At 35.1% G+C, this 72,089-nt stretch overlaps 2 protein-coding genes across 4 annotated transcripts in view; both read right to left on the bottom strand.

Annotated features, from left to right (window-relative positions):
* Positions 1-13,197: 13,197 nt before the first annotated feature.
* LOC138701743 (uncharacterized) lies at positions 13,198-27,521 on the bottom strand. Its single transcript, XM_069828972.1, has 4 exons — positions 27,420-27,521; positions 21,602-21,757; positions 19,951-20,112; positions 13,198-13,492 (listed from the first exon to the last, which is right to left on the bottom strand). Exons 1-4 carry the CDS (start codon positions 27,489-27,491, stop codon positions 13,319-13,321), a joined length of 564 nt encoding a protein of 187 aa, XP_069685073.1. The 5' UTR covers positions 27,492-27,521; the 3' UTR covers positions 13,198-13,318.
* Positions 27,522-55,278: 27,757 nt separating this feature from the next.
* LOC138701742 (uncharacterized) overlaps positions 55,279-72,089 on the bottom strand; it is a 22,186-nt gene continuing 5,375 nt past the window's right edge. The window contains exons 2-4 of one of the 3 annotated variants that reach the window (XM_069828971.1): positions 70,977-71,132; positions 68,422-68,583; positions 55,279-56,053 (exon numbers count right to left, since the gene is read on the bottom strand). In XM_069828971.1, the coding sequence (XP_069685072.1) occupies positions 55,928-56,053; positions 68,422-68,583; positions 70,977-71,132 (444 nt within the window). In that variant the 3' untranslated portion in view covers positions 55,279-55,927. Of the gene's footprint in view, positions 56,054-56,119; positions 59,705-68,421; positions 68,584-70,976; positions 71,133-72,089 lie in introns of those variants that run through there. The other 2 variants (XR_011332677.1, XM_069828970.1) reach the window with 2 other exon arrangements.

The following is a 72,089-nucleotide window of genomic DNA, read 5'->3' as shown; positions in this document are numbered from 1 at the left end:
TTATTGCCTCGAAAGTTACGTTTTATAGAAATTTCACGACTTTTTTTTCTAGACTGTGGACCTTTGGAACAATAACACTAAAGCAGTTTAAAAAATCGTATCAAATGTTTTCCGTAATTTTAAAACTACGAAAACGACATCACTAATTAACCGTCCATGTGTATCTGAATGGTAATAATTTATTTTTGACAGCAAGTACGAGTACCACAACCGCGGCTCTTAATGTTAGCCTAAACACTTACATCCTACATTTTAAAATTTAAACCTACTCAGAGAATCTATCTAACCTGGTCCACGCCATAATGATTTCCAAATACGGATCTGTTAGCGTCCTAGGAACGTTTGGCATTTCTGGCAACACAATCACCAACTCATATTTCATTTCAAGTAAGCGGCTCATCACTGAAGTTTGGAGTTTCATCTCGTAACAATATGGTGGGTCAATCTTAATAGGATCCTTTTTTGCTGAAATTCTTCTGCTTTTCAGTTTTTCATTCGCAATGTTACTCTGGCTGCACACAAAACCACAAAATTATTTATTATATATATAGTTATATATAATTTGAAATGGTAATGGAAATTACGGGAAAACGGCTGAACGGATTTTAATAAATGACCCCTCATTTTGAAGCTTGGAACCCAAAGTTTTTCGGAAAAGTAGTAGTTTTCAGTGAAATGTCAATTTTCCTACATAATTTTCCTACTTTCCAAAATCCATCTGTTGTTAGTTTTGAGAACTAATTTTATCGAATCACGGCCGAACAAGGGTTGGGAAGTTCATGAAGAGGTCCACTGTATTTCTGAAGACGACTCTCACAGAAGAGCAGATATAATAGCAATAAACAGGCAACAACAAAAGGCTATTATCATAGATCCAACTATACGCATGGAGAGAGATCTCAACCAAGCTCATCAGGTTGATCAGGAAAAGAGGGCCATTTATGAACCTTGTATTCCCTACCTTAGTGCCAAGTATAACATCCCTCTCTTCAATTGGTCAGTGACAGGTTTATTTTTTGGTGCTCGGAGTTCTTCACCAAAATTTACATATCATTTTTTAAAACAATTATCAATATCATCTTTTGAAATTCAAAAAATCATCTCGCAAATTCTCAAAGATTCCCTGCAGATTATACAATTTCATTTATACCACTCAGAAGGCCTTAATTAAGGATATGCTAATTTTAAATAAAATCTTTTTTATCAGTATAATTTAGTCATCTTCTAAGATTTTATTTTACAATTGATAATCAATGGTGCTTAATTATTACACTTTACTTTTATAACACTATTCATATTTAATTAATTGTATTTGTTTGCTATTCATTTCCGGATCCTCGTGGTCATCCTTAATTAAGGCCGGATGAGTTTTCTCTCTCTCTCTCTCTCTCTCTCTCTCTCTCTCTCTCACTGCAATAAACAATAGGCTATTACACGAAGGCCATGACCTGTAGGATTGCCGACATATTTAGAGCTCAATTCAATTTGTTATTAAAAACTGATTCTGCAGTGTAGGCCTATAATTTTCTGAGTACAGCTGTGTATTGGATATTCAAATCTACGAAACTTGAGGTGGTTTGATGACATTATTACCATTAGAAATTAAATATTATTATAGTTAATATCATGATGCGTCTATTTTTCATTAATTGTAAATAATATTGGTGCTATATTGATGACATGAAAGTGAAACGTTTTGTGGTTATTTAAGTAAATGTAGAGAATATCTTAATTTAGATCTTCATTTCTATAATTTACTGAGTGGCTGCTATATATAACTACAAAATTTAAGTAAGATAATATTGTTATTAAAAATCAAATATTTTTATACTTATTAACCCAGTGGGGTTGGGTCTTTTTCATATACTTAATGGCGGTGTAGTGTAGATATTGATATGTGTCATTGTCTTCAGTATTGGGTCGAGAGAGCGCAAAAATTGCAGTTCCTAAGGAAAGATCAAAAGGTATTACTTACTGATAAAATAAGAGGCCTAGAAAATTTTGTTGTCTCCAGATCACTTCAGCAAGATCTCTTAGTAGGTTAAAATGATTTTACGCTCTACATTTTAAGTTCTACATGCAGCAGCTATACCAAAATGCTATTGTTCGAAAGCTTAGCAAACCTGACATTTTTTTAACTTTTGCCTACAATCCACAATGACCTGAAATAGCTACTGCTATCGTCCTGACATTGATACTTGCGTTTTCGCGTTGAAACTCAAAAACTGAAGTTGGATAGGTTCAAGAGAAAGTATTTGGCCTAAAAAATCCATTCAGAGGTAATATGTTTCATTATTATGGAAGCAAATAACTATTAAATAAAAACAAGTATTCTTCATTGAAAATAAATCTGAAAAATGTTTATTTGAATGTCTAACGAACTTAGTTTGCAGCATCATTTGCTGCACAAGCCACTAGTGTGTGTGTATATATATATATATATATATATATATATATATATATATATATATATATATATATCAAAGTAAACACGCTTTTTAAAAGAGTTCGAAAGTGTTTTGAACAGTTAAATTTACTTACTTTCTTCAAGTTCGAGATTGTGCGGTCGTTTCAAATGGTCTAACAAATTCGAAGTACCTCCACCCTTAGAGTAAATTCGCCCACAAAGTTCACAGCGTGCGACTTTATTATTATCTTCAACTAAATTGAAGAGTTTCCATGCGACGGATATACGATTTGGTGTCATTTAATTCCACTCACAATTACCCTCAATCCGTATGCGCCGGTCGTCCTTGAGCTCTGCGTCCTCCAACTTCGCTTCGCTCCGAACCACCGCATCCCACCTTTGTTCCCTGTTCCACCTACGATAGTATCGGAGATCACCGGTGGAGAGCTTTATTCGTAACCTCCGATTTCTCCGAGGTAGTAGTCACTCTGATGAGCAGCACTAATGACGCGAGAAGAGTTCATGCTCATTGGTCCTTTATTTTCAAATTGATGACCGACATAAGCGTACATTATACTCGTAAACATAATCGCCTAAAATAAAAACATTACAATGGGTATAAACTAATTGTGTACTTATCATAGCACAATATAAATAGGTTGAAAGTGTTTATACCGTGTACTTACACTTGTCACTGCATTATTTTTCTGTGTTTCTTAACAATTCGTCTGCTCTCAGTGTCTGCCGTCCTTTTCGTCTGCTAGTTTTCCAGTCTTGTGTTTATAAAAATTCTAACATTGAATGTTTTTTTAATATCTCATTCTAAAGTTTGGAAAAAGGAGCGTGTACCGGTAATGAACTGTCAGCCACACGTTCATTTACAATACTTATAACTCAACAATGAATTGTCACTGGAGGCTTTTATGATTAACCCACTGAATATGCCGTAAGGACAAAATATGTCATAAATCGATAATATAAAATCAATATAACCATAATTGTAGTGAAAAAACATTACTGGTATCAATCGCTAACCCTCCACCCCTTTGGTATGCGACTGTTATTATAAGTAGCTAGACTGTTTTGTTAATTATAAGTTATGTACGACTCAGCAAAGATTACAAAAGAAAGAAAATAATTTTGAAGGTTAACAAAGATGAAGCTAATCTAATTTATTATGTAAAGCTGGTATTAATGTAGGCTACTTATATAGGCCTATGTGAGTTATTTAAACTTACCTGTAGGATTTAACATTCTCGGTCGTTTCGGCTTTATTTTCATTAATACTGCTCGAAAGACGGGAACAAAATCGTCATCTTTTAAATGATCAGAGCATATCCTTCTTGTATCAGGATTTAATTTATCCTGTCTTTTGCACGCAATTACCTGTTGTTTTTTTTTTAATTCCTAATTCTTTAGGGATGGTAAAGAAAGACGGCTCTTTATTTTTATCGTTAGAATTGTTGCATACCGCAACAGCACACCTTTGACCTGGCATAATGCATTCAAAACAACATAAACAAGAAAAAACACGAGATACTGCTTTGAAGCATTTGAGCTTTGGCGCGCTCAGCTATCTTGTGACGTCAGAATCGCTCTCCTTTCCCCGTCGATCCCTCGCCATCAAGCTCGATAGTAATGCAACCTATGAGAAGTTTAGAAGCCTTGGGCTCTGAACAGGCAATAATAAAGAACAATTGACTGTAGAAGTTTGCATTTTAATATTATACATGAATGTTTTATCGTATTAATTTATTTTTATTTTTATCTTTTTAATTAACTTAACGTCCTTTTGCCCTATTTTAATGTAGCGTATGTTTTTCTCCTGGTTGTGAAGGTTAAAATACGTACAAACTTTGGCAGATGTCTAGAGTACATACCTACCCACTCAGCCACATTGACTTTTATATATAAGATGTACATATGAAGAAGAATGGAGCGTGTGAAATAGACAAAATAAAAAAATGATGCTATGCTAGAAAGAGTATGTGAAGAAAGAATGTTGCTCAAACTGGCCAAGAAAAGAAAAGTGAATTGACTGGGTTACTAGCTAAGAAGAAACTGCCTGTTGAAGGATGCACTGAAAGCAATGGTGAACGGGAGAAAAGTTCGGGGCACAAGAAGATATTAGATGATAGACCAAATTAATATATGCGGAGACTAAAAGTTCGTAAATATGAAATATTATAGAATGCTGGGTTTGCAGTGAAAGATCTGCCCTTGGACAGGAAACTTTGAATTAATGAATGAATACATGCGTTTCACAAAGGATCCCAGCACGATAAACCATAATATAATATAACGTGATGTGAAACACTTGAAAAATGCGTAATGAAGAACTGGTGTTAACCTCGTAACTTCAGTTTTATTTTAGTAACTAGGCTCTTAACAATATCACATATCAAACCACCTTCCGATATTCCGGGTATTTTATTTTAGTAGGTCATTTTACGACGCTTTATCAACATCTTTGGTTATTTAGCGTCTGAATGAGGTGAAGGTAGGTGATAATGCCGGTGAAATGAGTCCGGGGTCCAGCACCGAAAGTTACCCAGCATTTGCTCATATTGGGTTGAAGGAAAACCCCGGGAAAAACCTCAACCAGGTAACTTACCCCGACCGGGAATCGAACCCGGGCCACCTGGTTTCGCGGCCAGACGCGTTGACCTTTACTCCACAAGTGTGGACTTCTGGGTGTGCAAGCCATTACACTTATGAACGCAACTGCAGTGAAAAGCTTCATGGTGACACAACCAAAGAGTTTGTAATACTTACTAGAGACACATACCCGTGAGTGGCAGGCGAGAAAAATGTCACAAATTGAATCGGCTAGCATCCGCCATTAAAGGGAGTGTTTGCGGCGCGAAATTCGAAAACAGTACCATAATAATTGATGTAGCCTGGTGATAGACACTGTTTTAAACATCTTTTACAAAGGATGAGTCGTGATGAAATAAACATGAATGGCAGAGGAGCGCTATATTTATTAAAGTATTATAATGATTCATCTTTGGCGATATTCTAAAAAATAAATTAAATCAGCCATATACACTCGGGATAAGTATGTGAAATATTGAATAATTGCAATGTCAACATTAATTTTCAATATTACTAGTATTGTTTTAGGATCATAATAATGGATATTTACTGTAATATTTAAAATGATATGTTTCAGTCCTTTCGTGCAAAGGAAGAGGAAGGTATATGTTGTTGATTTATAATATAATGAGAATAAATTTTATCACAAAACAATCTATTCATTGTCTAGTTAATGACCACTAAGTTAGAGGTCAGTACAGACTTTTTAATACAATTAGTAGCGGTAATAGTAGGCCTAGGAGTAGTGGTAATAGTAAGCCTTGTAGTAGTGGTAATATTAGGCCTAGTAGTGGTAATAATAGGCCTAGTAGTAGTAACAGGCCTAGTAGTAATGGTAATAGGAGGCCTAGTTTTGGTAGTATTAGTATGCCTAGTAGTAGTGGTAATAGTAGACCTAGTAATAGTGGTAATAGTAGACCTAGTAATAGTGGTAATAGTAGACCTAGTAGTAGTGGTATAATAGTAGGCCTAGTAGTAGTGGTAATAGTAGGTCTAGTAGCAGTAATAATATACCTAGTGGTAGTGGTAATAATAGGCCTAGTATTAGTGGTAATAGGCCTAGTATTAGTGGCAGTAGTAGGCCTATTTTTGTTGTAATAGTAGGCCTAGTGGTAGTGGTAATAGTAGACCTAATAGTAGTGGTAATAATAGGCCTAGTAGTAGTGGTAATAGTAGGTCTAGTAGTAGTGGTAATAGTAGGCCTAGTTTTGGTGGTATTAGTAGGCCTAGTAGTAATGAGACCTAGTTAGTAGTAGTGGTAATAATAGACCTAGTAGTACTGGTAATAATAGGCCTAGCTAGGCCATCAGCTATATTTTCACTAATTTCTTTGCATTTGATACAACCAAAAACTAGGAGTACATACTGTACAAAACGAAAATTATATGATTAATTCATTTATTGTGAAACAAAACAGTTTTAGACAGATATAGTCTGAGGATATTCTTATGCACTCTGCTATTTTAATCCACTGTAATGTGATGGCACCTAACCCTTACATACATTGTTGAAATCAACCTTATAAACCTGATTAATGTGTTTCTGGAAAAACTTTATCCTAGAAATATTCCGACATTCTCTAAACACATTCAAAGGCGGAACTGCATTTGGAACATTCTTCCAAATATTAAGATATGGATGCTTTCTTGGGCATCCTACAATAGTAGCTATGTTCGAACAATTATTTGCGGCGCACTATTTCACCATTTTCTTATCATTTCCCTTCAAGTGTACTTACATTTATTCGTACTCCTCAATAAGCATGAACTGCTTGCACTCCTGGCGAAGAATCAAGTCCCTTTAATGGCGGCCGAACAGCGGTTCAACTTCGTACGCGAAACTAGTGGTTTGTTTCGTAGCAGTGAAATATTGGAAGCGATTATAACTAAGTAACTGATTTCTGGGTGCTAAAAAGAAGTTCAATTTATTATTTAGGAGTTTATATAAAATTAACAATTAATGTTTTTAATTTTTATTAAATTTTCCATTTTAGTGTAATTTATGTGCAAAGAACTGGTGCTGCCAAAGAGTGCTGTTGAACTGAAGACAAAAATTCTATGAGTGAAAGAGACCAATCAGTTTCATGTCGCGTAATTGCGGTTCATTGACGCGAAAACTAATTTGTAAGCTCTCGCTTAACATAAACAACCTACCACTTGTTTTGTGCTAGAATGGACTTTCCAAACCAACTTCGGTTCCAGGAAATTAAGTAAAATTTTCTTTCTTCTCCTTCTAAGACCAGTATGGAATGAAGTTGCCAGACCAATGTTTGCAAGAGATTATTATTTTTTTTTTTTTACATTTTAATTAGATAGTATTATATATATATATATTTTCGTAGTTTTGTATTTTTAGTACCGGTATTTGTATTCTAAATAATGTAAAACTCTAAAAAGGCGTTTTAAAGCACAACGTTTTTTGACATTTGCAGGACTTTACGGTTCATTTAAACGGTTTAGGTCCTATAGAATTTTAAAAGGGGATCTTGTTTACACGAAACGTAGATATATCTGAATAACAATGTAGGATAAAGCAAACAAAATAGGTACGGAACTAAAACCCGTTCCCTAATTATAACACACTTTGTCCAAAAATGATTATATAGTGTGAATTCTTTAAACAGAAATATTCACAATTTATGTCGTAAGTTTCACATTTTAAAATTACAGTTAATTAGTGTCTTTGTATGCAATTCACATGACAAAAGTTCCATATTCTTACTTAGGATGTAGTAGGTATGCAATATATTTCATTTCTCTACGTTCAGTAAATGATAACTAAGAAAATAAACTATGAACAGGAATTTTACTGGTTGTAGGCCTTGTTATAAAGAAATGAAGTGTTACTAAAAGCATAAGAGTATATTACGTGCCTAGAATGCAGTTTGGGAAACCGAGGTGAAGCATTCGAGATCAGATAGGTCACTTACAGTTAACGTTTAGTGAATAATTTTTTACAGTAGGCTACTTGAAAAAACGTAAAAAGGAATAATAAATCAAAATTGCATTTCTGAATTTTGCATTAGATTCATTAATTCAAGTAACACATGACTTGGTTGCTATGTTACTGTCAAACTCGTACTGTAAGTATTTCAGACCTGTCAAACTAGTACTGTAAGTATTTCAGACCTGTCAAATTAGTAGTGTAAGTATTTCAGACCTGTCAAACTAGTACTGTAAGTATTTCAGACCTGTCAAACTACAGTAGTATTGCAAATATTTCAGACCTGTCAAACTACAGTAGTATTGCAAGTATTTCAGACCTGTCAAACTAGTACTGTAAGTATTTCAGACCTGTCAAACTACAGTAGTATTGTAAGTATTTCAGACCTGTCAAACTAGTACTGTAAGTATTTCAGACCTGTCAAACTAGTACTGTAAGTATTTCAGACCTGTCAAACTAGTACTGTAAGTATTTCAGACCTGTCAAACTACAGTAGTATTGTAAGTATTTCAGACCTGTCAAACTAGTATTGTAAGTATTTCAGACCTGTCAAACTAGTACTGTAAGTATTTCAGACCTGTCAAGTTACAGTAGTATTATAAGTATTTCAGATCTGTCAAACTAGTACTGTAAGTATTTCAAACCTGTTCAAGAATTGTTGCCATGGCAATTAAGAAATGAATTGTAAATTTACTTTCGTTCCGGTTAAAGAGCTCCTACTTTAAGACATAGAGCTTACAGCTTTATTTGCCTTTCGTAGGAAGCCGTTAGTCCACATCTCATACAAATGCATAAAAAAAACTGTTTACAACTGTCTAAAAGTTGACTGTAAACATCTGATTGAAGAGAAAAATACCCGTGATTTCTGCATTCCAATTCGGATCAAAAAGCATCACGCTGGACGTATTGTGGGAAAATTGTTTTGTTGCAGTTGGTATAGTTTACACCTTATAGTGCATGCGGGCGTTAATTTGTGTTTTTCAGTAATAAAACGTTTAAAATATGTGAGCTGTAACTTAACCTAAAGTACTGTCGTTCATTGAGTATTTGCATTCCATTCCACGCTTGCCGAAAGTCCAGAAAGAAAAGTGTAAGAGTTTGACAAAAATTAATTAGGTGTAGCAATTTTGTATTTATTGTCGTTCTTGCAGAAGTGAGGATTCGTTCATTCATTCAATCCAACGGCAGATCATTCACTGCAAACCCAACATTTCCCATTCTCCCCTCTTTTCCGCCTTCTTCTTCGTCCTCACATACAATCTATGTATCTTATCAACAGATATCTTCTTCTGCCCCGACCTTTTCGACTTTTCAGTATTCCTTCCATTTCATTCTTCAGTAGGCAGTTTCTTCTTAGCCAGTGACCCAGCCAATTTGTTTTTATCTTTGTGATCAGTTTCAGTAGGATGTATAATTTTAATCAATATTTAAAAATAATTTGGCGTAATTCTTAGGACATTTCTAAACCCAGTTCTATCATTTAATTTTAAATCTTTTGCAATATTTTCGGAATATTTAGCATCGTGTTGTAGACATTTACGTGTCCACAGATATCTTCTGTTGTTATTTTGTTGAACCTAAAAAATATATAATCAGCACTGATGTCCACAGCTACCCCTCTCAGGGACGTGCTTGCAACTTTAATTTAATTTTTAATTAATTAGTTATTTAAATTTATTTAAATTTAAATATACAGATTACAGAATAGCCTATAATTACAACTATAGAAATATAAATATAATAATACAACTGAACTGAATGTTTGTAGGTGTGGATACGCTTTAAAGAGTTGTGCCGGTGTTTGTGATGCATCATATTTTTTTTTTAAATACAGTCGAGAATATCAGTATTAAATTTTGACAATGAAGATATCCCTGACCAACGATATAGGCCTATTATACTAATTAACACGCATCGAGAAAGAAAGGAAGGGAAAAAATTCACCAGTCTTTTAATTAAAGATAAAAAAGTACTGATACTCGTAAGTTTAACACTTGTTTTGGGTCCGAGTTTCACAGGTTTAAACCTGTTGTGGTGGAATTTGAAGGACGTCTCGGTTCATTTTTGTCGTTTTGTGCTTTAGGCACTAAGTATTCATGCCAAGTCACTAGATGGCAACATCAGCTCCTTTCTCGCCGAAAGTGGACCGAAGCTCTTTTCTTGCTTGGCCTTCAAATGTTTTTAATAGTTATCCAAAATAAAATATTTCTCTAAATATTTACCTGTAGAATACCACAGAATGATGTCGTATACGTTTAAGATTAACGTCACTCCAAGTATAATCTGTTCAAGTCCTCCAATACAATATTATCTATTAATGTTATGTCACTTTAAAACAATATAAATATTAATCACTTTAAAAATCGTAAAATCACTTTGGCCTCAGTTTTATCGATACAATTTATTATATTTCTAACATTTTTCACTTTCTCACTATACGCAGGAATATAAAAAAAACTGTTTTGATGCTGAGGAAGCTATTTTTAAGATTTCAATTTAAACACGTCATGTTTTTAACATACCTGATACCGGAAAAATTGTTCTGGACATTCCTTCCCACCGTCCATCTGCTCGTTGAAATCGATTCATCTGAATTATTGAACGGATTTTGTTCATATTCATTGTCTCCAATTCTATTTAGATGGAAATCATACACTGTAAATGTAATAATTTTTAGTAAACATTAGAAGACCTAACGGATTTTTATTTGAAATGAAGTCGCTATGTTATGATCCTATTAAAGAAAGGTCAGACGATTTTCTACGACTTTTTGTAATAAGTGACAAATGATACGTTATAATTAGGCCTGAGAAATATATGCCGCTATACTACCAGTGCGCTTCGTGCGCCTTTAACTCTGAGTACGTCTCAGAGTCGGGGTGAGTTAACGCGGTATCTTTCGTTCGTTTGAACTCATGCTTATCATCACGGTAAGTTAGTCCTCAGCATTTGGGTGGTTGAAAGACACTCCTTTGACTTCGAAACACAACTATCTGCTAAAGGAAAATTTAAAGACATCATTTTCTTTGTTAAAGAAAAATTGCACTGTTTTAAAGACATTTTATTTTCTGTCTGTAGAAAATGCACCTAATATAACATTGACAAGTATCAGCCTTATTATGTCAATATGTTAATATGATGGTGTATTACGTTTTTGTTTTACATAATTTTTCATTTCATATATTGTTGCAGTGAATAACAAACCACATTTTCAAATTTTCAAAAGAGAATGATTGCATGTTGCTAGAAAACACAGCCTTGCATCTAGAAAAACTTCGTTCCATTTCTGAGAAACAATGAGGACATATTTGAAATATTTTACACAAGCATTATTTATCTCAAAATCTGTATCATTATTATAAATTTCCTTATTTGAAATTGTCACAAAATTTACATAGAGTTAAATATCCATAATATTTATCCAGTATTTTTTTCATCTTGTTTGCTACATTTTTTTCATATTTCGTGTTCCAACTATTCGGTTCGTCACAATATCATTGACTACTTGCTATTTTATATCTGTAGAAAATATACCTAATACAACATTGACAATTATCAGCCTGATTATTTCACTGTGTTAATATGATAGTGTAGGCCTATTACGTTTTTGTATTACATAATTTTTCATTTCATAAATTTATGCAGTGAACAACAAACCACATTTTCAAATTTTCAAAGGAGAATGATTGCCTGTTGATAGAAAACACAGCCTTTAGAGAAACTTCGTTTCACTTCTGTACAAACAATGGGAGAATATTTAAAATATTTTACACACGCATTATTTATCTCAAAATGTCTATCATCATTACCAATTTCGTGATTTGTAATTGTCACAAATTTCGTCTTCGGAATCTTGCTATTATTCTTCTTTACAGGACGTTGAATGTTGCCTGTTACGAATAGCAATATTCGGTCGTAATGTAACCGATCAACTAAAGTTCATTGCTGAACAAAACACACTGAAATCCCCCAATCCAAAGCAATTAGGTAACTGAAACTAAAGTCGAGATCGCAATGTAACGGCATACAATTCTTAGCCCTAGTTATAATCGACAGAGGAAAATGTTTGTAAAGAAAATTAGTTACACTTGTCACATAAATAATAGTTAATAATGAATGAGGTGTACCATGATTAGTATTTAATATTTATTTATTTAACCTCTACCAGGGAGTAAAATGTACTGCTTTCAGAAAGTAAAAAACATTATAGCATTGGCAAATGAAGCTTTTAATAGACAAAGAGGCATTGTATGCGGTCATTAGGAGAAAGAACTAAGGAAGAAACTAGTAAAGTATTTTTGTGGAGTGTGACATTATACGGATCAGAAACATTAACATACGACGAAGTGAAGGGTAACGACTGAAATCGTCTGAAATATGAATAAGGAGAAAATGGAACGTGAAGAAAGAATAATGTTGAAACAGATCAGGAGGAGAAAAAAATGGCTGGATCACTGACTAAGAAGAAACTTCCTACTGACGGATGCACTGAAAGGAATGGTGAATTGAAAAAAAGAAGTTCGGTGGAGAAGAAGATATTAGATGGTAGAGAATATTAAGATTATATGGATTGTATGCCGAGACGAAGAGGAAGGTGAAATGAGTGAAGATTTGAGAATGCTGGGTTTGCAGTGAAGAACGTACCCTTGTGCATAAAACTATGAGCTAATGCATAAATTACTTCTGTAACATTTTGAAATCAAATTATCATTAGGCCTACTTGCTGATTCCTAACTTTTTAATATTTTCTGAAGAAATGAGGATGGATGTCTCAATTCCATACTGTGCCTCAAAGTTTTACTTTTTTTTTTGTTCTCATCTGTAAGCTCCTCCGAGACTCTTCTTGAAGTTATTAAAATAGTTCAAGTGGTTTGAACTATTGGAAGCATAGTTTCAACACTTGTAAGAAATCTTGATGTCATACCACGGTCACGAAGCTAAATAAGTAGTAAATATGCATCCATAGATAGTTGCTAACCACTAGGATAGCTAATATCGCGTCATTACAGACAATGCGAAATAGTATCGGCACAGTCTATTGTTCCTAGTACCCTCACAACTCAAGCTTCGTGACTGTATATACTAGACTGTGGTCATACCTTGAACAGTTACTTTCTAATCTTCGCATTTACATTGACATATCGCCTAGTCTGTTTTGTATATGTCAAAAAGTTTCTTTCTGTCAGTGCAGTAACAAGTCGGGAAATGTAATAAAGTTGCAGCACCTGAAATTGCATAGTACTCGTAGATTAAAGTAAAATATTTCAAGCCTCATTTTAATTCCTTAATTTAGTGATTACAGTAATGTTTATAGATACATCAGTAAATGTAAGCTGCGTCTAGAATGTGGCCAGTATTAATTCTTCTCCTCTAGCGACCAAGTGGGTTTACAGATCGTTTTATTTCTCCATAACCTTGGATGCTGAAAAGCACCGATTTATCTTCCATAGTGGCTGTTAATTCCATCATCCATTCGTTGGGAGGTGGAAGAGTATCTGGCAGGTTGGCAACATTTATGTCAAAATTTTTCAACTCGTATGTACCCTAGAAAATATCAATAATATAATATTACGTGATTTTAAGTAAATCATTTGAACCAGTGTGATATGACTAGACTTCGAAGTTGAGATATATTTACTCTGAAGTTAAGTACACACAGAATAATACAGTGCTTACAAAGCAGCTGGCAAGATAGTCCCCTGCCCTCATATACACATCATGCCAGTTGGATGGAGCTAGTGCAAAAAATTAAACGTCCGCCTGAAGGACAAACGTAAATATATGTTGGTCAAAATACAGAGCGATCCAAAAATCGCGCACATCTTAATATGTTCACATATATTTATAAAGATGAATTTATTACGTTTACTTACATCAGTATTCACATGAGTTACATCATTTTTCACAACACATGCTGAAATTGGCAGCCCCGTTCAGTAATGCATGTACGAACTCTTTTTGCCATGTTTGCGGTCACTTTTTTGAGCATGCGTACACTGATATTGTTGATCTCCGTTGTTATGTTCCTCTTTAGTTCCTCCAGAGTGTGCAGCCTGTTTTTGTATACCGTTCCTTTAAATAACCCCACGAGAATAAATCTAGAGACGCCAAATCAGGGGAACGCGGTGGCAGTAATCCTTGCGAAATGATACGCTCACCAAAAAACTCGCGCAAAAACTGCATGGTGTCATTAGATGTGTGACATATGGCACTGTCCTGCTGGAACCAACAATCACGTTCATCATTGTCAAGAAGTGCTGATCCACATTCCCTAAAACGGCCGATTAATCTCGTTAAGTCGAATTATTAGGCACTGCCACATCTGGATAATTCCTACGAAATTCGTCTACAACACATGCATAAGATCGACTGGAAAAAGAATGCTCAACAATGAAAACTCGTTGCTCTTGGGAAAAGGCAGATTTGCCGAGCAATAAGCAAAGGACTACTGCAATCGTCAGTGTATACATACACATCACAATGACGTCTAAGTTTGTTGCTGTTAATACCTATGATGCTATCTAGTGGTAGCCGATAGCACTTTCCAACTTGTCTACTCAATATAGACACTGTAATTTTAATGTACGCGACTTTTGGATCGTTCTGTATATTATATTATCGTCTCTCTGGTGCAGAAACGTAATGTTTTCTTAGGCCTATAAACAATAATACATGTAATACTATTTACAAAGGTACTTTGTAACAATTTTTATAATAATAATATTAATAATAATAATAATAATAATAATAATAAAAATAATAATAAGAATAATAATAATAGTAAAAGAAGTAATAATAGTATTACTTTATTGTTAGAATATGAGAACACATACCTGTTGTAATTGTTTATAAATTGCAATATGAGGAAGATAAGTGACATAAATAACGTAAAAATAATAATATAAGGGAAAAAAGCGACATAAATATAGTAATTATAAAATGTAAGTCACAAAATAGATTTATCTGAAAATAATAAGATTACTATAAAAGAAACAACATTTGGGCTATATGAAACATTCAGAAAACAATATGTTCTATTTCATATAAATGTAAACCCCGTGGATGCTTGGAATGTCGCGGCTGAGAATTGAAACGACTCGTCGATTCCATGCCCACTCGAGTGGAAGATGTGATCGAGATGGGAGGAAGATGGACTAAATATTGAATCGTGACTTTTTGTTTTGCTTTTTTAACTTTTCATTGTTTGAATTTTGTTTATGCCACGAAAGATATTTTTGTTGAGAATATAATCTTTCTTTCTTTCTTTCTTTCTTTCTTTCTTTCTTTCTTTCTTTCTTTCTTTCTTTCTTTCTTTCTTTTTCTTTCTTTCTTTCTTTCTTTCTTTCTTTCTTTCTTTCTTTCTTTCTTTCTTTCTTTCTTTCTTTCTTTCTTTCTTTCTTTCTTTCCATTTGCAGCCATAATGTCATAATACATAATGATAAATTAATGGTATAATACATTCATGAACCTAATGTTAATTACCAAAAACATTCATAAAAGAGACATGAGCGAGTATATTTTCTCCCTCTTTAAAAAAAAAAAAGCAATAGGTTGTGTTCGAACGCACAACCTCACGAATACCTACCCGAAACGCTACCATTATGCCACAACAGGAATACGCAGACCACTTTAATTACAACTGTAGATATCAGGCAACGTGGTCCAACAACATGTAACATCGCCTGTCTCCGAATTGTGGCGGAGATAGCCAAAGGGAATTTAGTTTCTAGAGAGCGGCCAATTTTTCTTTTGGCAGCTATACATAATGGACATGTCGTAAATAATATCCATGTTTCTACTCCATACAATGCCACACTCCACACAAAGCACTTCTAATCTCTTCCTTAGTCCTTTTTCCAGAGGTCCACAGAAGATGCTCATGTTTCTACCCATATTAAAAGCTTCCTTGTCTTGGAAGCAGCTCATGTTACTGCTTATAGTACGTCCCAAGTATTTGAAGCTCTCCACTTGCTCTAATGCCTAATTTAGAATTTGCAAGTTTACCGTCTTCTTTTCTTTTCCTCCTATGATCATAATATTCGTCTTGTTGACATTTGTCTTCATTACATATTGCTCACAGCTGTCATTTAGCTCAAGCAGCATATCTCTTAGTATCATCTCCTCTTTCTGCTAACAAGGCCATATCATCAGCATATCTTATACACTTTATTCTTCTTCCTCCTGCTATCACTCCTCCCATGTACTGACAACAGTTCTTCACTAAATCTTCCAAGTAGATGTTGAACAGGGTACGTGATAAAGAACATCCTTCTCCTACTCCTCTCCCTATCTCACTTCCTTCAGACATTTTTTCTCCTATCCTGACTTTGACTCGTTGTTTCATGTATATGTTACTGAACAGCCTCCTGTCTTTCCAATCCACACTTATTTTTTTCAGGAAGTCCATCAGTTTGTTCCAATCCACTCTGTCAAACGCCTTTTCTAAATCCACAAATACTATGTACATTTCTTTATTCTTCTCTAGGTATCTTTCGCCGATTGTTCGTAGTAGTCCAATTGCATCCCTTGTACCTTTTCATATTACCAATTAAAATCGTGATACAGTTTGAAGTTGCTTTTTTGAAATAAATATGGGTATTACGGAATTAAGAAGTAATAGATAGAGGTCTTTGTATTTAACCCGCCATTTAGAGAACAGGATAAATTAAATATCATAATATTGCATTTAAGATCACTACTGCTATTTTTGGAGGATGTTTTTGTTAAAAAATATTATTTTCTAGAATTTTTCACTAAAATACACGGATTTGCATGGAAAGTTTAGCTTTACGCAGTTTTATTTCTGTAAGTCATGTTTTATTATAAATTTAAAAAAGTAATTCTTTAAGCCATATAACCTTCACCATACGAAGTACAGCTGTCAAAAAAAAAAAGTGGCCGCACTCATGAACAGCAAATATTTTCAAAGTCCCCTTCGGGTCGCGGCGATGTTACACGATGCATGTGCTTGTACAAGCAGTTCCGGAACTATGAAAGTGCTCCATATCTGTTCCTCGTAGACCAGCGGTAGAGTGTTTGTTTAATGATTCAAAGGTTCTGGGTTCGCGCCTTCTTCAAGTTTTCATTTTATTTTTTAATCGTTCTTTAGCGATATAAATGATATTCAAATTATCATTTATATCCAGTTAACGTTCTTGATGGATATCACGTTATTTATATTTTGTTATCGTTCTTTAGAGATATGAATAATATTCAAGTCATCATTTGTATTCTGTTATCGTTTTATAACGATATGAATAATAATTATTATTATTGTAGCTACAGTATCTCCAATGGGGGTTAGCCCTATTTTACATATGTATGTTAGGGCTATAGTTTTATATACAAAAAAGATAAGCATAAAGAAAAATGGAAAAGAAAATTAAATTAGCTTACGCGATGTAAACAAAACATAAACAATCCGTAAATTAGACATTGCGATTGCAAAACAAATATCAGTTATCAATTTGAAACATACAAAAACATTAACAACACACATACGTAACACTTCTATAACATAAATACGTAGCTTTCCGTACCATAAATCATAAATTAATACACAATAGTTACACAAACACAATCAAACTATAATTACGACATTGCGACGACATCAAGCATCCCATAACTGACTCACATACATAACAAATCAAGCATCCGTTGCAACACATACACTTCAACATAGTAACCACACTTTTAAAAGTTACAAATTTGGCTCCAAGAAGAATAAATAGGACACTGTTACTAATTACTATTCTTCTGCAATTTCTTAAATACATCTGTAATAAATCTGTGAAATTCCGATATGAATAATATTCACGTTTTTTTTATATTGTTATCGTTCTTTAGCGATATAAATAATATTCAAGTTATCATTTATATTGTTTTCCTTCATTAGCATTATAAAATAATATTCAAGTTATTTATATTGTTATTGTACTTTCGCAATATAAATAATCTGTATTTTATGTAAGTAATCATTATAACACAAATAAACATCTTTCTTTGTAAAATAGGTTATTTTATTTAGATAATTAAATACGTATTATATAATATCTTATATTAATTAAACAAGCCGATATTTATCATTTATATTGTGTTATCGTTCTTTAGTGATACTCTATAAATAATATTCAAGTTATTTATATTGTAATCGTTAAATTTAATATTAGGTTTGGAAAAATCCAGTTGCATAATACTGGTATTAGTTTTTCTTTTTGTATTATTACATTATACTATCTTGAACCACAATAAAATGAAAAGGAGTAACGAGGAATTGAACCTGAGACGTTGACATCTAAATTCCGACGTTCGTCCGCTGAGCTATAAGGGCAAAAGTGTGGAAACATTTTCAGAAAAATTAGCCCAATCACACTCTAAGATTTTCTGATGATTCGTAGAAGCTAGTCCAGGATGCGGGGGGCAAAGGCTAATTGAGATTTCCCGATCTCTGATAGAGTCAAACATCCTGATAGAATTAATATTTAACCCTTGCCGTGACTTTCGGTGAAGTCCGGAGGGCCCAATTAGTCAAATCCACTCTCCTCATCTCCACGCTTGGGCCCCCTGGAATTTAATAAGATGCGAAAGAGATAGTGGTGTGCGGAAAGCAACGGGATGTTACCGCATTTAGGCCTATCCTTCCCAAGAAAAACTGCAAACATGAACAAAGGAAGCTTTTAATAGAAGAAGAAGGATCTTCTGCGGACCTCTGGAAAAAGAACTAAGGAAGAGACTAGTGAAGTGCTTTGTGTGGAGTGTGGTATTGTATGGGGAAGGAACATGGACATTATGACGAAATGAAGAGAAACGAATTGAAGCATTTGGAATGTGGATGTGGAGAAGAACGGTGCGTGTGAAATGGACAGATAGAATAAGAAATAAAATTGTGTTTGAAAAAGTGAGTGAAGAAAGAATGATGCTGAAATTGATTAGGAAGATAAAAAGTAATTGGTTGGGTCTCTGGTTGAAAAGAATAATAGACGACATTAGGATATGTGGATCATATGCGGAGACTAAGAAGAAGGCAGAAAATAGGAAAGACTGGAGATTGCTGGGTTTGTAATGAAAGACCTGCCCATGGACAGAACACTTATGTATGTATGTTCAGAATGCCTGGAATATCGTGTCTAAGAACAGTCGCTATTTGCAAAGACTAGTCAATTCCATGCCCACTCGACTGCAAGATGATCGAGATAAGAGGAAGATAGACTAAATATTGAATTGTGGCTTTTTCTTTTATTTTTTGAACGCTTAATTCTTTGAATGTTTTAAGGCAGACGCCAGTAAATTTGTTTTGTTTATGCCACGAAAGATATTTTTATTGAGAATAAAATCTTTTTTCTTTCCATTTGCAGCCACAATATCATAATGATAAAGTCATGGCATAATATATTAATGAACCTGATGTTAATTACTAAAATAATCGTAAAAGAGAAAGGAGCAATTATGTATAGTTTGTCTCTCTCAAAAACAGAACAAAAAAGAACATAAAAAGCACGTGGTTGTAGTCGAACGCAGGACCTCATGAATAAGAGGCCTGAACGCTACCATTATGCTATCGATAACACACAGAATACTTTAATTATAACTGTAGATATCAGGCAACGTGGTCCAACAACATGTATAATCGCCTGTCTCCGAATTGTAGCGAAGATACCCGAAGTGAACTTTGTTTCAGGAGAGCGGTCACTTTTTCTTTTGACAGCTGTACATGTCCCAATAAACCGGCCCGGATGGCTCAAGTGGTAGGGGCACGGCATGCCCCTATCGCTTGGTCCAAAGGCTTGTGGGTTCGAGTCCCGCCTCGGGCATGGGTGTTGTGATTGTATTAGTATAAGTAAAAATAAAGGAAACAAAGGTAAACAAAGAGAAAACAAAAATATATAACTTTGGAAAACGGCCTCTGGCCGGTCAAATTAAAAAAAAAATTGAACTAAGTTTGTTTTTAAGTCTTACCATTGTCTCAACTATAATTACGGCCATAAGAAGACAATAATACTCACCTTCTTTAATGGACATTTAATAGGTACGTTTGTTGCTTTGAGTACAGCAGGCCAAATAGTTTTGTCATTTTCAAAAAAATCGCAACATTTCGTCGGCGTTAAATCCACAGGCCCTTTGCCATACTTTCCTCCGCCGACGTTCTGGTAGCTCATTACAGAACACTGTAATACATAATTTCAACAATTCAGAACAAATTCACATAACTGAAAGAGGATCATAGTGAGTTCGTAGCATTTATCTAAAATTATTTATTTTACAGGAAAAAAATATATAAATTAATAATACAATTCTGCATTGTTTTTTACTGTCTCCAATGATCTAGCAGCAGTTTTCTAATTTTACGCACGAAAAAAAATCAGTCAGGAGATGAACAACTCCTGGTCTAGTGATCGTGGATTAGATTGTGGAATACATTCACACACGCAAGCAAGAGAGAGAGTTTACAGAGAGTTAACCTCGTGCCAGGGACTCTCTCTGCTCAGGCAAGCTTACGGTGTATTTCAGCGTTGTCAGACACAGCCTAAACGGAGCGGAGTGCTCCACTATAACTCGTTGCGAGCTCCGGTGCTTCCACAGACATAAGCAAGTTCACGCTCCGACTGGACGTCTCTAGCACCACAAACGGTTTCGGAGCTTACAACTCTGACACTACTGGTGTATTTACTCCTCGATCCCTGCCCGACCGTGTCACCATCCGACTGAATCACTGTCTGTCCGCCAATCTTCTCACCATCAAGTTTTATGTTCTCTTATTGGTTTCCCGTCGGGGTACCAACTATGCCATCCACCAGGTGAGATGGGTTTAAAATCACTTTTGATTTTACATGCTTAAAAATGTCGTCTTAATTAAACATCTGTTAATTAAAATTGATTCGATTCAGTGGAATACATTGATAAGTCGCTTTAATGAGACTACGCGTAAGAAAAGAGTTCGAACAATGCGTGATATAATTTAACCAATTAAAATGCATGCTTTGTTCCACTGGACCAATGCGATTAGTCTAGCAATGATCTGTGGCGTAAGAATACAACTGATGCCCATAGGAGCAAGGGGTGTGTTTTTGTGTGTCTGTATATTTCATATTGTTCTAGTGTGTTTAGTTTCTGGATTTTTGGTTGGATGAAATTCTCAACACACAACTCAATTTCAGGACACATACACTCTTCGACTCCACAGTACACCACACAAACACACCCTCACAGGAAACAAAACAACTGGCGCCAAGACCAACAACGACCAATTCTGAGGATGACCCATAATAGGTCGAAACATGTAAACTAGGTACGATAGAATTTAACACAAGAAAGTCATGTAATACATATTCCAAAGTGATACGGTGTTAAAACTTATGCAATCAAGATGTATAAAATAAACAACCAAAATCAGATTAGGAATGCGGTAAATTTGAATCAAATGAGATTAGAAAATGAAGTGGGCGTAGGCTTTTAAATATCTGGCTAACAGAGTTTTAAAAAAATGCGTCATTAAATGTCATTGCATTGAGTTAGGACTTAAATTTTATTTGTAATATATTCTCTACGGGCAAAAGATTATTTGAAGTGAAAAAGAAATTTGTTAATGTGAATTTTAGTCAAATTTCAGTATCCTCTTCCTTTAACTGATGAAACAATATTTTAAATTGCACTTACATTTGAAGTCTCTGGGAAGTCTTTCTTCAATATAAATGTGCCTTTAACCACAGACATTGTTTTGTTGAACTTCTGAACTTTCAGTTTACTGATCTCAATATAATCTTTATTGCATGTCACGTCGCTTAGTCTCGTTGGTAGTAGGACATAATTACGCTGAAAAAGAACAATACATATTTAAGTTATGTAAAGTGTCCCTCGTTATTTTTAAATTAAAGTTGTTTTTAGTGTCCCTCTTATAACAAAGATTCATCGGTAATGTAATGCAATATGATATCGTCCATCAAACTTGTGTCCTGTTTTTAGGGCATGAAAATCGAACCTAACTTGGCTTAAAATGGAATCTGGAAGTGACAACACCCACTTGAACGCATAAAATTTTTAACTTCAATAGTACCAATTTCTTTCTTGGGCTATGGGGAATTCGAACAGTATACTTTCATTGAATTCGTCGGTGAGAGTGGATTCTTCGCATGTTGTCTGTAGTTAGCCTAAATCTCCTCCACAGATACTAATCTCAAGGATTAAAATTGTCGACTATTCATGTCATAATTGAATATAGTCATAATCATACTATTGAGAATATATTTACTTGGTTATTTAACGGCGCTTTATCAACTACACATATCACAAAAGGTTTGGAAACACTACGGTTTCCGAACTTTGTTGCAGGTTATACATGAAAATAATAAAACCATTTAGCAATGTTCAAAACAAGAATTTAATGAAGAGTTCGTACAATTTTCTTGATTTTTATTGATCAAGCTCATGTAATGAACACTACAGTATAAATTTCATTTAATTGTTGATGGAAATTCAATCCAGATGTAATCAGTATTTGGTAATACCTTGTTTGAGCATGCTACTAACTATCACGTTTTCCCCATGAGCACAACAGAAGAATTTTTCTTCCCAATCCACCTAGAATGGGCGTTTATGAGTATTCACTGAAGTTGACATTTTCAACATCGCAAAAACAATCCTCACATCGACTAAGGGTCGCTTACAGAAGGAGTGGAATTTGATGGGAGGAACGTGACGTCAGAATCCTCCCCGCTACCGGATGTACAGTACTATTATTTAGTCCTGACAGTCGCCGGAGATGCGCGCCTGGGTCAGGCGAGTCCATTTAGTTACGTCAAGGGGTGTTTGGGTTATTCACTCGCTTGCCTTCGGATGTCATGTGTGCGGTAGAGCTGTATTTTTCTAGTACAATTAAGATGTACTGCATTCCTTTACCAACCGCTCGCCCTTATCTCTACTCCGGAGCTCTCCCCACTCCTTCTATTACTTCCCCTCTTTCACGTTGCTGAGCTATCAGGACTAAATAATCGGTCTGTAATTATGATTATCAGTTTGCCCGCATGTGTGGTAGGCCTTCTGAACACATTGTGATGATGCGCAGTCACGTAAATGGTGGTATTCGATGCGCCATTGAGAATATACAAAATGATTTTGAAAGAGATTCAAAATTGTCGCCTTTGAGACCACTGTTTGGACTTGCTGATAACCTCAGTTACTTGCAGTACGAGATATTTAATTCTCTACATTAACGCTTGTCATGTGTTTTCTATGTTATTTTTTAATCTAAACCGATGCAAAGATCTTATAAATATAGCGAAGAGTCATAGAATAAATTAATATTGACAACATCAGAAAACAGAGAAAATTAGAATTAGTTCCAGCTCACAATATATTTTTCACAACGGTTCATTCAAAGCTATCGATGTAATGTTACAGAATTCACGATCTCAAATCAAATGAGTGATAGCACAGATTTTGAAGGTGCTCCTAATGGCGACATATTCATTTAGAGAAGACTAATTTTACACTCAACTTCAACATCCTTATGCCAGTAGCGGGAAGGTGGCGTCATTGAACGTGGTTACACAAGTTACATTACTTCATGGGTGGACAACTCGTGCTCTCAAAATGTCAACGCAACCTCAGTGCAGGAAGAACGGACTCTGTAGGCTACTAAAGTTTGACAACTTCAAGCGAAACCCCGTAAAACACGCCAACTTTTGGAATCTCTCTCTTTCTCTCTTCTCTCTCCCTCGCTCCTCGACGTTCAGTCACCAATCACCACGTAAATATCTGAGAGGGTGTGTGTGGGCATCGCGACCAATAGAAGAACCACTCTCCAGTATTACCACAATAACAGATTCTTCATTTTTGCCTTGACTGTCGGCTAGGAAGGTTCCATTATGCTAGCATTGCAGGCAACTAGTCAACCTTTTAATGCTTTTGTTAGCAGGTTTGACAAACTGTGAGTGGACCTGCAAGTACATAGTGCATAGTGCTCTCTCCCTTCACCCCGTGCTTTCTCACTTGCTCCTCCCCAAGGCAGCCAGCGCTCACGTAGTAACTCGATTAGGGTTTCAGTTCGATTTGTTAATCTATAGCTGTAGTGTCTGAATGCGGTTCTTGCAAGACGCGTCTGCAGTAAGTGGCGGCTCGTTTTAAATGAAAACCAATATAATCCCCAGATCATTTCCCTTTAGTGATGAGTCGAAAGAGAAAGAGTTTTTTTTTATTAAAAAGGGAAGTAAAGCTTGTATTATATTCTATTACTTTCTTACGCATGACATTTTATGTTAAAAATAAACACAGTGAAGCTTTTAATAAAGAAATACTGTCTGGATCTGCTTTAGAACAGTTAAAAGTAAAAATGGGAAAATATCGTTAGCACGTTGTGCGTGCGAGTTACAGAATTGCACGACATACGATCGACTAGCTAAGAGCATTTATTGATAAATTTGAAATGTGGCAGTATCATGTAGAACATAGACAACTTCACTTTCTTTGACTATAAATTATTTAGAAGAGTGATAAGAAAATCATCTTATTAAATATGAGATCCTACTTCAAAACCCACAGCAGAGTTCACTGGTAAGTTTGGAGAAACAGTGACAATTGACAAGGAATCGAGATTTTTCTGAAATCCTTTTGGCTTACAGCCGATAGAAGATCCTGAAAGTTTATAGCCTGAATTGATAAATCTACAGAACAGCACGCCACTCAGATTCCAGCGAAATCAGGAAACGAACTGTTGGTAATGCTGCCTAAGTCAGAATTTCCAAATGTACTCTTTACTTTCATATATACTGTATAAGCTTGAGGCGGAGTTTAATACAAGAAATAAGTGAAAAAGCTCTCGATGTATAGAAAGAGCTCAGAAGTAAGTTTATTTCAGCTGTCGTGGCAGACTTCCTTGAATTTGTGAATGTTTGCGAATACAGACTATTACCTTTCTGAGAACAGAGGAATATTCTTTAATTTATAAAGACTTGTAAATTCTTACGTTCTGTGTTTCAAATAAGACATACAATAAGAAATATTAACAAATAGTGTACTAATAAATAAGTGTGGCAGTTGTATTTGTTGTACCTCGAAAAAGTTTTATTCAGTTTGTGTTTCTAGTACTAAACTAATTTACAAAGCTAGGAAATAACATAATTTTGTTATGTGTGTTTAGGTACAATCTGTGTAAAATTACTAATACCATGCGTCATTCTGAAATTCATCTCGTGGAGTAGATATTATCACGACCATCTGCATGAGCCGCCAGAGCGCACCGTGGCAGTGAACTGCTTTTGCAGCGAAACTACAAAAAGCTTGTAACTGGTGCGGCTGGCTCCGTCTGTCTTTCTCCCTTTCAACGTTTTTTTTAGCACTTTGTGAGCACGAGTAGCCCATCCATGCACTCCTAACTACCAGTAACATTAACATTGTCTGTGGCTCATAATGTTGTTACAATAAAAACTAATCTAAGAAAACGTCAGTTATTCCAATTCAGAACATCTAAATCACTATCAAATAAAAATTTCCTCTATCTAAAAATGTGTTCTAAGTACAACGTACATTCAAAGATGAAGTGGACCATATCCTTACCTTTAATCTGTTTAAAAAATAGTTAAACTTAATAAAAGTTAACAATGTATGATTCCCATCTAGTGTTTCTTCTGGTAATATTACTAACATTGCTAATTTTTTTATCGGTTTGAGATTACAATTATTGATTTTTTGTTTGCTTTTTGTGCACAGATTACAAGTTATAGCTCTTATCGTTGTAATATTATATTCCTGAACTGATTAGTGTAACAGTTTTAGATTTTTCAATTATTTTATTAGATAACTATTTTTACATTTTTATACGTTTGTTTAAATGGTTTCTTGTCATTGTCATACTGCATTCATCATTATTTGTTCAGCTTTCTGTCTTAGTTTATTATTTTTAAGATACCTTCATGCTTCACCTTACTCATAGGCGGAGAGAAAACAGTTTCCTTGGGGCGGGGGGGGGGGGGCAAAGCAAAATCATAGAATCCCGATATAACAAGGTTATGGGGGACATTATTTACCTTCTCCCCCGTTATGGCTTGACCGTGGTACAGTATATAAGTATATGATCATTTAATAAAGATATTTTCGAGGGGCATACTTCTTAGTGTTACATCCATATCCGCGATGTTTCGGACCGAGTTGTATAGGGCTTGAACTGTAGGTCTAGTACAAATTTTAAATAGAGCATAACTTATAACAATCTCCCTATTTTTCTCTGTCATACACAGACACATGTATACATCAATAACACTACGTAAAAATGCTAACAGAAACTTATTTATCTCAAGCTTACCTTCCTGCAGATATCATATGAAATGTAAACTCTAATTATTTTACTTAATCTCTCGTCTTTAAGTTTACACAATGTACCATGATCACTTTTCTTTTTTCTGCATTAGTCTGCAGTATGTTATTCATATTTCTCTAAGTGGCGGCCTAAACACCTGCAGACTCCTAACATATGAATGCAAACTGTTACAAAAGAAACATTACAGTGTTTCCATTCCTCAAATTAGGTATAGAAATTATTATACATTCAGAAATTTAAAATAAATATTATAGTCCAGCCATATGATCTGAAGACATTAAATCGTTAATTTAAGCACAGAAACTTAAAGAAAAGGAAGAAAAATCTTTCTAACGTTAATAGATAAAAAGTTTGGGCAAGTTTGGAGGGGGTAGTGCCCCTCCCCCATACCTTTTCATAACTATGCCTATGAACCCTACATGTAGCTACTGTAATTACAGCATAGCCCTGTTGCAGCACACACAATAAATAGAATACAAATAATAAGCATTTGAAATTCTACAGTTTTACCTCTGTGGACCCCTGGAAAAAGAACTAAGGAAGAGACTAGTGAAGTGCTTTGTATGGAGTACGACTTCCTAAGGGGCAGAAACATAGTACGGCGAAGTGAAGACAAGCGACTAGAAACATTTGAAATGTGTATGTGGAGAAGAATGGAACCTGTGTAGTGGAGATACAGAATGAGAAATGAAGCTGTGTTGGAAAGAGTGGGTGAAGAAAGAATGATGCTGATATTGATCAGGAAGAGAAGAAGGAATTGGCTGGGTCACTGGCTGAGAAGAAACTGCCTACTGAAGGGTGCACTGGAAGGAATGGTGAACGAGAGGAAATTTCGGGGCAGAAGAAGATATCAGATGATAGACGACATGAAGACATGTGGATCGTATGCGGAGACTAAGACTGTAAATATGAAAGATTGGAGAATGCTGGGTTTACAGTGAAAGGCCCGCGCTTGGACAGAAAACTATGAATGAATGCGTTTCACAAAGAATGCCGGAACGGGTGCTCTTACTGGGTGCGAGAAATCTACGTGAAACAAATTTAAACCATAATAGAATTCGTAACGTGATGCGAAACATTTGAAAAATGCATAATGAGGAACTAGTGTTAACATCGTAACTTCAGTTTTATTTTGGTAACGAGGTTCTTAACCGTATCACTTACCAAACCACCTTCCGATATTTCGAGTATGCAAGCCATTACGCTTATGAACGCAACTGCAGTGAAAAGCTTCATGGTGACACACTTGTACAATTATCTATTTAATGTAATGTATCCCCGATTCCTGAAATGGCTCTATTTATATCCATCGCTGTGTAGGTGCAAAGAATTAGTTTCATAAAATTTTGTTTGTAATTCTGTACAATTATGTAATTTTTTTTTTACAAAACTGCCAAAATATGTCATGTTTTATATTGTGGAAAGGGAGGTTGATGATCAGGAGATTATTTCGTACTATATAGTTTTACGCCGGAACGAAAAAAAAATGAATAGATGATATGGACCAGGAATCACTGTTACTAGTGGAAAGTAAGTAGATCCGATTCTGTAACACGAACATTACCTGTTGATATCATCTCTTCCATTGCGTGAGATTTATCTCTGGAAATCGTTTTAATCTTGACTTCCGCGACAATTCTCAGTGTGATAAATATTATCCAAAAAAAATTGATATTTGCTGTTCGTTACAGAAATGTAGATAGTACGCCAAAGGATTGAAAGGCACTGGGAATAATGTCCCTGAACTTTGGATAATGGCCGGAAAGCCTTGTTGAATGAAACGAAATAATTAACAATTACATTAGTCTTAACAATAACAGTTTATTAAAATGAATAAACACAATGATAACTTTGTTCCAAAAAAAAAAAAAAAGCTAAATTCCATTACAATAAGAAAAATATAACACTCATAACTAGGGACCGGATTTTTATGTAATTACCAGGGAAAGGGATTTGGAGTATTACAAAGAATGATGAAACGTAGTATAGATACTCGTAGCTCAGTGACTGTCAAGCGAGCTGCGTCACAGAGCATGGGCGAGTACAGTCCACTTCATACAAACTTACACGCAACGTGCTGTAAACGTATTTCAGAATAAACAAATGTTATAGTTTAATGACATATAGTGACCTACATACATAATCTGCATTTCTTTTTGAACTACATGTGCTTTTCTTCGCAACGCACAAGACACCAATAAACAACATTACAAATAGACATAGTTAAATATCAACCTCTGCGTCTTCGCGTGTCATTGGACATATTGATGGCTGATAGTCGTCTTCTGTATGGAACTCACCTCTGAATATGTATGTTTTTCTGTCAGGACCGTGTTAAATTAAAACCTTTATTTATGTACAATATCATGAAATATGATAATATGTATACAACGTATACTACAGTATTTACAATATATGCAATATACTACAATATTTACAATACATACTAATACAGTATCATTAAATGTTGAACAAAATGTAGAACCAAACGAAATGGAATTTTCAATTAATGCTATATTTTGTTCATGAAACAATTATTCCTGATTTGTTATAACAAATTGTAAATATTATTTTCAAAATTTCAAAATACAACTTTGCTCTGTTGCAAGGAAGGAAATTTTTTAACATGGAAAACCTCCACTCTACATCTGCAGAGACAATTGAAGAGTACTTGAAACAAGATACGTCAATTAAATTCACATGTTGAATGACGTCATTGGGACACGTCCTTGTTAGTACATCTGAAATCCGACTAAGAATACCGTACCCATCATTTTTAATCAAAACTCTGTTTATTTTTTCACCAACACGTTTTCCTATTTTACCTTCTACTGCACTCAGTTTATTTACAATAGTCATTATATTTATTTGCTCAACTAGTTCTACTCCTGACTTTTCTAATTGAATAATGGCATCCGGTAAATATCCAAAATTTGGCTTAATATCCATGGCTTCTTTCTCGATTGTTCTATCATTTAGCAGTTCCTGGCGTATTTGAATCGCAGCGGCATTATCGGGATCGAAAGACTGGACCACTTTCATCACAGATTGGAGGAGATGTGCGTAATAATTATAAGCTTATAACCATGACCCCCAGCTCTTAAGAACTGGACATGGGGGAAGCAACAATTTAGGGAATTGTTTCCTGAATTTTGATACTCGATCTGGAGCTTTTATAAATATAGTCTTTCAATTTTGTAGTGTTAGTTGGTTTCACTTTCGGCATTGTACCTGCACTTCACTACTCTGAACTGCAAACCTGCATGTTGAAGTTCTTATGCGACAACTGTCCCGTTCACCTGTTGTCGACGTGCAGAGATCTGCGAGTATGTCATGGAGGGGAGGACTTGGTATAAAGGGTTGTAAACAAATGACTGTGTAGATGCCAATACTAGCTTTTACTGCTCCAAATTCCGTTCCCTAGTAATTACTAAAGCTGAGACATGTAGGACTGCAGAACGATATCAAGTTAATTATATTGTGATGTTTGTCGAAGGTAAATAGTATCAAGGGGTGGGTGAGTGGTTGCGTACAGGCATGCGACTCAGGCAACAGAACACATTCACGTTGTGTAGTGAACAGACCTCCAGAGTTATCTACATTACCTATCTTACGTAATGTATAATATTTATAATGGCTGAATCATCAAATATGTCAATAGTAAACAAGGTGATGGAAAAATTAGGCACATAAAATTTCGCAGTAAGTGGGGTAAATATCATGTGAAATTTATGTAGCACAGAAATTAAAGATCATCATCATCATCCATAGCGCTACAGCCCGGATCGGGCCTCGGCTTCCATAAGAATTCTTCTCCATCGGTCTTGATCTTTAGCCACCGTCCACCAGTTCTTCACTCCAAGCCTCTTAATGTCGTCCATAACACAGTCCATCCATCGTAGCTTTGGCCTTCCAACTCTTCTTCCTCCAGCAATCCCATATTCCATCACCTTCCTAGGTATTTCACATTCCTCCATTCTCTTAACATGCCCTACCCATCTCAGACGAGCAATCTTAATGGATGTTATTATATCGGGAGACTCATAAAGCTGGTATAATTCGTTGTTATATCTTATTCTCCAAGTTTCACCATCCCTTACAGGTCCAAAAATCCTTCGCAATATCTTCCTTTCGAATGCGGCCAATCTAAATTTATCCATTTCGCTAAGAGGCCACATCTCTAATGCATAGGTCAACACTGGTTTTATTAGGGTCTTATATAGTCTACATTTTGTGCCACGAGATAGCAATCTTGATTTAACTTGTTTTTGCAGCCCATAATAACACCTATTGGCGCTTTGTATTCTTCTACTTATTTCCTCTGAGATATCATTGTTACTATTAACTAGTGATCCAAGATATACAAAGCTCTGGACTGTCTTAAATTTGGCATCATCAATCTCAATGTACTTAGAAGTTTTATTATTATTTTTGTTATTGACTACCATGTATTTTGTTTTGTTTCCATTAATTTTTAATCCCATATTTCCAGCTGCATCTCTTAGATTTCTGAAGGTTTTTATTAGGAAATTAAAGATACGAAACGTAAATTCGTAACACAACATTTAATACGAAACAACATAAAGCACAGATGACAGTTTCAACTGAGGAAGAAGGACAAGAATCGCGTGTAAGTTAGAATTCAATGTGTACCACACAAAAAGAGATTTTTCACGTTTTATGTAAAATGATGGTATGTGTCAATATACCCTTTTGAGAAGATTAACTCCATATGTAGATGAAATTATTGGGGATCATCAGTGTGGTTTTAGGCGTAATAGATCGACTATTGATCAGATTTTTTGTATTCGACAGATATTGGAGAGAAAATGGGAGTATAAGGGTACAGTACATCAGTTATTTATGGATTTCAAAAAGGCGTATGGCTCGGTTAAGGAACAGAGATTAAGGGTGTTTGAGAATAAGGTTCTTAGGAAAATATTTGGGGCTAAGAGAGATGAAGTTACAGGAGAATGGAGAAAGTTACACAACTCAGAGCTGCACGCATTGTGTACTTCACCTGACATAATTAGGAACATAAAATCCAGACGTTTGAGATGGGCAGGACATGTAGCACGTATGGGCGAATCCAGAAATGCACATAAAGTGTTAATTGGGAGGCCGGAGTGAAAAAGACCTTTGGGGAGGCCGAGACGTAGATGGGAAGATAAGATTAAAATGGATTTGAGGGATGTGGGATATGATGTTAGAGACTGGATTAATCTTGCTCAGGATAGGGACCAATGGCGGGCTTATGTGAGGGCGGCAATGAACCTCCGGGTTCCTTAAAAGCCAGTAAGTAAGTAAGTATGTGTCAATATACCAATAAATAACGTTGAAAATACACACTTTAAAACTTTATGCGAAAATACGTGAAAAGGGAACTCCCTAGTCAATCAACTTTACGGAAATAATGTACTATATACCGAAATGTTATGATGATGTTATATCTCGCATACGACTAAAGACCCATTCACAATGAAAATTAAACATAAACATAACGTAAGCATAAAACCTTGTGTCCATGTTATTTAATGAAAGCATTCACAATGAATTACATAAGCATAAACTTAATCTTAATCATAAGACGTTAACATGAAAGTTTGCAAACTCCAAACTTTCGTGCTTATGTTTATGCGATTTGGAAACAGTACACAATCGGAAAGCGTGTTTTCACTTTTTGTTTAACATCTCATGGGCTTTGCCTACAGGCAATATTTTGATCTATTGGCCGTGATGATAGCTAGGCGCGCAACATGGAATCATATGACGAAAAGTTGATTATTTTAAATCTCCGTTTCTTTGATTTCAAGTATTTTTTTTATCAATTGTTCAATACATTTTGATAATTAAAATAAAATTATTTAAACTAAACAGTTTTTATTGATTTTCCGAAAGTTTTGTTTTTGTCACTTGTGGAGGTTTACAAATAAACGATTCTAGTGATAAAGACATTTTTATAGTACAACAGTTTAAGGTAATTATTATGATTTGCACATAATAACTCATTAAATGTGATAGTTTTCCAAATTTTATTCGGTAAATGACTAATCGTGAAAGAGTTAGGAAGCATGGCTTTTTTTTTTTTTTAAGCTGAAGGAGTGACAAAATGTTTAATTTTAACCAGTTAAAGAATTTCAACGTACAACGATACTACACCTCCTTTTATAATAAGATTTATGAACATGAAGAGCGAATAGCATAAATAAACCAACTTAAGGTGAAAGTGAAACATCAAAGTATGTTTAAATATTTTGATACTACATAAGTAAAGTTAATAGTATTTTTATAGAAATCGTATTAATGATTGCATTCTAAGTCATATACATAAATAAATAAATAAATAAATAAATAAATAAGTGAGTGAGTGAGTTAATGAGTGAGTAAGTGAATGAGTGAGTGAGTGAGTGAGTGAATGAATGAATGAATGAGTGAATGAATGAATGAATTAATTAGTAAACTTAATTGTATTTTTTATAGAAATCGTATTAATGATTGCATTGTAAGTCATATACATAAATAAATAAATAAATAAATAAATAAATAAATAAGTGAGTGAATGAGTTAATGAGTGGGTGAATGAATGAATGAATGAATGAATGAATGAATGAATGCATTTTCGGTAACATTAATATCTTCAAACTTCAGTAAGAATGTCCCATAAAATCGAAATAATTATTCTTTTGGACGACCAAGTATTAGTTGCAAACTCCGAAGACAATTTACAGATGGGTATATATATATATATATATATATATATATATATATATATATATATATATTTTAAAGTAGAATATTACATGATCTATATACAGTATGCGACAAAACAAACCGTACTGATCCTCTCGCACTAATATTGCTCATGTACATATCGTATCCATGGTGAAGTTTGTTTATCTGAACTCACTGTTGCATTGTGGATACATAATATAGTGAATATTTGCTAAAATAATTTTTACAAATGAGGAAAAAGTGTTTCTTGTAGATATTATTTCCGTTCATACGGGCTTTTTTTTTTACACTATTATATCATATCATCAATTTTTAACAATAACAAAGGTTTTTAAACTTCACATACTTTTTAACAGAAGCATAACAATATGAAAGAAGAAAGGAACAAATATATAGCTTAATACACCGGCAAATTTTTACCGAGGCACTTCTCCTCTGCCTTATAAATCTACATACATTCAATAATTATTCTACAAAATTAAGATGGTTAAGCAGACATTTTCTTCCCTTTGCTTGCATTTTATATTCCTCTGTCTTTATATATGTGATGTATTCTTCACATAGCAAATCTTCATGATTTATTATGAAGTGAGCGGTATGTCCAAGGATCCATATGAGAGTTTGATGTTTGTCACTGCTGGCAAGTAGAAAGTCCGGTCGTAGCCAAATATCTGGTGTAAACCAATAGTATTGTGTAATGTTCATCTTCTGTATATAACATTTCAATTGCTGCCAGACATCACGGGTCCTGGAGCATCGCCCCAGCTTGTGCGATAATGTATCAGGTTCATTACAGTATAGACAGTTAGGACTATTCAACATGTGTATACGATATTGACGATATCTAGTAGCTACTATATCGTGAACAATTAAAAACCAAGTAGATTTAATTGTAGCAGGAAGAATTTTGTGAGTAATGTTTTTCCACAGTTGAGTAAAATTTGTATTTTTCGGCAGAATATTGACAATGCGCATTGGTAGGATTACTCTGTAATGTTGTAGACGAGAATAAAGTTCTTGTTTTGAAGGACAAGCCGAGGAATCATAGTAATTTTGGAGATAACTCCATTCTTGTAAATATACTCTTAAGTATTTCAGTTGAGAAGGTATTTGTCGAATATCCGTAGGACATCTTAGATCGAGATTGTGACGCCATTGTTGAAACCACACTTTACTGAGCGTTTCATTTTGAGATTCAATTATAAAATTTCTATATAGAAATAAGGAGAGACATTTGTCCGAGACATCCCACAGTCCAAGTCCACCCGCGGCTAGAGGAAGATGTAAGGTCGACAATGGCACTTTGAACAAACAACCTTTCCAAATGAACCATAGCACTGCACTAGAAATTTGTCGAGCATCACTAACTGTAATTGGTAAAACTTGTGCTACATACCATAACTTTGAGAGTATGAATGTATGGACGAACCAGACTCGTTCATACAGACTAAAAGACCTCCATTTATAGCTTTGTGCTAGTCCTTTAATGGACTGAACAACCATTTTCCAGTTCAAACACGACATGGTATTTGGAATCCTATGATAATAAATACCCAAAATTTTAACTTGTTCTACAATGGGTAATGTAGCTAAAAACGGTTCCGAGACCCAAACTCCAATGGGCAAAGCATGAGATTTATTTGTGTTTATTTGTAGACTAGATGCATTTGTAAAGGGTTGGAGAACCTCCCACATTTTTCGGGAATCTTCTTCATTAGCCAGTAATACATTGACATCATCGGCATATGCTGTTACTGCTATTCTAACATTTTCAAGCCGGATACCTGTAATCTGTTGATGTAATAAATAGAGTAATGGATTGAGAGCAAGGGCGAAAAGCACCATGGAGGCAGGACATCCTTGCCGAATGGATCGATTAACAGAAATGGGAGACGTCAAAAACCCATTAATTTGAATAATAACATCTATGTCAGTATATAAACATTTCAGGTATTTAATGAATTTCGGATTTAAGCCATGCCATTTCAGTACATTAAGAGAATGGAATCAAAAGCACGTTGGAAATCAAGAGATACTAAAAAACCTTGCATTTGATTATAGAGACTGTAAGCAACCGCATCTCGTAGTTGACTTATAGCATTTACTATCGATCTGCCTGGAACTCCACAGTTTTGAGCGCTATGGATCAGGTGAGGGAGCAAACCTTTTATACGATTCGTTAATACTCTTGCAAACAATTTATAATCGTAGTTTAACAAAGTAATTGGTCTATAGTTTTTAATGTTCTTCTGGGATCCTTTTTTGTGAATGAGCACTAACACTCCTCGTCTCTGTGAAAGAGTAAGTTTCTGTCTCTGGAGAATAATATTGTAGATCTCTGTTAATATCGATCCAACGCACGGCCAAAATTGCTGATAAAATTCATGTGGCAGACCATCATTTCCAGGTGTCTTCGATTTTTGTCCTTGTTTCAACGCGATGTAAATTTCCTGTTGCGTTATGGCCTGCTCGAGTTGTTTATTATCTTCATATGAAACGGGAGGAGGTGTGGGCAGTGAGAGTTCATCAAGAGTCTGGGAACACTGAATCTTTTCAGAAAAAATATCAGTGTAATATTCCCTAATAGTTTTAGAAATTTCATGCTGTGTTGACACTGTCTGTCCTCCATCAACCTCTAATTCAGTGATCATATTAGTTTTACGTCGTCGTGCAATTTTCGTGAGAAAATATAAATTTGCTCTTTCTTCATTTGTTGAATTAGATTCTCGACTTCTAACCTTCAAACCTTGCATTCGGCGACGGTATATTCCCTGTATTTTAGCCTTACAACGTGACATTGCTGCTCTCCTCTCCGGTGTCGGGAAATAATCATCGTGATATTCTCTAAGACATTTGTAATAAAAGTTTATTAATTTTTCTTCTTCTTCATATTTCTGGTAAGAGTGTTGTTTAAAAAAGCTACGAATTTTTGGCTTTGCATATAAGTCCCACCAATCTGCAATATCATGATATTTATCTCGTCGCTTTAGCCACATCTGCCATTGATGATGGAAATTTTCTCGGAGTTCAGAATCCCTAAGACATGAGACGTTGAGTTTCCAATATGATCGACCTATTGGAGGTATAAACGTATTTATGAGAAGATGTAGAACGATAGCCGAATGATCACTAAATGGTGCTGGTACTACCTCTGTGGATTGTACCTGCGTTTTCAAAAAATGGGAAACATAAAATCTGTCCAATCGAGAGACTGACTGTCCAGAAAAAAACGTGTACTGGACCTTCTTATGAATTAATGTCCAAGCATCACAAAGATTTAATTTGGTTATAAGCTGTTGTAGGCATTCGCTTGGAAGAAATTTGCTTGTAGTATCTTCTGGTCTCAGCACACAATTATAATCACCACCCAAAATTAATTTCTGAGGTAAAGAACGAATCAAATAAGGTAGTTCTTCATTGTAGAATACATTACGCAATTGTCTCTTATTCGTGCCTGAAGGCGCATACAAATTAACAAGCGTATATTCTTTATATACACCACTGATTCCTCTGCCAGAGGGCAGTTTTTCTATAGAATGAAGCTCAATTCCTTTTCTCGTTAAGATTGCAGTTCCGAGAGATTCGCATCCAATATTTGTATATGAATTGTAGTTATATACAAGTGAGAAATCATCAGATCTAATTTCTTGTAGAAACATGATATCAATAGAGTTCTTCGTGAGGAAAGTATTCAATAATTTTATTTTAAGCGGTGATGAACTACCATTAAAATTTAGACTGGCCACTAAGATGGTTTGGGCCATTATAAATATGAGAGTCACAGGCAACATAATATGGCGTACTGCTGAATTATTTCCCAGTTGATTTCAGTACAAGCAAAAACACTATTCATGTTTCCGAAGCAAGGGGAAGCCTAGTTTACTCTCCTCTGGTTTGTAAGGATGTGACCTATGTTTACTAATGGTCTTTACAGGCTTTACATTCTTTTCAGTTTGTTCCATTGTCGGTTGAGATCCCTCTACATCCGCTTGGATTAGTACCCCTGTTTTCTCACTTGCTGAAATATGCACCATCGAATTTGATTTGTTTGCTCTATTTAACTTTGGATCACGTTCATTTTGTTGATCTTGACTAATTTCTGACGTTCCAGAATCTAGTACATTTTCTTTCAGCAAAGACATTTGTGACACAATATTCCCTGACGGACATAATCTGTTCCCTTTAGATTTCTTGGGCGTCGGTTCTAACTCATGACTGCGCTCATTGTCATCAAAATCCTCAGCAGAATCTGTATCCGAATTATGTGTTTCCTCTTCTACAACCATTTCAGTTGCTGTTACTAACGGAGTTAGGTGTTCAATTGTAGGTTCCGCACTATGTTCTCCGCATTGTTCACTATCCATATGCGATACATTGACAGTAGTTTTATCAGACTCCACATCATGAGCGATTATCTTTGATACAGAGTCGGTCATATTGCTAGTCGGTTTCAGAAGGTCACTGAACTGCAGCGGTTGTCTCGGTTTCGTATTCACTGGCATAATCGTAGTTGTCTTAAGTTTAGGACATTGTTGTTTCAGGTGTGTTGTTTCTTTACAATAGTAGCAAGTAGGTTCTTGTCCCGGATACGAAATGAAAGCTTCATACCCATGAAATTTTAAACTACTAGGTATTGCTTTCGTCACTTCCATTTGTACACATCGAATACCATTTTCCACTCTGTATTTATACTGATTTGACCACACTTCACGGTCGATTTTATGAATCGAACCATAATGCTGTAACACCGTTATAATTTTATCATTTGTTAGTTCCGGAGGAACATTAAATATGCGTACATTCACAACGTCTATATCTGCAGGTTGAATTGTCACTAATGTTTCGTCACCACTAAGCAATTTGAATTTGCGGACTCCTTCATATTGTTGCAACAGTTGTTCATAAATTACATTATTGTTCAGTTTAATGTAAATTGAGTTTTCCTTACTCACAAGTTGTAATGTAGCAACTTTATCTGGTGGAATTTGTAGTTCCGAATCCATCCAATTATGAATCTCAATTGCCGTAGGTCGAGGTCCTTCTTTGTCGAACACAACTTTAAGTGTATTTTTCCTTACCGATTTATTCATATTTCACTTTTACTTAACACAAAAAGGAGAAAAAAAATAAACACAAAACACCAAGGTATAACACAATACACTGAGATGCGGTTTGTAAACAATGATCGCGTACTAGATTTCAACGTAAGCTCACTCTACACACTACACTTCCGTATTCCACTAAGAGCGGTGTATAGAAAACGACCTGCTCCGACGACTGTCTCAGCCAGACTGAAGTATTGAAAGCCATATACTGATGCCATTGTAGTTATTAGAAACATAAATTGAATAGCTACATCGTCAGTCATTGTGTAATTCTCCATTTTTATGTAATAGATTCTGTAGTTTTGTTGATTCGGTATGTTTGTTTCCACACACGTGTTATGTTTACGTTATGTTTAATTTTCATTATGAATGGGCCTTGGCTACTTAAGTTTGTGGCATATGTTTATGTGCTTATGTTAATGATTACGTTATGTTTAATTTTCATTGTGAATGGGCCTTAAGTGTAGGAGATAGTATAATATAGGTTTCCATCTATGGAAGCACAGACGCCGCTGCAAGATTTGTTGCAATGTCGTTACGGACATTCTTTCATCAGACAAACCCAATAAAACTTTATTAACCTCTGATATTCGTGATAAAGTGGATCATTTAAATACAATCAAAGTTTTTCAAATGCCTATGATCATCTTATGGCCAGACGAAATAAAAAATGATAATGTAGTTATTTTCATCACGAATGCTACATGTTAAAAGTAGATAAGGAACTTCAGCTACTTTAGCCGAAAGTTATCCTAGCCCATGGGCTACATCGAATAGCCAAAGAAGTTCGCTCCTGCTGCAGTGATGTGAACAGTTTCATGTCGAATGTCAAATAAATATTTTTAAGGTACCAAGTCGGGTTACGAAATTCAGAGAAATGGTTCCTGGAATCCCTCTACCACCGTAACCCATTGTAATGAGATGAACATAGCTGGACACTGCAGTCTATATTGTTACACATTATAAAAGGGTTGTAGACGTAATCAAAACGTAGGTAGTGCTTACTGCAACAGACTCACAATCCAGTAATGACGACGAGACCTGAGCTCCAGTTTATTTTTCATATGAGTATACACCTTATTCTCTATTGTTTACTTTGTCGAACAGCGTGCAGAGTCTGTACACTGATCTTCCCTGCTTTCTGTACTTGCTATGCTATAGTTTGGGTGCACGTAACTTAACGACAAACGTCCTAGATGTCTTAGCATTAATAATTACATATTATTTTCCTTTCAAACTAACCGTATATAAATAACAAATCTTTGCGAGTCTTGTAATTACCATTAATATAATCAAATTTGATACTACATATTTTTACATATTTACCCTACATTACATATTATGTCTTGATATTACGTAAATCTACATATTTAGGGGGTTTATTCATTTTTACTTCTCTAAAAAGGGGGAAAAAAAAACTTCTCTTGGGAAGTTCACAATTTGAAATACACAGATTTAAAAAGCCTTTTTACCTACGCAGGAAAAGATATATTTCGGCACGAAACATAACTTCCTTAATTCCAGGCAAACAACAGTTTGTAAATGCCTATAGTTTGAGGTTTTAGTAGGTACTTTGTTTCTTACAGGGAGCAGCTAAAATGCATGTATCCCACATCTCCTCTTATTTTTTCCTAATCCAGTAAAGCGAAACAGTACTTGCAGTACTGTTGTGTCATTCATTTCACTCAGTTCTCTAGTTTTAGTACTTAGAGTATAAAGTGCAAGTGAGTTTATCTACTGCTTTTAACTAACTAAAATGTATCTTCAATCCTAACGACAAAAATAAAGTCATGGATTGCGGTGGACGAAGGTTTCACTACAGATGGAAAAATTGCAATGTGTCAAGTGTGCGGTAGAAAAGTCGGGTGCTCTATGAAATCACAACTGGAAAGTCTAACCTATCCTATACCTGCCACATATTGATATTAAATATTTTAATGATTTTACATATTTAGGTACATATTCAGCTTATTTTTCTTACATAAATATGTACATATTTCACACCTTGATATTACATAAAAATTCGATCCCTACTCAAAACAATACATCCATTACTCTAACATTTCCCCAAACAGGTATAAAATTTAACTATAGAAAAATAATTCTCTACCAGCCCTATCATTCATAGATAAAAGTTGTAACAAATATTTACATACACCAAAATACCAAAAGCTAACCTTAAAAAATGGAACTAACTGCCATAATATGTAGAGAAAAAGGGGTAAAATCACAACCTACTCTCCACCGCCATCTTGTAACTAACCTCTCTTAACATGGTACGTTAGAAAAACACTGCGACCCATATATTGCCTAATAAAATATGGTAAAGATTTGAAAAATCTAAAGTTTTTCTCTAACATTCACCGTTTTATAAAGTATTTAGCAAGAGCACGGCGTGCACTCCTTACCTTCCCCTCTCCACATGCAATAATAAAGAACAATTGACTGTAGAAGATTGCATTTTAATATTATACATGAATGTTTCATCGTATTAATTTATTTTCATTTTCATCTTTTTAATTAACTTAACGTCCATGGCCCTATTTTAATGTAGCATATGTTTTTCTCCTGGTTATGAAGATTAAAATATGTACAAACTTTGGCAAATGTCTAGAGTACATACCTACCCACTCAGTCACATTGACTTTTATATATAAGATGTACATATGGAGAAGAATGGAGCGTGTGAAGTAGACAAAATAAAAAAATGATGCTGTGCTAGAAAGAGTATGTGAAGAAAGAATATTGCTCAAGCTGACCAGGAAAAGAAAAGTGAATTGGCTGGGTTACTACCTAAGAAGAAACTGCCTGTTGAAGGATGCACTGAAAGGAATGGTGAACGGGAGAAAAGTTCGGGACATAAGAAGATATTAGATGATAGACTAAATTAATATATGCGGAGATTAAAAGATCGTAAATATGAGATATTATAGAGTGCTGGGTTTGCAGTGAAAGACCTGCTCTAGGACAGAAAACTTTGACTTAATGAATGCATACATGCGTCTCACAAATGATCCCAGCACGAATGCTTTTAATCGGCGCAAGAAATCTACGTGAAAGAAAAATAAAGCATAATATTATAATTCGTAACGTGATGCGAAACATTTGAAAATGCATAATGAAGAATTAGTGTTAACCTCGTAACTTCAGTTTTATTTTAGTAACGAGGTTCTTAACCATATCACTTACCAAACCACCTTCCGATATTCCTGGTATTCAAGCCATTAGTCAATGCTTATGAACGCAACTGCAGAAAAGAGCTTCATGATGATACAACTAGTACAATTATTTAACGTACTGTATCCCTGTTTCCTGAAATGGCTCGCTTTATATCCAACGCTGTGTAAGTACAAAGAATTATTTGCATGCAATTTTCTATGCAATTTTGTACAGTTATGTAACTGTTTTTACAAAACTGCAAAAATGTCATGTTTTATTTTATGGAAGGGAAGATCGATAATAATCAGCACATTATTTTATACTATAGTTTCATGCCGGAACAAAAAAATGAATAGACGATGTGGACGAAGAATTACTGTTAATAATGGAAAGTAAGTAGATCCGATCCTGCAACACGACTATTAACTTTTGATATCATTTCTCCCATTACATGCGATTTATCTCTGGAAATCATTTTAATGTTTACTTCCGCGACAATTTTTAGCGTGGTAAATATTATGCCAAAATAATTTGATATTTGCATTTAATTACAGAAATGCAGATAGTACGCAAATTAATTGAATTCTTTATGTCTATAAATTGAAATCTTATTTGTGAAGATCAGATTTACTTTCAAATGTTGTTATAGGCCTATATTTAAGTCCTGGAAAGATCGTCCGCTCTGTTCGCTTCATTGTCGAAGTATTGGAATGTTTCATAAGCAAGTATTAACAAACTGTCTCTCCCAGTAGTGTAGCTAGGGGTAAAGCACTCCTCTCTAGACTCGAGGGTTGCGGGTTCAAGCTCGGCTATAATCGATGGATTTTTCAGGACGCAAAAGTCTTCCGTGAAGGATGTTAACCCATATGTCCCGTGTCGTAATTTTCCGGCACGTTAAAGACCTCCAAGTCTAAATTACAGCCTCTGAACCAAATTTCTCCTCTCTCGCGTCGAGCTTACCAATTGTCCCTCTGCCCTCTGACGGAAAATAAGTGTAGGTGTAGGTATTGAAACCTCCGTTAGGGGGTGCCTATAATCCCACTCTGAAACGATAGGTTCAATGAATGAATGGATGATAAACCGGGACACAGTAATACGATGGTCTCATAACGTCATGACTTACAAAGTATAAAGTTAATGCATAATTTACCAAAGTCTCATGCCATTTATAGCAATTGACTTAATGTTACCAATAATATTCCCATTCGTTCTAGAATATGCCATTAGGAAAGTTCAGGATAACACAGAGGGTTTGGAATTGAACGGGTTACATCAGCTTCTTGTCTATGCGGATGGCGTGAATATGTTAGGAGAAAATCCACAAACGATTAGGGAAAACGCGGAAATTCTACTTGAAGCAAGTAAAGCGATAGGGTTGGAAGTAAATCCCGAAAAAACTAAGTATATGATTATGTCTCGTGACCAGAATATTGTACGAAATGGATATATAAAAATTGGAGATTTGTCCTTCAAAGAGGTGGAAAAATTCAAATATCTTGGAGCAATAATAATAAATATAAATGACACTCGGGAAGAAATTAAACGCAGAATAAATGTGGGAAATGCGTGTTATTATTCGGTTGAGAAGCTTTTGTCATCTAATCTGCTGTCAAAAAAACCTGAAAGTTAGAATTTATAAAACAGTTATATTACTAGTTGTTCTGTATGGTTGTGAAACTTGGACTCTCACTTTGAGAGAGGAACAGAAATTAAGAGTGTTTGAGAATAACGTTCTTAGGAAAATATATGGGGCTAAGAGGGATGAAGTTGCGGGAGAATGGAGAAAGTTACACAAAGCAAAACTGCACGCATTGTATTCTTCACCTGACATAATTAGGAACATTAAATTCACACGTTTGAGATGGGCAGGGCATTAACACATATGGGCGAATCCAGAAAATGCATATAGTGTGTTAGTTGGGAAGACAGAGAGAAAAAGATCTTTGGGGAGACCGAGACGTAGATGGAAGGACAAGATAAAAATTGATTTGAGAGAGGTGGGATATGGTGATAGAGATTGGATTAATCTTGCACAGGATAGGGACCGATGGAGGGCTTTTGTGAGGGCGGCAATGAACCTGCGGGTTCCTTAAAAACCATTTGTAAATAATTAAGTATAATTAAACTTAGGACATTTAGGTCCATTAACCATTGTATGTGACTGAAACGTTGTTTTGGTTTGTCCTATATATCTCCATAAGAAGCAGATGATTGTTTTGTTTTTGAAATGACTGAGATTGAACCAATATTCCCAAAAATCGAATATCTTGTAGATCACTACATATCTAAGAGGGCCGCATTTCCTTCTACAATATGGGCCGAGCAGTCGTCTGGAATCACTCACACATCCAACTCATGTGAGGCGTTTCATAGAAAACACAACGCCTTATTTTAGAGCTCACATCCTAATATTTTAAAGATAATTACAGTTTTAAAAACATTCAAACAAAAATTTATCTGAAAATTAATGGAATACACATGCAGACCCATAAAAGAAGAAAAATAAGAAACAAACAACTGAAGATTTAAAAAAATAACATACAAAAATATAGAAAAAGCAAAATTTCTCATAGTGCTTTTGTGAAATACGTTTATAATTAAACAGATCCCTCATATGACTTCCTTTAGTTAAAAAAAAAATCATTTCACTTGTTTTATGACGTGTTTTAAGACATTAAAATATAACTGTACAACTTTTAACCTTTTCACGCTTTCCTTCGTTTACCAGTCCACAGTCTAGGAAAGTGGGACTAATAATTGCACTGTATCGTAACGTGGTACCAACCTAAAACTAAAATATTTTTGAATTTACGTACGATTTAGTGGCGCAAACACCCTGCGGCACTGCAGCAAATGGCGTAAGAACATTATGGGGCTATCGCTTTATATGGCAGTAAATATTTCTAATAGCCTCCCTATCGATATAAAAAATGAAAGTCAAAACGTAAGATTATTTAGGGCCAAATTAAAGAAGTACCTAATTTCTCACGCCTTCTATTCTGTAGGTGAATTCATGACTAAAGCTCGGAAATTGGGGACTTGTGTGTCGTGTGCATGAGTAAGGTTACAGGTACAACGTACACAATGTTCACGCTGCAAGTGCTCAGGGACAGTCGTATGCACTAAGAAAGTGGTCACATCGAACGACAAGAAGATGGACGAGGAAACTGTGTCTTGTCGAAGCCAATGACATTCAGAGAATTGCAGGTAAACGTTTGTTTGAGGAATTAGAAAATACGTGTTATTCGAATGGGTATTATAGAAGTTTGAATATACATTTTTTAAATTTTAGGTACAGAATTTCGTGGAGGACTTCGGAGGAGATACATTATTTTCTTCGAATGGAAAGTTTATATTTTGTAAGTTGTGCTACACATAAACTAGAGGTTGGAAACGGTGAAAGACATTGCAGTCTCTTAAATCAGTGGAAAATTTGTCCATAGCCATGAATAAGAGGGACCTGCCCTAGTAGTGACACACAAATTGAAAACTATTTTCGAGAAAAATTTGGGAAATACTTATCTTTCTCAGATACGAGATCAGCTAGCAACTGCTGGATATCGAACAGAAAACAGTGACAGTGAAAACATTCATTACTTTAAGTTTGTTCCCGTCACTTCATGTGAAATGGAAATAAGTTTTTCTCGTTTCAAATCATGTTTAACTAACAGGCAAAGAAGTTATGGGTTCGAAAATCTTCGAATTTACGTACACTGTAATAAAATGTACAGAGCAGAACAGTAAAAATTGATATATTTCTCGTGTTTATTTTCATTATACATATGCTTTAGAATTACGTGTTTCAACCTACCATAATACAATCAACATGTTGTTACAGCCTGAAACCACTTTTATAGCAGACCTGACTGTACCTCCGTGCTGGAAGCGGGAGTTGTTGACATGGAAGTCCGGTAGCTTAGCCACATGCAAAGGCACAAGTCCCCAAGTTCCGAGCTTTGTTCATGACATTCAACAACGCTTCATGAAATTGATACTAAAACTTTGTGTTGTACTAGTACTGTAGACTATATTGTAAACCTCGTCTGTATATATTTCATCTAGACTGTGACTATAAATTAAGACTTTATAATAGTATTAAGTTTTTTGACTTGTTCCATATTCTAGCTGTGAAGCAATGTATCAATACCGTGGAATGTTAATAAATGCAATACAATACAATCGCAAGTGGCGCAAATATGGTGCCCCGCTTTGTATATATCTATATATGTATGTATGTATGTATGTATGTACGAGGCGCATCCAGAAAGTAAGTTTCCCTATTTAAAAAAAAAAAAGAACACACACTTTCAGGAAAACATTTATTGGCAACAGGTACAGCAATGTTTCAGCTATTTTTCAACATAACCACCATCAGAATTGAGACACTTGTATCGTGGGATCAACTTTTGTATCCCTCTGTCGTAGAACTCTGCCGCCTGTGAATGGAACCAGCGTGTGACAGACGTCTTCAGCTTTTCGTCATTGCCAAAACGCTCACCGGAGGACAGGAATTTCTTGAGGTGCAAGAAAACGTGAAAATCGCTGGGAGCAAGATCAGGACTGTAGGGTGGATGATCAAACAACTCCCAGCCAAATTCCGTCAAAACAGCTGCTGTGCGCCGAGCCGTATGTGGACGAGGATTGTCATGGAGGAGCACAACACCTGCAGTAAGCATTCCACGCCTCTTGTTTTGAATGGCATGTCGCAATTTTCGCAGTGTTTCACAGTAACGGTAAGCGTTCACTGTTTCACCTCTTAGAAGGAAGTCAATGAGCAGAATGCCCTTCCTGTCCCAGAACACCATGCACATTACTTTCCGTACCGACAGCGTCTGTTTGAATTTCGTCCTGACCGGAGAACCACTATGCCGCCAATGCATTGACTGCTGCTTGGTTTCCGGGGTGAAGTGCGAAATCCAAGTCTTATCGCCCGTGACGATCCTGTCGAGGAACTAATTGCCGTCATCGTGATACCATTGCAGAAATATCAGTGCTGCTCCTAAACGTTGCATTTTGTGTTCGGGTGTCAGGTTTTTCGGCACCCACCTGGCACATACTTTTTTGAACAGCAGGTGCTTAGTGACAAACTCATGCAACAAGGATCGCGATATCTGCGGAAAATGGCTGCTCAGCTCCGTAATCGTGAAGCGACGGTTCTCCATGATGCACTGCCGCACCAGCTCAACACGATCATCATTGATGAGGGACGGTCGCCCACTGCGCTCTTCATCATGGACACTTTGACGATCTTCGGAAAATTGCCTACACCAGCGACGCACCATCCGCTTACTCATGATGTTCAGCTCTTAGACCTGACAGAGCTGCCGATGAATTTCAATTGGCGCAATGCTTTGTGCATTAAAGAACTTTATCACCGACCGAACCTCGCAGGCGGCGGGAGAAGGAATAAGAGCTTCCATTTCGGACCACTTCTGCCACGCTACTGGCGCCAGGCGGGACCTGTCCGGCTGGCATATGATTGATACGTCATAGATCTGTTACGCATGCGCAATTGACACGGCTAATTACATTTACTTTCAAGGGGAAAAAATCGGGAAACTTACTTTCTGGATGCGCCTCGTATGTAATGTATGGTATGTATGTATGTATTGTACTGTATGTAGGGGAAACTCGGCTAATTTCGCAGTACGGGTAATTCCGCAATAGTTAATGTATGATTTTACTGGGGCTTTACAATAGCGTTGGTTCGAGCCCTCATGGGGGAAGAAATTTTCTCATTAAATTTTGGCCAGTGTATGGGACCGGTGCCCACGCAGCATCGTGATGCACTTGGGGAGCTACGATAGGTAGCGAAATCCGGTTACGCAAACCAGCTATAACGGCTGGGGAGCTCATCGTGCTAACCATACAATACCTCCATTCTGGTTGGATGATCGTCCATCTCTGCTTCGGTATGTGGCCGTGTGGCCAGCAGACGGCTGGTCGGTCTTGGCCCTTCGTGGGCTGTAGCGCCACGGATTATTATTTACAATAGCGTGAACGTAACTTTTGAGAGGCTGTCAACAGGAGGCACGTCCTCTGCAGTGCTATAGAAAAAAATCAAGGATATTGGTCGACATCTCTGTCGGCAATACAGTGAAACATCGAAAGTTGGCTGTTTTTCGTGTATTGCTACACAGCTGTGAAGAAAGTGAGCATTGTTCCATATAAATTTTTCCTTTTACTGTATGTTACCTTAATAATAGCCTATATTTCATAATTATTTACGACTGTGGAATTAGCGAAGTTCTATTGCGGATTTATCCGCACTGTTGCGGAATTACCCGACTTATTCTTTTTCAACTGTAATGTATGTAAAACTGAATTTATTTGGTTTTAATAGGTCTCTTTATCTCATTTGGTAATGAAAGGTTTCGTCCATGTCTACATAACTTGATAATATTTTTCAATAAACATTTTGATAAAAATACGATAGATTTACTTCTTAATATTGCGGAATTAGCCGAGTCTCCCCATTACTATGTAATGTATGTATGTATGTATGTATGTGTGCATGTGTGTATGTATGTATGTATGTATGTTATGTATTGTATGTGTACATGTGTGTATGTATTGTATTGTATGTGTGCATGTGTGCATGATATATTCTTCCCTACGTTTTTCCATATTAACCATTTGTACTAAATGAGTTGCTTTCACTATATTCCAATGCGTTTTACTTTCTTTTTTTTTTTTCTATTATGGTAATATTTTCATGTTGTTTAGTGTCGATGTTATTATGCTATTATTATTTTTTTTGTAATATGTTGGCATTCTGTTCTTTAACTTTTTGTTAAATTTTAACTGCTTGTATACTTTGTGACCTGGTAGAGTGTAAGAGAAGGCCCTATGGACTTAACTCTGCCAATATAAATAAAGAATTGTTATTATTATTATTATTATTATTATTATTATTATTATTATTATTATTATTATTATTTGTGTATGTATGTATGTACTGTATGTGTGTATGTATGTACATACGTATGTATGCTTCACAAACGATGAGGACTTCGATATTCCACTCGTGGATATCTCCATTGGACACAGAACGGAACTTAAATCAAGACTTGTGGTTTGACGGCTAGGGTGGGAGGGTCGAGGATTAATCTCTGACAACTAAAGGTTGACGCTCACTGGCACGAACCGACCGGAACGGAAATCTACAGCAGTCCGTCTTCTGCGGAAGCTCTGACGCTCAATGCTCGGAATATTCCGGCACAGTCGACAGGCAGTCTGGTTTGAATCATGGAGTGGGATAGTAGTGACAGTAGCAGTTCCGAAGATGATTTTATTTTACTGAGTCTTTTAGCTGATGAGAAGGAAAATAAGAAAAGAAAAAAGAAAATATTGGGCCATAACTAGAGCCCGGATTTTATGCAATATGAAACTGAGAAATATGTACATAAGTATGTAGCTAAAAATGACAAAATATGCAGTTAAATATGTAATAAATAAAAATATGTAATTTAAAATCTAAGCTTTATTAGATGTTTAAGAATTTAAGAGGCATGATGGGGCCGATAAGCTAATACTATAAATGACAATTAAAATTTATTACATATGCCGTCTATGCTTATCCTTATTTAACAAATATATTGGTTATACAATATTTTGTTACAAAATATATCTATTTAAACGTTTTCGGCTCTATGGAGCCATCATCAGAAACAAGTAAGCCCATATGTATGATGTGAGTACACTATATGTTGCCGTACAAGTAAACTCAATTAATATTAAAAATTAAAATGACATGTTTCTATATAAAATCAATAATTGTATGGCAGAGATTACAATATAAATACAAAGCGGCTCTATGGGCCGCCGTAATAGAGTGTTACAATTGCTGATGATAAAATTAACTAAAATACTTTAAAATTGTTACGATCAGAATTAATAGTCGTCCAGTTTGATGGTTATGTAGAATTCCATATTTGGTAGGAGCTGGGGTAACAGTATGATGAATGTGTAGCGGATGTGTTCCTGAGTTCACTGGAGGCAGAAAGCAACTGCAGTTGCAACTGCTACATTCATCATACTGTTGCCCCAGCTCCTACCAAATATGGAATTCTACATAACCATCAAACTGGACGACTATTAATTCTGATCTTAACAATTTTAAAGTATATTAGTTAATTTTATCATCAGCAATTGTAACACACTATTACGGCCCATAGAGCCGCTTTGTATTTATATTGTAATATCTGCCATACAATTATTGATTTTATATAGAAACATGTCATTTTAATTTTTAATATTAATTGAGTTTACTTGTACGGCAACATATAGTGTACTCACATCATACATATGGGCTTACTTGTTTCTGATGATGGCTCCATAGAGCCGAAAACGTTTAAATAGATATATTATGTAACAAAATATTGTATAACCAATATATTTGTTAAATAAGGATAAGCATAGACGGCACATGTAATAAATTTTAATTGTCATTTATTAGATGTATTTTTGCACACTAATAAAAAATTACAGGTGTACATGTGATTCAACCTCATTTAATTATTGTTTGGAGGCACAATTAAAAATTAAATATTTTTCCATATTTTCTGTGGTCATTGATCATCTCGTCAATGACAACCCATACGTAGGAATCATCAAGTTAAGGTCTAATCGTTTCCATTGTGTCAGTGTAGCAGGAGTTCGAATAACTTTTCCGGAATGTTGATTCATGCGGAATATTGAAGTTGCAGTATTTGCGTAAGAATGCTTGAAAATTTGGCACTCCAAGTTTATACCACGATATGGTTATAGCAACCATTGCCATGCACAAGTTTTTATTAAATTCAATGGTAGAAGACGAAGAATGTTTCAGCACCACTTGTGTAAGAAGAACTTGTTTCGTTTCGACGGAGCACTTTTTTTATTTCTCACATAAAGTTCAGTTTTTAAATTCTGTCCTAATTGTGACTTCCTGGAGCACTCAGTGTGTTTGTCACACACTTTGCACAGCACGATTTTACCATCGTAGTAAAGGAATCGTCAATTGAAATCCAGTCTTTTAACTTGGATGTGAATAGCAGTAGACTAGCTACTTGTATCAACTGATGTCAACATAAGCTTCTCAAGAAAACAGAAAAAAAAAACTATTCACTCTTCCTTCACCACGTTAGCACTACAATGACCCACCCTTCGCATTGGTATTTGTTTCTATTTTACAGTTACTTAAGGGATATGCAAAACTATTAGCATTGCAAAGAGATGTCCATTTTTGACACAGTACGTTATTTTCAATTATTAAATTACATTTATACACTAGAGATGAAGGGATAAGCTTTATAATAGTACATTATGCAACGAGCATAATGATAGTAATTAAGAATCGAGTATGGATATTTATGAAACGAGCGCAAACGAGTTTCATAATTTTCATACGAGCTTCTTAATTACCATTATAGGCGAGTTATGCTCGACCATATTTCTGACTTGAAATTACCGGTATTCAGATGCATACATTTTATTTGTATCTGACAAGATCGGAAGTGACCTTGTTCTAGGTCGTGAATTGTGAGATGTGCGCAGACGCGAAAGTATTGATTTTTTCCGAGGAACAATAATGTCATTGACCTTGACGTAGTCCCATTAAACTTGATAATATTATAACCTTGATTATTGAATTCGACATTGAAAAACGAGATGACAAATTGAATTTATTTGAATATTATTTACAATTAACGCTAATTATTAGCCTATAGTAACAGAACATAACCTTCTGCGACAGTATTGGATTTCCAGCCTCCGTGACTCTTCGCTAATTCTCTTTCGATTGCATATCCGAAAATAATCGATACTTGCTGTTTTATAACGGTACAAAGCTGACTTGTCATTGGCTGAACACATGTAAGCTGAGTTATCATTGGCTGAAGACCTGTACTTTAATGAGTAGGTGTACTTTAATGACATGCATTAAAGGACTGCTACCAGGTGTATAATTAGTACATTTCGGCATGGTCGAGCATAAACAATTTTAAAACATAACTTAAGAATTAAGTAGAGGGAAAATTGATGAATATATGTGTATTCCTTCAAAATATGTAAAAATATGCAATATATACCAGAATATTTATTATGCACCAAAATATGTAAAAACATTTAAAACTTCGGAATAATGAGCTCTTTAATATCATTCGCGGACATTTCTGATTTTCTTATAAGTACATATATAGGAACAGAATATGTAATTACATAAAATGCTGCCTCTAGTCATAACATCATAAAAAAATATTTGTTGAATTTAACCATCTTTTCCCAGATTGTGTGAAGATCTAGTAATGTTTTTTTCAGTACTTTCGTATGAGCGAAAAAGATTTTTAGAACTTCATCTGTTATTAGCACCTAAAGTAATGAAGGAAAAAATCACATTTCGAAGATCAATCAGCACAGAAGAGCGATTAGCACTGTTAAAATTAACTTTTCATCATCCATTTTAAGAATAACCTGACTGAACAAAGCACCAGCACGTGTTGAGTGGGAAAATACTGAGAAGAGCCAAAACAATTTTCCCCGAAGACCGTCGAAGACATACGAATGCTGACGATCGCCATCAGCCGTCCCGGAAATTTCTGCTAGGGTCGTGTCGCGAGAATCCTGTCCGTCAGGACCGGCAGCCGGTTCCGTATCAGCCTTATTATTTCACTGTGTTAATATGATGGTGTATTACGTTTTTGTTTTACATAATTTTTCATTTCATATATTGTTGCAGTGAATAACAAACAACATTTTCAAATTTTCCAAGGAGAGTGATTGCCTATTGCTAGAAAACACAGCCTTACATCTAGAAAAACTTCGTTCCACTTCTGCAGAAAGAATGAGGACATAGGCCTACACAATATTTTACACAAGCATTATCTATCTCAAAATCTGTGTCATTATTATAAATTTCCTCATTTGAAATTGTCACAAATTTTACATAGAGCTAAATATCCATAATATGTATCCAGTATTTTTTTCATCTTCTTTGCTACATTTTTTTCATATTTCGTGTTCCAACTATTCGGTTCGTCACAATATCATTGACTACGTGTTATTTTATGTGTGTAGAAAATATACCTAATGTGACATTGACTAATATCAGCCTTATTATTTCACTATGTTAATATGATAGTGTATTACGTAATTTTTCATTTCATATATTGTTGCAATGAATAACAAACCACATTTTCAAATTTTCAAAGGAGAATGATTGCCTGTTGCTAGAAAACTCAGCCTTATATCTAGAGAAAGTTCGTTCCACTTCTGCAGAAACAATGGGGGAATATTTGAAATATTTTACACAAGCATTATTTATCTCAAAATCCGTATTATTATTACAAATTTCACATTTGAAATTAAGTCACAAATTTCGTCCTCGGCATCTTGCTATTATTCTTCTTTACAGGACATTGAATGTTGCCTGTTACGAATAGCAGTAGCGGTACCTAAAGTCAGAGGCGCATGAAACGCAATGTAACGGCATACAGTTCTTAACTCTAGTTCAGGCCTGCAGAACTCGTAAGGAAGGGAAATATGACGTCAGACTCACTCCACTTCTATTCGGGATGTTCTACTTCCGCGTAGGGTTATTTACCTTCTCTTGTCGTCAAAGGTCCATCAGTGGCGGCATGTAATTTTCAAAAAGGATTGTAATAAATTAATTATTTTTATAACGCGTTATCTGGTTTCAAGGTTTACAATTATGCTAGATTTCCTGTTGGTAGTTTGTTTGAGATTTCTTTACACCTAACCTGTTTTAGATTTTCGAAAACTCTCCTCCTATCATCGCCTATGGAAACATAAATTTATAGCATTTAAGTAATGAGCCTTGAAAGTCACTATTAATTTCAATTCAAAATGAACACAACGACTGACCTCCTTAATTTTACACTATATAAATAAATAATTAATATACAGTTCGTAATAATGAACTTACCCGAAAGTTTGTGCATTCCATAATTCTTAATATGGACTTTGTTGAAATGTGGTTTAATATTGAAATGACGAGTGGAAATAAATTGCATGGGACACAGTAAACAAGCAATTCTTTCGTCTTCAAGAACAAAATAATCATATTTCCATATCCTTTGGAAGTAGTATTCCTTCACGGGTTTAGATTTTGCCATGTTCCAGTTCTCTTTAAATTGCAGTACGCGTATTATTTGTTTGTTTATTTGTTTGTTTGTTTACTTATTTACTTATTTAGGCCTATTATACTTACTACGCGACCAAGGTGGGAACTGTTTTGTTTGGTGGCGCTGCGATTCGCTTCACAATACAGGCCGTGTTGTAAAGTCCGCATCAGATGCAAAATGAAGCATATGCTGAATTGCGCTCTTGTTTCATTTATTATTAACACGCTTTATATGTTATATGTTCGTATATATAATTAACTTTATTGTTTAGTTTTATTTTATCATATGCTTACACACATAGGAATCTACTCAGAAAACACACCACAAAATCGGTGTTCGTAAAGGAGGGAACATGAATCGGAAGTAACTTAAACTAAAGTAGATACTGTATTTTATACAATATTTCATTTGATATATATTTCTTACCTTAGCATTTTAAAATGGCCGGAGTCCGGACATCATATATGAGGAAAGTACCCGATATAAAACCATCACTACCACCAGCATGGGCTACTATAAGTCTTTGACCTGCACTGCTATTTGTATAAACTCCTCACACGTTTACATCTTGCCAACATTTGTGGACAGTGCAATGAGTATGGAACCATATTTGTTTCAGGTAAATAACGGCTACTATATCAGAGCTTTCTATTAGATATTTCCTTTTATCTTTAAATTTTATCAATGCAAACCCCATGGATAGTATGAGTTTTCGTAAAGTTTCCTTGCATTTAAAACCTATCTCTCTCTCTTAAAAAATTTATGCAACTTTCCTAATGTTCGAAGCTCTTTGTAGAGACTATAATATTTATGAACTTCTCTTCTTATGATACATTTGTCCATGTCGTCTAATGCAATCTTATTTGCAGGAGGTCGTCTAACTTAGTTTGGTGTCACTATTTCTACACCCTTGTCCTCATACTCTTTACCTTCCTTTCTAATCATACTAATTGTTTCCTTATTTAACTTCACAATAGCTGCAGCACGCTCTGTTGTCTTAGATAGAGGTAGGAGTAAAACAGTTGTCTTTTCTTCATCATAAACTTTATTCCAGTCATGACAATTGATGGCCATAGGAGCAAGCACGCGCTTTAGAGCTCAGGAGAGCCTGAGTGCTTTACAGCGGAAAGGAAAGAGACAGACGAAAGAGGTGGTAGGCTATATGCCGCTTGGTCGAGCTATATACAGGGATGGTCAGCACTGATTCTAAGGATAAAGGAAGTGAACTTGTTAAAACTACGAGTATATTCATGTTAATTTTTAGATTTGTCTGAGAAGTATAAGTGCATTATAAGAATTTAAGTTTCAATTTTAATGCTCATTTTTCATGATTTTCTTTTCTATTCAAAAGCAGTATTTTCTCAACTTTTTACAGAAAGGTGAAATTTTCAGAAATGTTTATTTAGTAGCCTTATAGGTACTGAAACAATGTTTTCGTAAATCCAATATATCATAAATATGTAGGCTATTACTGAAGATACGTATTGAAAATTTTGAAAATATTCGCATAGAAAATGTTTGTAAGAAAATGAATTAACAAATAAACTACTATTACATCATAAACAAATATATGTGCCCATGTGTTGTGAAAACGTCAGCTCTATAGCTTCAACAGATTTCGAGAAAATAATTTAATATTCTGATGATAGGAAGTTGCGCACCAATATCACCTTAAAAGCATAATGCGATAAGGGTTTTGATATTAATATTAGTTACAGTTGAAACATATACCTAGGTAAGTTTGCTTTGTACTGTAATATTGTTTTGATTAATTGATTATTTTTATACGGCAAAAACATATCATCAATATCAATTCCAACTTACCATGTCATACTTAATCTCTCTCTTTGGGATATCACTTTCTTCATGAATGATGTTTCATTCACTTAATATAGTATAGTTTTACTACTATGAAATGTATGTGAATATTTCTTCTTAATTCTTTATTATGTTATTAACTGCAATATTAAGAAACTGGTGTTAGTACTTTGTTTTACAGACAATATAGATAATATCAAACAGCAAATAGCCATATAAAATAACGACATAAAATTTTACTTTCTGTTTGATGTTTGTACACCACTGTTTTCTTAATCTAACAGGCTGCTTATTCATATACATAATCCTTGCTCCTTCCATTCCTAGCGCTTGATGCCCGCGTACGACGTCAAGGTCAGAAAAATGAGCTTGCTTTGACATCACTACTTTATGCCATCATAAATAACTATATTCACTTTATTATAAATAATGCTCCGCGCTTGGCTACGAAACACACGTCTCCCTACATGCGGCATTGCGACCAGATTGAAACACTAGGCATTGGATGTGACGACACTCCAGCAGTAAGCATACGCAGCGAGCACGGAGTTCCTCATTCTGCCACGACGGGTCCCGCCTTGGTCGCGTAGTACTTATGTACTTTTTACTTATTTATTTATTTATTTACTTTCTTACTTTCTTACGTATTTACTTATGTATTTATTTATTTATTTTTCATTTGGGTGGAGTACGTTACAATGTTGAATGACAGCATTGACATCCGGTCATATAGCTATCACCAAAGCTCGGAACTTGGGGACTTGTGTCTTTGAACGTGGCTAAGCGACCGGACTTCCATGTCAACAAACTCTCGCTTCCAGCACAGAGGTACTGTAAGGTCTGCTGTAAAAGTGGTTCCTGGCTGGAACAACATAATGATAATATTATGGTAGGTTGAAACAAGTAATTTTATAGCATATATATATATACATATATACATAAACATGCAAAATATATCAAATTTACAGTTCTGCTCTGTATATTTTATTACAGTGTATGACTACATACATTCGAATATTTTTCGAACCCATACCTTCTTCGTCTGTTAGTTAAACATGATTTGAAACGAAAGAAACTTATTTCCACGTCACATGAAGTGACGGGAGCAAAATTAATTTTTTTATTTTATTTATTTTAACTAGCTACCTACTGAATACAAATTACATTTATAAAACAAAAATGTTTCTAGCCACTACCGTAAGAGCCAGGCTCATGTACGGTGTGGTCTTAGTCAATAATATAACATAAAATTTACAAGAACACTTTACTAAATACAGTAAGTAACTTAATTCAAACCAATAAATACAACACAAGAGCTAGAATAAAGAAGAAAGAGAAAAAGAGAGAAAAATACATATTTAATATAAATTGACAATTCGACAGAAGCCAGTGATATTCAATAAAACAAGAATATAGTAGACAGAAATAAAAGGTAAAAAAAAATACATTTGTTAATATTATATTATATCGTGGATAATTTTACAAATTTATTTTTTAAAAGCTTCAATTTAAAAAAATTTCAAATTTGTAAAATGGTTTGTAATTGTATTATAAAGTCTAAGGCCGAAATAAAGTGTTGAATGTTTTCACTGTCACTGTTTCCTGTTCGATTTTCAGTAGTTGCTAGCTGATCTCGTATCTGAGAAAGATAAGCATCGAAAATAGTTTTCAATTTCTATGTCACTACTAGGGAAGGTTCCACTACGACTTGATCCATGGCTATGGACAAATTTTCCACCGATTTAAAGGACTGCAATGTATTTCAATGAATGCCCGTTTCCAATCTCTAGTTTGTGTTTGACACAAGTTACGAAATATAAACTCTGTACCTAAATTTTAAGAAATATATTTTCAAACGTATACAATACCCATTCGAATAATACGTATTTTCTTATTTTCAAACAAACCGTTTACCTCTAATTAATTATCTGAATGTCATTGGCTTCGACACGACACAGTTTCCTCGTCCCTCTTCCTGTCATTCGATGTGACCACTTTCTTAGTACACACGACTGTCCCTGAGCACTTGCAGGGTGAGCTTTGTGTACGTTGTACCTGTAACCTTACTCATGCACACTACACACAAGTCACCAAGTTCCGAGCTTTGGCTATCACTCACTTATCAACGTACAATTTATTTATCGTCCTATTACTAGTAAAACCAGTTAAGACCAGTAATACAAATTTTGTAAAAACAGGAATTGAAACTTTAGTAATGCACGAAAAATCATAATAAATTCTTCAAATAAAGTAATTGGTTTGTCACCTGCAAGCAACATTTCGGACTTATTTCATTTTAGTAAAATACAGAGCACGGAAAGACATGTCGGGGACTGTACTTAACTTATTTTACACAAAAAGTGGACTTAATCGGCTTTACTAGTAATAGGACGATATATACATAGGTAGACCTTCTTACATTATATGCACACATACATTTTAAAATTTATTTTACATGTATTTTAATTTATTTATTTCCCTCATTCATTTTTCTCTTATTTTCTAAACGTACGTTCCTAAAAATTTTATTATCTGTTTATTAGCAATTCTTGATAGCGTATTGTATACCTGCCGCCGCTAATGAATGTTAATGCAGCCAAGCGTAACTAGAACGTCATGACCGCACTGGTAGAAAAGATGGGTGGGGTAAGAAAGGGGAGTATAGCAGTCGCTCTCAAGAACTACAGTTCTGCAGGCCTGCCCTAGTTATAATCGACAGAGGAAAATATTTGTAAAGAAAATTAATTATATTTTTCACATAAGTAACAGTTAATATAGTAAATGAGGTGTACCATAATTGAATACCTTCCTCAAAAAAGGATGTAACATCAAATTAATGAAAAATGTGACTTCGGTGGAAAAAGTAATTTTGAAGCATTAATTTATAACAATAACAAACAGCTGAATAAACTTGTATCCTTGATTAATCAAATAGTTCTACTAATAAATATAGGCCTAAAGAAATATGCTCTGAAATTATTTTCTTTTCGCCTGAAACGTGTTGTTACACCCTTATTCGAGAGAGGTCTTCAATTAGTATTTAACATTTATTTATTTAACCTGGTAGAGATAAGGTCATAAGGCCTTCTCTTCCCCTATACTAGGGGAGTAAAATGTACTGCTTCCAGAAAGTAAAAGAGATGATAGCAATGGCAAAGAAAGCTTTTAATAGACAAAGAGGCATTGTATGCAGTCATTTGGAGAAAGAACTAAGGAAGAAACTAGTAAAGTATTTTTGTGGAGGGTGACATTATACGGAGCAGAGACATGTACATACGACGAAGTGAAGAGAAACGACTGAAGTCGTCTGAAATATGAATATGGAGAAAATGGAACGTAAAGAAAGAATAATGTTGAAACAGATCAGGAGGAGAAAAAAATGGCTGGATCACTGACTAAGAAGAAACTGCCTACTGACGGATGCACTGAAAGGAATGGTGAATTGAAAAAAAAAACTTCGGTGGAGAAGAAGATATTAGATGGTAGATAACATTAAGATTATATGGATTGTATGCCGAGACGAAGAGAAAGGCGAAAAGAGTGAAGATTTGAGAATGCTGGGTTTGCAGTGAGGAACGTACACTTGTGCATAAAACTATGAATTAATGCATAAATTACTTCTGTAACATTTTGAAATCAAATTATCATTACTTGCTGATTCCTAACTTTTTAATATTTTCTGAACCAATGAGTATAGATGCCTCTATTCCATGCTGTGCCTCAAAGTTTCATTTTTTTGTTCTCATCTGTAAGCTCTTCCGAGACTCTTCTTGAACGTTTTTATAATAGTTCAGGTGATTTGAACTATTGGATGCATAGTTCCCACACTTCTAAGAAATCTCGATGTCATACCACAGTCTAGTAATACAGTCACGAAGCTCAGTACGTAGTAAATATGCATCCATAGATAGTTGCTAACCACTAGGATCGCTAATATCGCCTCATTACAGACAATGCGAAATAGTACCGGCACAGTCTATTTTTCCTAGTACCCTCACAACTCAAGCTTCGTGACTGTATATACGAGACTATGGTTATACCTTGAACAGTTACTTTCTAATCTTCGCTAATGATTTTATTATTTTCAAGCATTTACATTGACATATCGCCTAGTCTGTTTTGTATAAGTATTTGTCACAAATTTTCTTTCTATCAGTGCAGTAACAAGACGGGATATGTAATAAAGTTGCAGCACCTGAAATTGCATGGTACTCGTAGATTAAAGTAAAATATTTCAAGTCTCATTTAATTCCTTAATTTAGTGATTACAGTAATGTTTATAGATACATCAGTGAATGTAAGCTGCGTCTAGAATGTGGCCAGTATTAATTCTTCTCCTCTAGCGACCAAGTAGGTTTACAGATCGTTTTATTTCTCCATAACCTTGGATCTTGAAAAACATCGATTTATCTTCCATAGTGGCTGTTAATTCTATCATCCATTCGTTGGGAGGTGGAAGAGTATCTGGCAGGTTGGCAACATTTATGTCAAAATTTTTCAACTCGTATCTACCCTAGAAAATATCAATAATATAATATTACGTGATTTTAAATAAATCATTTGAACCAGTGTGATATGACTAGACTTCGAAGTTGAGATATATTTACTCTGAAGTTAAGTGCACACAGAATAATACAGTGCTTACAAAGCAGCTGGCAAGATAGTCCCCTGCCCTCATATACACATCATGCCAGTTGGATGGAGGTGGTGCAAAAAATTAAACGTCCGCCTGAAGGACAAACGTAAATATATGTTGGTCAAAATACAGAGCGATCCAAAAGTCGCGCACATCTTAATACGTTCACATATATTTATAAAGATGAATTTATTACGTTTCCTTACATCAGTATTCACATGAGTTACATCATTTTCCACAACACAAGCTGAAAATGGCAGCCCCGTTCAGTAATGCATGTACGAACTCTTTCTGCCATGTTTGCGGTCACTTTTTTGAGCACGCGTACATTGATGTTGTTAATCTCCGTTGTTATGTTCATCTTTAGTTCCTCCAGAGTGTGCAGCCTGTTTTTGTATACCCTTCCTTTAAGATAACCCCACGAGAATAAATCTGGAGACGTCAAATCAGGGGAACGCGGTGGCCGTAATGCTTGAGAAATGATACGCTCACCAAAAAACTAGCGTAAAAACTGCATGTTTCCATTAGATATGTGACATATGGCACTGTCCTGCTGGAACCAACAATCACGTTCATCATTGTCAAGAAGCGCTGATCCACATTCCCTAAAACGGCCGATTAATCTCGTTATGGTCGAATTGTTAGACACTGCCACGTCTGGATAATTCTACGAAATTCGTCTACAACACTTGCATAAGAACGACTGGAAAAAGAATGCTCAACAATGAAAACTCGTTGCTCTTGGGAAAAGGCAGATATGCCGAGCAATAAACAAAGGACTACTGCAAGCGTCAGTGGATACATACACATCACAATGACGTCTAGGTTTGTTGCTGTTAATACCTATGATGCTATCTAGCGGTAGCCGATAGCACTTTCCAACTTCTCTATTCAATATAGATACTGTAATTTTAATGTACGCGACTTTTGGATCACCCTGTGTATTATATTATCGTCTCTCTGGTGCAGAAACGTAATGTTTTCTTAGGCCTATAAACAATAATACATGTAATATTATTTACTCTTATTGTTACTCTGTAACAATTTTTATAATACAGGGTAGGGCATGGGAACCAAGTGTTTTTGGAATGGCTTGTACTCTGTCATTATGAAAGGGAGAGACGTGCGGCATGTGACATTCCATTCCGTGGCTCATAGCATTTCACCTGCAGTCGGCATCATGGAGCAGTGGACGCATGTTTGCGTATGATTGTTTTGTGAGAAATGGCGAGTCGGTGAGCTCGATACGGCGTGAGTTTTGCTACATATTCAATATTAATCGCAATTATTCTGTTCCCGTGCGTGACACAATCTTATGTTGGGTTAAAACATCTTAAAAAAAGGCACAATACTGAAGAATAAATCGTCCATCCCCCAACATAGAGTGCGTACTCCAGAAAATATTCAGTCAGACAAGCGATACTGCGCAGCCCAGGCCGCTCTACTCGAAGACATTCAGCTGCTCTTGGAATCAGCAATCGTACGGTAAGACGGATTTTGCATGGCGATTTACATTTACACCTATACAAGATAGGCGGTTTCAGCAAGATAGGGCCACGGCGCATATCTTCAGAGCGTGAATGGGAGTTCTTTGCCTCCTGTTTTCCAATCGTCTCATTTCGAGATTTGGTGATGTTCCATGGCTCCCTCGGTCCCCTGACCTGTCCACGTGATTTTTTCTATGTGGGTACCTAAAGGCACGTGTTTACGAGTATAAGCCCCGAATATTAGATGAATTAAAAGACACAGTACGTCAACACATCACCCAAATCAACAGAGATCTCCTGGAAAGAATAGAGGTGAATTTTCGTCAGCGCCTTAAACAATGCGTCAACACAGACGGACATCACATGCCAGATGTAATTTTCCGCTCATAATTGAAATGGTATGTTCTCACAAACGTTATTCTACCAATAAAATGTGTTGAAAACAAAAAGTAACTGTTTTATGATTATTTTAAAAACACTTGGTTCCTATGCCCCACCCTGTAATAATAATAATAATAATAATAATAATAATAATAATAATAATAATAATAAAAGAAGTAACAGTAGTATTACTTTATTATTAGAATATGAGAACACACACCTATTGTAATTGTTTATAAATTACAATATAAGGAAGAGAAGCGACATAAATAACGTAAAAATAACAATATACGGGAAAAAGCGACATAAATATAGGCCTAGTAATTATAAAATGTAAGCCACAAAATGGATTTGTCTGAAAATAATAAGATTACTATAAAAGAAACAACATTTGGGCTATATGAAACATTTAGAAAACAGTAGGCCTATGTTCTATTTCATATAAATCTAAACCCCATATGAGTAAATCTCGTGTTCGTGGGGACAACTGAGCCTAATAAATAATCACCAAGAAACGAAGATTATTATACTGTACTCAAATGAAAATAACTCAAGTATACTAATTAGTAAGAATGTAATATTAGTAAGAAATGAGAATGAAAGTTATTGAGGTTAACTTGGTAGCAAAATAGAGTAAACTGAGAAACAAATGAATTAAAATGAAGTACCGGTATCAGAATGCTGCAGAACAGCGCTTAGAACCGGTTTACATTCGACCGGTCGCAGATTAACCGGCGAGGTTGCACATTCGTTCGAATATCCGGCCTTGAAGCGGTTGCGCCTGGCTAGACAGAACCACAGATATATAGGACATAGAGTCCTGCAAAACCGGTTGAAAGCCGAACCAACTTGAATAGCGCTACTGAACGCCTGGCTTTATAGGCAGTATGCGAAGTACATCTGCTTGCGTACTGCCTGAGTATTCGGTTTAACGTGTATTCGAGTTGATCCGATCTCTCTGTGGGTGGACGGCTCTGGCGTATAAAATGAAGATCACAGTGAACCGTCCAGATATTATAGCTGCGGATCATCAAGAGGAACAAACAGCATGCAGCGTGAAACTACAGACGTTGTAAAGCGTAAATTGCAGAAAAAAAAAACTTTCGGTATCCACAAATTACCAAAGGTTATAATTTTTGCTTATACTATAAAACTGAATTATAATATTACAATAATGACACACTTAAAAAACAGTAAACTCGATTAATAGTAAAACTAAAACAAAAATAATTTTATATCTTCTGAAACCTACTACAACCAATGCTTTAATATGTTTACTATGACTAGATAATTAAACGTAATATAGGTTTTCTATTCATTTAAGTGAACCTTATCGCCCCGTACAATCTGCAGGGTTATTTCACTTCCACCCTGTATATGAATAGCTACTGTTTTGGAGGAATGCATTTAGAGTTAATAATTATTTAATTTTATGTTTTGTGATTAATTGTAATTCTATTTTGGATTTATTTACTTATTATATCTCACATTACACATTATGCTCATTTCATTTTCTACATACTAAATTGATGGAAAGATCATCAAACAACTCTAGCCTCTCTAGCAACACTTGTGAAACGAATATTGGCCATTCCATGAATAAGTGTTTGCACCGAGCGTAACTTTAGACTAGTAAAACAGATTTATTAATACATAAACACAAGAAGTCAACTCTGATCATGTAGTCTATGATAATAGGCCCTAATAATAATTGTGAACATCAAATAGTTGATATTAGCACGTGTGTAATAAAATAGTTCTTTGAATGACACTTGTTTTCTCTGAAGTAGATCTTTTCTATACAGAATGATTTGTTTCTAAACCTTGCTATTCTTTTGTTATTTGTAGTTTAGAAATATGTAAATTATACTTATTTTGTACAGAACAACCACCATTGGGAGCCAAAGTAATCGTATTGTTGAAAATAACATTATTGTTTATCTTTTTAAATTGATTTCTTAATAAATAATATTGCAACTGATTAGAATAATTAAAAAGCATGCAACTATTGTTTTAGAGGTAGGCCTATACATTTTTTTTAGTTTAAAGTACAAACGTCATAATGGTCTTATGTACTTATTTCCTATTTTGTTTTATAATGAATTGTAATTATATTTTTGAATATGTTTACATTATGATATTTCACATTATACATTACGTCTATTTCCTTCGTGTCACTGTGTCCATTGTTCATTTATTTATTACTAGTCAAATTACTGCAAGTTCGAAATACAAAAATAAATGTATTAATGTGTCAAATTATTTGTATTCCTATTTGAAGCAAACATATTTTTGTAATTAAACAAAATAAATATCCTTCAATATTATTACTCTGTTTTTATAGCCTACTGAGAAAATGTTAAAAAGTTATTGTATGATGAAATGTACCTGGTGTTATTTGGAGATCGTATTTTCTTCCTCCTTACCATTTCTTTCTGTGTGACATTTGTGTTCTAAATAATTCGCGATCTTACATGAACTTATGTAATATCGATCATTGGGTTATACAAACCGAACAAGATTCAGTCAATATGTGTCGAGAAAGACTTACGACGTAATCAAATGATGAAGTTATGACGTATACTGTTTAACACTGGTATGGAAAAACGCCAGCTATATAGCGTTTATTGGTAAGAAAAATATACATGGCTTGTGCACGTTTGTTCTGTGAAAAACTATAACATTGTTTAACATATCTATAAGCAAATTTCATTAGTAAAACTCTAAAAGTTTAAAATATAAACGATACTTATAAAGTTACTGCGAGTTCAGAATAATAAAGAAAATATATGTGTTATAGTGTCGAATGAACTGTAAGAATACTTGCAAAAACTTTTTTTTTTCAATAGGACAACGTAAATTCCCTTGTTACTCCGGTTGTATACTCGAAAAACGTTATTTTCATGTAAATGCGTGATGTTCTGTCTATTCTGCAATACATCAGGCGTAATCGCTCGACAACCGAGTTATTCGGCCCGATGTTCATCGTAGCCGGTTGAGCTCCCGACCGGACGAATCTAAACCGGTTGTGTGCGCAGTTTTGCAGGTCTCTAATAGGACAGACTACCAAGGGCATTTCATCATACAGGAACTCTGATGACATTTTGTAACTACATGAATGGAGTAACAAGTGAAGGAAATTTACTTTTCCTAATTAAAAAAAATGTATTAGCTTGAAATTCTTAGGAAAATATTTGAGGCTAAGAGGGATGAAGTTACAGGAGGATGGAGGAAGTTACACAACGCAGAACTGCACGCATTGTATTCTTCACCTGACATAATTATTAACATTAAATCCAGACGTTTGTGATGGGCAGGGCATGTAGCACGTAAGGGCGAATCCAGAAATGCATATAGATTGTTAGTTGGGTTGACCAGAGAGAAAGAGACCTTTGGGAAGGCCGAGACGTAGATGGGAGGGTAATATTAAAATGGATTTGAGTGAGGTAGGATATGATGATAGAGACTGCATAGGATATGGACCGATGGCGGGCTTGTGTGAGGGAGGCAATGAACCTGCGGGTTCCTTAAAAGCCATGAGTAAGTAAGTAAGTAAGCAAAGTGTATCAGCGAAAAACATGTCTGCAAACACCGTTAAAACTTGCTACAACATATTCATGGAGATTGTAGCACTCTTCAGAGGAAGAGAAGTGAAGGACTTGAGATAAGTGGTGGAGATATCGGACGACTTCGCGTATCATTTGAGCAAAATCCAAAAGAGTTGATTCGGAGGGGATGCAGAAAGTTGCGTATGCCACCAACTGTAGTTCATAGAGTTAGAGTTACGTAAGAAGCTTCCGCTTTATCCGCATCAACTTCAGTTGATGCAACATCTCAGACCTAATGACAAGCCAAAGAAATTCAGTTTTGCTTTTGACACGTTAGACAGCTAGTATTGAAGAGGATCCCAATTTATTTGGACCGTATTTTTTTTTCGTACGATTCCACTCTTGTCTTATTCGGAAAGTTAAATAGTGACAATGTATGGACATGGGGATCCGAGAATCCTCATGTGGTTTTTGAAATGGGAAGAGGTACCACGAAGATGAATGTGTGATGTGCCATGATGCTTCATTGGCACACTGGTACTTTACAAAGAGTCTACTGTTAATGCAAACATTTATTTTGATATGTAAAAACGGTTTTCATGTGATGACGTGTTACAATTTGGTCTGCCGGTAGGGATGTAGACTATAAAAGTTGGCGTAACGAAATTCGGTAGAGGTTTAAAGCGTTCGACTCTATTTACAAATTTATGCAGGCTGTGTCGCCATTTGGACATGTGGGACACTTGAACCCAAACATCATTTTCCAGCAATATGGTGCACCTTTCCATTTTGCACAAAGTATTCGTGATTGTTTGACTCTTCACTTCAAGGTAGATGGATTCGTTGTGATGGACCCATATCCTGGATCCGTAGCTCACAAGACATTAAGCCGTTACATTTTGTGCTTGCGGAATAATGTGAAGCATAAAGTGTACACAATTCAAGAGCCAAACATTGAAGTACTGAAGCGAAGGATCAGACAGTTTTTAGGCATTTATAGCAATTCGGGAGTGATACTTTGTACTGCAGCGGTAGTGTGTTTGCTTAATGATTCGAAGGTTGTGAGTTTGAGTCTTGTTCAAGCTATCATTTTATTTTGTTGTCGTTCGTTAGCGATATAAATAATATTCAATTTATCATTTGTATTCTGTTATCGTTCTTTAGCGATATAAATAATATTCAAGTTATCATTTGTATTCCGTTATCATTCTTTAGCGATGTAAGTAATATAAGTTTAATGCTATATTTGAAACAGTACAGTTGCGTAATAGTAGTGTTAGTTTTCTTTTTTCTTATTATTACATTACACTATCCTGTAACACAATAAAATGAAAACAGTGACGAGGATTTGAACCTGAGACATTGACTTCTAAATTCCGATGTTTTTCTGACTGAGCTACGGGGGTACAACTAAAGAATCATATGCGGAAAAATTGGCTCAATCCCCCTCCAAGACGTCCTGATGATTTGTGGAAGCTCTCCAAGATGCCTGGAATGTCGTGGCTGAGAATTGACACGATTCGTCGATTCCATGCCCAATCGAGCGCAAGATGTGATCCAGATGGGAGGAAGATGGACTAAATATTGAATCGTGACTTTCTGTTTTGTTTTTTTAACTTTTAATTGTTTGAATTTTGTAATGCAGACACCAGTAAGTTTTTGTTTATGCCACGAAAGATATTTTTGTTGAGAATATAATCTTTCTTTCTTTCCATTTGCAGCCATAATGTCATACATATGATAAAGGAATGGTATAATACATTCATAAACCTAATGTTAATTACCAAAACATTCATAAAAGAGACATGAGCAAGTATATTTTCTCCCTCTTAAAAAAAAAAAAAGCAATAGGTTGTGTTCGAACGTACGACCTCACGAATACCAACTAGAAACGCTATCATTATGCTAAAACAGCAACACGCAGAACACTTTAATTATAACTGTAGATATCAGGCCACATGGTCCAACAACATGTAACATCGCCTGTCTCCGAATTGTAGCGGAGAATTTAGCTTCTAGAGAGCGGCCACTTTTTCTTTTGACAGCTATACATAATGGACATGTAAATAATATCCATGTTTCTACTCCATACAATGCCACGCTCCACACAAAGCACTTCTAGTCTCTTCTTTAGTTCTTTTCAAGAGGTCAACAGAAGATGCTCATGTTTCTATTAAAAGCTTCCTTGTCTAGGAAGCAGCTCATGTTACTGCTTATAGTACATCCCAAGTATTTGAAACTGTCCACTTGCTCTAATGCCTAATTGCAAGTTTACCTTTTTCTTTTCATTTCCTCCTATGATCATAGTATTCGTCTTGTTGACATTTATCTTCATTACATACTGCTCACAGCTGTCATTTAGCTCCAGTAGCATATCCCTTAGTATCATCTTCTCCTGTTATCACTCCTCCAATGTTCTGAAAACAGTTCTTCACTAAATCTTCAAAATAGTTGTTGAACATGGTAGGTGATAAAGAACATCCTTATCCTACTCCTCTCCCTATTTCACTTCCTTCAGACATTTTTTCTCCTATTCTGACTTTCACTCGTTGTTTCATGTATATGTTACTGAACAGCCTCCTGTCTTTCCAATTCACACTTATTTTCTTCAGGATGCCCATTAGTTTGTTCCAATCCACTCTGTCAAACGCCTTTTCTAAATCCACAAATGCTGTGTACATTCTTTATTCTTCTCTAGGTATATTTCGCCGATTGTTCGTAGTAGTCCAATTGCATCCCTTGTACCTTTTCATAACACCAATTAAAATCGTAATACAGTTTGAAGTTTGCTTTTTTAGAAATAAATACGGGTATTACGGAATTAAAGAAGTAATAGATAGAGGTTTTTGTATGTAACCCGCCATTTAGAGAACAGGATAAGTTAAATGTCATAAAATTGCATTTAAGATCACTACTGCTATTTTTGGAGGATGTTTTTGTTAAAAAATCTTATTTTCTAGAATTTTGCACTAAAATACACGGGTCTGCATTGAAAGTTTAAAATTTACGCAGTTTTATTTCTGTAAGTCATGTTTTATTAGAAATTTAAAAAGTAATTCTTTAAGCCTTATAAGTTATAACCTTCACGATCAAAATACATGTCGCAATAAAACTAAGTTTGTTTTTAATTCTTACCATCATCTCAACTATAAATACGTCATTAGAAGACTATACTCACCTTCTTTAATGGACATTTAATAGGTACGTTTGTTGCTTTGAGTACAGCAGGCCAAATAGATTTGTCATTTTCAAAAAAATCGCAACATTTCGTCGGCATTAAATCCACAGACCCTCTGCGATACTTTCCTCCGCCCGTATTCTGGTAGCCTACCACAGAACACTGTAATACATAATTTCAACAATTCAGAACAAATCCACATAATTGAAAGAGGATCATACATGCGTTCGTAGCATTTATCCAAAATTATTTATTTTACAGGAAAAAAATACATAAATTAATCGTAAAATTCTGCATTGTTTTTTACTGACTCCAATGATCTAGCAGCAGTTTTCTAATTTTACGCATGAAAAAAAAAACAGTCAGTTAGGAGATGAGGAACTCCTGGTCTAGTGATCGTGGATTAGATTCTGGAATACATTCACACACACAAGCAACAGAGAGAGTTTACAGAGAGTTAACCTCGTGCCAGAGACTCTCTCTGCTCAGGCAGGCTTACGGGGTATTTACTCCTCGATCCATGCCCGACCGTGTCACCATCCGACTGAATCACTGTCTGTCCGCCAATCTTCTCAACGTCACGTTTTATTTTCTCTTATCGGTTTCCCGCCGGGGTACCAACCATGCCATCCACCAGGTGAGATGGGCTTAAAATCCCTTTTGATTTTACGTGCTTAAAGAGTCGTCTTAATTAAACATCCTGTTAATTACAATTGATTCGATTCAGTGGAATACAGTGATAAGTCGCTTTAATGAGAGTACGCGTAAGAAAAGAGTTCGAACGATGCGTGATATAATTTAAACAATTAAAATGCATGCTTTGTTCCACTGGACCAATGCGATTAGTCTAGCAATGATCCGTGGCGTAAGAATACTTTTATCGTAGGCCAGTGATGTCAACTGATGCCCATAGGAGCAAGCGCGCGCTTTAGAGCCCAGGAGAGCCTGAGCGCTTTACAGCGGAAAGGAAAGAGACAGACGAAAGAAGTAGTATATGCCGCTTGGTCGAGCTATATACGGGGATGGCCAGCACTGATTCAATGGATAAAGGGAGGAGAACTTATTAAAACTGTATCCATGTTAATTTTTAGATTTGTCTGAGAAGTATAAGTGCATTATGAGAATGTAAGCTTTAATTTTAATGCTCATTTTTCACAAGTTTGCTTTTTTATTCAAAAGGAATATCTTCTCAACTATTTTACAGAAAAGTGAAATTTTCAGATTTGTTTGTTTAGTAACCTTACAGGTACTAAACAATGTTTTCGTAAATCTAATATATCGTAAATACTTATTACTGAAGATAGTGTATTAAAATGTCTGAAAATATTCGCATGGAAAATGTTTGTTACCATTAGATTCACAAGAAGATTTACTACAAAATGGTTTCACTTAATTTTTAATATACTTTACAGAAATATTGTAACTGATTTTAGAATATCATGAATTTCGGTTATCGAGTCCTCTTCTTTGCATATTATTAATTATTTTCATATTACATTTGAACATCATATACTTTACAGAAATATTGTAACTGATTTTAGAATATCATGAATTTCGGTTATCGAGTCCTCTTCTTTGCATATTATTAATTATTTTCATATTACATTTGAACATCATATACTTTACAGAAATATTGTAACTGATTTTAGAATATCATGAATTTCAGTTTTCGAGTCCTCTTCTTTGCATATTATTAATTATTTTCATATTAAATTTCTAAGGAAGCAAAGTCTTTTTAAATACTCTGTTTAAGATCTGTACAAAATTTGAGCTTCCTATTATTGATAGATTCTGAGTTATATCAATTTATGGTGAGCACAATGATCAAGAAACAAATTTACAGAAAAACACGTCGAAAGTGTCACTTACAAACTCTCACTTGAAGGGCCAAGTAATGATTGTTGTGGACTTACTATATGTACTAACTTTTTTACATTTTCTGTTCCTCAGAGTTTTTCATATTATTTACAAGTCTAGCCTTCTATTTGCTAATCCTGCCCATGATGTGTAACTAACTATACAATACAAATGCACTATAAAACACAAAACTATAACAAGTGCACACTATTTACATTATATAATGTTTCAGACACTACAATAATTATTTCTGTCAAGATATAACAATCACATTTCTATACTTTAGATCAAAACAATTTTCAAGCAAGTCTGAGAAAAACAACTGAAGGAATAATACCATCTCCTGCTGTCTAGTGAATAAAACGAAAAACTATTGTAGATATTGCTGCCACACTATTGAAAAATGAAATTATATAAAATAAACAACCAAAATCAGATTGAGAATGCGGTAAATTTGAAATAAATGAGATTGGAAAATGAAGTGGGCGTAGCCTTTTAAATATCTGGCTAACAGAGTTTTAAAAAATGCGTCATTAAATGTCATAGCATTGAATTAGGACTTAAATTTTATTTGTAATATATTCTCTACAATCAAAAGATTATTTGAAGTGAAAAAGAAATTTGTTAATGTGAATTTTAGTCAAATTTCAGTATCCTCTTCCCTTAAATGATGAAACAACATTTTAAATTGCACTTACATTTGAAGTCTCTGGGAAGTCTTTCTTCAATATAAATGTGCCTTTAACCACAGACATTGTTTTGTTGAACTTCTGAACTTTCAGTTTACTGATCTCAATATAATCTTTATTGCATGTCACGTCGCTTAGTCTCGTTGGTAGTAGAACATAATTACGCTGAAAAAGAACAACACATATTTACGTTACGTAAAGTGTCCCTCGTTATTTTTAAATTACAGTTGTTTTTAGTGTCCCTCTTATAACAAAGAGCCATCTGTAATGTAATGCAATACGATATCGTCCATTAAACTTGTGGCCTGTTTTTAGGGCATGAAAATCGAACCTAACTTGACCTAAAATGGAATCTGGAAGTGACAATACCCACTTGAACGCATACCTAGCATCCTGTAAAATTTTTAATTTCAATAGTTCCAATTTCTTTCTTGGGCTATGGGGAATTCGAACAGTATCCTTTCATTGATTTCGTCGGCGAGAGTGGATTCTTCGCATGTTGTCTGTAGTTAGCCTAAATCTCCTCCACAGATACTAATCTCAAGGATTAAAATTGTCGACTATTCATGTCATAATTGAATATCGTCATAATCATATTATTGAGAATATGTTTACTTGGTTATTTAACGGTACTTTATCAACTACACACATCACAAAAGGTTTGGAAAAACTACAGTTTCCGAATTTTGTTTCAGGTTATTGCATGAAAATAATAAAACCATTATCAACTTTCAAACCAAGAATTTAATGAACAGTTAATACAATTTTCTTGAATTTTATTGATCAAGCTCATGTAATGATCACTATAGCATAAATTTCATTTAATTGTTGATGGAAATTTAATCCAGATGTAATCAGTATTTGGTAATACCCTGTGTGAGCATGCTACTAACGAGGTCATCAAGGTCCTGTTGATTGAGATGTTCCCATTCTTCAACAGTCGCCATCCGGAGCTCCTAGACAGTCTGTATTGGAGGATTGTGACATCAGAATGTATATTTAAGCCTGTTCCAAACGTGTTCTATTGGGTTCATATCAGGTGAATACGCTGGCCACTATATTCTGGTAATTTTAACACGTTGAAGGAATTCAGCCACATCTCTTGTTCGTCCTGTAGTTTCC

This window comes from Periplaneta americana, chromosome 6 (assembly GCF_040183065.1).
Source record: "Periplaneta americana isolate PAMFEO1 chromosome 6, P.americana_PAMFEO1_priV1, whole genome shotgun sequence".
NCBI classification, from domain to species: domain Eukaryota; kingdom Metazoa; phylum Arthropoda; class Insecta; order Blattodea; family Blattidae; genus Periplaneta; species Periplaneta americana.
Note: the sequence above shows the minus strand (reverse complement) of the source record. Positions and strands in the feature narration are given on the sequence as shown.

Excerpts from the sequence above, each read along its gene's own strand:
- LOC138701743 (XM_069828972.1), bottom strand. The coding sequence starts at position 27,491 with ATGAAGCTTTTCACTGCAGTTGCGTTCATAAGCGTAATGGCTTGCATA. Across the intron at positions 21,758-27,419 it reads AAATATCGGAAGGTGGTTTG|CGTAATTATGTCCTACTACC; the intron begins GTAAGTGATACG and ends GTTCTTTTTCAG. Across the intron at positions 13,493-19,950 it reads TTAAATGTCCATTAAAGAAG|GGTACATACGAGTTGAAAAA; the intron begins GTGAGTATTATT and ends GATATTTTCTAG.